Source organism: Coffea eugenioides, chromosome 2 (genome assembly GCF_003713205.1).
Source record: "Coffea eugenioides isolate CCC68of chromosome 2, Ceug_1.0, whole genome shotgun sequence".
NCBI classification, from domain to species: Eukaryota; Viridiplantae; Streptophyta; class Magnoliopsida; order Gentianales; family Rubiaceae; genus Coffea; species Coffea eugenioides.
In genome coordinates, this window is record NC_040036.1 from 26,673,832 (window position 1) to 26,724,560 (window position 50,729).

A 50,729-nucleotide genomic window follows, 5' to 3' on the forward strand; every position below is an offset into this window, starting at 1 on the left:
GAAGAAAAAGAATACGAAATAGTAAGTGGAGGAAGGGTGATTAGATTCCAACCTTCTTCTCCTCAAGTTTATTGAAACCAAACAAATCCAATCGTTCTTTAACTGCATCTGAGCTCAAACCTTTCCTAGTACACTTCAGATTATCAAATACCTCTTCGAGGGGAATGTTTTCCTGCACATTGAGGCTCCAAAACTCAATATTCTGATGGTAATTTTTTCCATGACAGTCTTTATCATGGATCCGCAATCTCTCTTGTAAAGTGTATATAACATCAGAAGATCTGTTAAGGGTACATTTTTATTCATTACTTCAATCATGATCATTGTATTTGTGAGGAGCAACTTATTTGGGGATCACATGGAAGACTCCCCACTGTTTATCTCTTGCACTTATCCAAGTACTAATTTCTTTTCTTATTGGGATTAAGTTCATGAGTTGAAATTATTTCACTTTAAATGTGCCTTTCGTTTCTTGATTTATGTATCATTATCGCTTCAGAAATTCAGAATGAATCCAGCAGGATTTAACATGCAAAAAAATAAAAATAAAAAATAAAATCTTTAACTGACTGATACGCTAACTTAATAAGTAAACACTTCTGAAATTGTACTGTACACGTAAGATCAACAGCTTCCTTGATGACTGCATCAAGGGCAACTGACTTCTCACACATCATCTATTTCCTTCTTTCAAATCCCAACCACCAGCTTCTTGTAAAGATTCTGCATTTCCACAAAACACATGTTGAACATACAAACACCTTCCACAGGTAGGAAGAATTCCTAGAACTAACATAAGCCTGAGAATTTGCAATATTTCTCTTCTGTTTCAAAATTTTAAATGGAAATCAAGAAGGATAATAACTACTGCCATTTTCTTCCATATGCATTAAAAAAAGGAAATATATCATGTAAATTAAGTGTTTATGTGTGGTTCTGGAATGAATGTTGAATATAACTCATCCTCGCCAACCATGGTTCTGTCAAGAGGTAAGGGACTCTCAGCAATGCCAAGAGATTAAAAGTTTGATTCTTCTCACCAGAAACTAATATTCTTGATATATCTAATTCATGTGGATAGTCATAGCCACTGTCTCAAGAAAGGTAAGGTTCAACACGACATAGATGAAATCAGAGTTTCTCCATACACGGGGTGATTGGACAAGAATGCAATGTTGCCACAGAAAATTCTGTGTAATCTAACCTACTTTACCCATTATCAGTAAAATCAGTAAGAGATGAAGAAGGATGCACACTTTTATACCTGTAAATTGAAGAGTGCTTTCAATTTCACATTCAGCTAGATTGCTGCTATTATATTGCTAGAGCAATTAGGACCTAGAAGCTTTGCCTCAACCTTTAGTTGTGGCAATACTCTAAGGGCCTGGTGTAAGTTTCAAGGATGTACCAAATTCATCAAAATTTATACTCAACATGCAAACAAAATTATGAGAAGTGCCAGCGTTACTTGAATTTGAATATCCTTAAAGGGAAAAAAAATGTGCAAGAATCAGGAACCGGGCATGCACGAGCCTTAAACCAAGAAAAAGACAGCAAGCCGGCTACAGAAAATGTACGTTGCGGCGCATGGGGCGGGAACTTTGTAGGAAATGTGAAAGCGCCACATGGAAGGAGGTGGAAGTTCGAATCTTAGCCGGCAGGAGACACTTCGGCAAACTCACCAATCTGCTGGCGAGATGAGTAAAAGTCTGGGAGATTTTATTTAACATATGACTGTTTTGCCGCTTTGACGGCATTTCTTGGGAAATCTCGCAAGTACAAGTACAACATTCTTGTACTTGACCAAAATTTTGCAAATTTGGTGATTTTGTCAATATCCTAATGTCACTTTTGTGGTGACGTGAAGTTTGACACTGGGCGAGCCAGGTCTCTTGCAGGTTAGGATTCAAAGCTTATTTGATAAACTTGTAATTGGAACTCTCGAATTCCATACTCTGCATTCTTGCAAATTAAATTTAAATTGGCCAGATGAAACAAAGAGTTTTATACTTTGCATAAGAACTCAATCCCAACCATTTCATTAGATATCTAACAACTAAAAACCTTTTTTCTTTCTATTCCATCCATTTTCTTCACCGTCGCGAACCCCAATTAAATTTAAGGATACTATTTAAGAGATTTTAGTAAGGTAGCTAAAGTTAAAAGTTCAAGAACTAGACGTTTTGAGCTCAAATGCTCTATCCCCCATTTCACTTCTTAAAATTCCATCCCTTCCTTACTTTAAAAAAAGAAATCCAAACTGCATCAAATGCTATTTGTATCCTAGTAGGTATGAAATGATCAAGGCGTGATAAAAGATTCGTAAACTAGCAGATATGTAGTGATTAGATAGCATAATAAAAGATCTTGCAGTTTTGAAGAACAAGGAACTAAATACTGAACCATTAGAATCAGCAGCTAGAAGAGAGTTTTTAGAATCTTTTCAATAATCAGGTTCAGGATTAGAATTAAAATTGAATACCAAAGAAAAATTTTGAGCATTTATAAATTTACACCATAGTTGCTTTCGAGTTTTTGTGATAATATATACATTTTACACATAATCACGTACTGAATATTTGTTGTGTTACATAAGGATACCTTACGTAAACTTTATTCAGTTTCTTAGTCGAGTGAAGCTGCCTGCCTACTCATTAACCTCTATACTTTATGGTATACGTTTCTCTCTTTATTGGCTACTGTTGAGATGCCTTGAATTAGATTTTCGACCTTCGCTAAGCTGTTACGGTATATATTAGTTACCGTGTCTGTTTTATTTCGGGTCTTGTTTTGGGCCTATTTTTTGGTCCAGTCTGTTTGGTTGTATATATATACACCTTATTTTAGTCTGTAAACTATTTCAATTACAACCCTAATAAAATCTGATTTCCCCCAAGTTGTTCTTGTCTGTTCTTATTTGTTCTTCTGTTCCGCTGCATCTGTTATAACAGCTACGTAGAATAGAAAATAATTTGCAATTTTTTTTTTTGTAAAAACGAGTTCGTCCAAATGATTAAAATTTAGACTCGGTCCACTTAAGTCTTTATTCTTTTCTCGTACTATGGTGGGATTTTGTCATTGATGCTTTCGCACTCGATCGTTCTTTCTTTAGAATGGTAGTGAAAAGATGTATTTCTACTTGACAAGACAAAGATCTCACAAAAGAATGCACAAAATTGACTTGTATAACCATCTGAAATTCCAACAAACAAAGAGATAAGGTGAACCGGCACAAGATACAGACAACTCAAGATAGTACTACGACCTTATGCTCAGACCAATTAAAAGGCCGAAATTGAGAGAAAACCAAATGCATATCACTAATTAAAAATGCTTCTCTTTCACCAACTAGTTTCTGTCTATTTTTTTTTGTTTTTTTTTATATATAAATGATTGTGAAACTCTGCAAGAACTTCTTGGCATTTGTTTCACTTTGGCAAATGGCCCTAATCTATCAGAGTCCATAAACTCAATAGTCAATCTCTAACCTTCGAATGGCGGTTTCAGGAGACTTGTTCAATTGGTGGTCAAGAGTAAACACCGTACATTCAACTGAAAATCACCAAACTCATCCGACCAAAGTTCAACTTCTGTTGTGCTGTCGGATTAACGTTTTAGATGTTTCTAATTTGTATTATAGTACTATCGTCACAAGTTTGATTACGCACGCCTGCCTTCGAGGAAGATAAATCATGAGTTCTTTCTGAATTGTTTCCGGACAGAAGATCAATCATAGGATTTAGATGGTGGTACGACTTGGTACTCCACAACAGATGAACCATATCTGAAGCATGTTTCGCTTGACCCAAATAAGAAAGAAAGAATTACAGAAAAAAAAAGAGCTTGAAACGTACTTTCTTTCTATGTTGTTCCCAACTGCAAAATTTTCATTAATTTGTGTTTTGATTGTGCCCAACTACAAAATGGGCAGAGTCACTAAATCTGGAACTAGTTCTGTCATGTGTAAGCCGTCTTCATTTTTATTTCTCGTCGTTGACTTAACTGCGGGCTGCCAAAGCAAGTTCGGGGTCTGCAACAGCTTATCAGTTGTTTTCGTGCCATATGGTGCGGGCCTATTGATTGTTATATTGATTAAGAAACTCTTCAAAGAAAACAAAAAAAAAAAGAAATAAAGAAAGTTGCAGCTTCAAATAATTGGTTTTAGTTAAAGTCTCTGCTTTGTTGCACTGTTAAAAACCTTAAATTTGCGTGGAAGTGAGAGTCGTTGTGCGGCGAAATGAACAAGACGCCGGGCTTTTTGTCCCGACGATAGGTGTCAAGAATTCGCCAAGTGTGGTGAGCTATGTTAGTTACATTCCTATGTGTTGATAGCAATTGCAAAAGTGTACGGCTTTTAATTCAATAATATTAAAATTGCATAAACAGCATCATTTGCTTCTCAAATTTGTACTGGGCCAAGTCTTGGATGATGGTTTGTTTTGGAATTACTTGACTATTAACGACGGGAAATCATGTGGAAAGCAGGTAAAAGATTAGTTCTGGCTAAAGTTGCGTACGAATCAAATCGCCCACGAGTTTATTTGGTTAAAGTTCGATTCGAACTCGATCAACATCGAGTTGAGCATGGAGAAGCTTCATTGGTTAGCTCGTGAGTCCGATAGTGAAATCACAGATATATTCTCAAGATTTTTATTATTTATTAAAAAAATTGTCTATTTTATTTATTTTTTAATTTTTTTTTGAATTAGAGTAGAGTTAAATTCGAGTTCGACTAGGCTTAAATTTGAGGTCGAACTCGAACTTTACATTATAGGTTTGTTGAGTTCGATCATGGTACAATTGAATCGAGCGCTGCTCGATTATATTAAAACTCGATTCGATTAGATTCGTTTGCAACCCTCACTCTGACTTGCAAGGCCATATTCCATTCAATGTTCTGATTTTACCCGTTTACTTCATTCTTACATGTGTGAAAAGGAAATGAAGAACGAGGATATCAACTAGAAGTTTCATTATCTACAGGTTCAAATTTCCTCCAACATATTGGACTAAACGTCTAATCGAGGTTCAAAAGCTTTCCCTCATGACAAATTACTCCACCGTTAATATTTATTGCCCTTGATTAGTCCAACTCAAGATAAGAGGTAAAAGAGATAGAGACCGAAAGAGTAGTCTACACGTTCAATCTTCCTCCAACACCTTGGAGGTGAAAGTATTTTTCGCACAACTTGATGGACGTTATTGATAAGTGGTAAAAGAGCTAGAAACTGAAAGTGTAATTAGTTAGTTTTTTTGTCATAATAACATTAATAACTAAAAGTAGACTTCCATTAATTAAGACGGTAGAGAGAGAGAGAGAGAGAGAGTAAAATTGGCTTAACTTTTGTCCAGTACAGCGAAAGCTTGTATAAGCAAAAGCTGCGATTCACAAGGAAAGCTGTAGTTGCATAAACAAAAATTTACATGAATTACGTACACATTTACATCATCGTATAGACAACATGGTACTTTTCTAATGTAGTTCACCGCCAAATTAGGACACTAAGGAAGCTGCACTTGCCGCAGCACCAATTCTCAACTAACATCCAAATTCTCAATGATTTCAAAATGCATCTGCAAACTAGGAGGCCTATCAGCAAAATAAAATCTCTCACGAAGCATTAATTTCCCCATATTCTTCCGAGCTGCTAATTTAAGCAGACGAAAAAATTCATTTTTTTCTTTGCATATCCAAGTTCGCCAACGATCAGACCACTGTCTTGGAGTTCCATGAAGGATGATCCGCATCCCAAAAGCTCTTCGCGTAAGACGATCTGAAATACCCTCAATCACATCCTGGTTAGTAAGATATGCCCCTTCAGAATTCAAGCCAACATCTACATAATGAATCTCAGCTATGCTGTTTAAGAGTTCTTCTTTTGAAGTGGGAATGATCTGATGCTCCTCCCACATACCACTTCCTTCATCCATCATAGTTTTCTTCGCTTGGCTATCGCTACCGGTTGGTTGGACTTCCATTGAGCCAAGCTCAGTAAGTAGCTGGTTCAGTACAGTACCACCCTTACTAAATCCAAGAAACAGAGTTTTTTGTTTAAAGGAACATGATGCGGACGGTGCAGCCTGATATGGCTGTCCCCCTAACATGGAACTTTTTGCCTGCTAGAACCACAGAAATAATCTGAAGATCACAAACTTGGAGCAAATATGAAATTATAGCAAGTTCTATAGCATAAAGTATTCTTGCAAATTTGGCAAGCTTTGCCCAATCACAATTTTACCTACCCTCTCTCCTCAAGTACACTTCCAGACAATCATCAACAATTTCATAAACCACAACTTTATTGGCAATGTTGATGCTACTAATTCAAACATGGTTACGCAGATAAATGGATTTGAATGTAAGAATAGAATATCTTCAGTTGACGAATCAAACATAGCCTTGGAACTTATGTTCTGATGTGGCAGCATAATCCCTCTGGTTCCTTCTATCCCTGGGGGTAGCATGGAAGCAAGATAAATGATAAGAGTAGTTTGATTTTTCCATTGGCTCTTTTTATTTGAGCACCTTCTTGTTCAATTTTTCTGTGTCATTAAGAAGAGAATCCCAGACTGCTCATTCAGCTGAAGAAGACACCCAAATCAAGAGTAGATTTTAGTTGCTTCTTTGGAAGAGGAACTGCTCTGAATGAAGATCTTATTGCTCAATTAAAATCTAGCATTTTCTGTTCATCCACCTAGTATACCCAATGATTCATCAGTTATTGCCTGTTTGTTTTTCACTAATATAAAGTCTCTTTTGTTTCATAGTTCTTCCGCTGCAGACCTCAAACAATACCTCCTATTCTTTGAACCTCTGTTATATCAGCCAAATTATGCTCCCAATCAAATCCCCTTTTGCTGCTAACCAAGAAAGCTCCACAGCTAGGTAATCTATAGCTTCCAGACTCCTGAATCATGATTTCATCTTAAAGACATACATATTGACCTATATTCCACTTAAAAGAAATCAACAAAGTGCCATCATGTTCCGACCAAAGATTTAACGTAAACAGCTTGTTAACCATCAAGCAAGCAATACAAAGAAGAGGATATGCTAGACCATTCACACCCAATGGTCTAATTATTTGTGCATTCTAGACAAGCCTAAAAACAAATGTTTTGAAGTTGACAGAATAAAAGGACATTGCTTGAATGCATCTAAATCTTGTGTCCTCTGTGAAGAAATAATTGAAATGAGACATAACACTATTTTCCAATAAATGTTTTACAGCTCAAGATTACAGCTCTGGGAGTTTTAACCATTGAGTATGAGTATAGAGTAATATGATCACTAAATATACGAGAACAACAGAGGGGAGAATAAATCATAATTAAAGCAGCAAGTTTTACCTCTTTTAAACAATTGGACAACAGCAAGACAATTGATGATGAAGCAGGAAATCCTGTTGCATTGTAAGATTGTGGTTCGCCATCGAGGTTGACAGTCGGAATAAAATCCTTGTACACAGCAAAAGGACCATTAAAAGTGTTGGCCTCAATAACCCAAGCATTGATGGTAGACCCAAATTTTGAAACCAAAATTTCAGCAATTTTCTGGACATCAGATAACCTCTCGATCACAAAATTCCCTGTGCCTTCAACTCGATCCCCATTGAAGAAGATGGCATTCGCAGAAGGCACCTGCTTATACCACAGATTCTGTTTGTTACATTCAATATTTCTTCAAAGATGTTCTCCAAAAGCATGTATACTATACACCTGCTTTCTCAAAACTGCCTTCAATTATCAAAGCTTTTACAATTGGAAATATCGCTCCGATTTGCAAATAATTAATCCCTATACTTACAGATTATAATAAATCTTACACCTAAGGAGAATTTTTTTCCAACACACCTAAGGAGAATTGGCATTAAAGAACTATGTACCATATGCGATAATACAGCTCAAAGAAATCAAACACGTGATCAGTGAAAAATTACCCATCATGGAGGTGAAGGTTTTATGGCACATAAGGGCAAAACTTTGGCATGACTTCTATGAAAGGCATCAATCGATTGTACATCATGTAGGCACATTTTCCTAGAAATTATGCAAAAATTAAGCCCTGTTTATTCATTAATACAAAACTTACACTACCTTTAATAGGGATTTTCACCAAAATGATTGCGAAACAAAAACTCACAGCAAGAGTCTTAGTGGAAGAAAAGAGGCACAGAGACGCAGCAACTCTATAGAAACTGCTGCTATTCGGATGCAACGGCACCTTCAGAATTCCAGTCCACCGATCCATCCAAATTAACTGCCAACAATATTGTCATAATTTAGGGAATATTCCAACTCTCTTAAACCACTATTAACACTTCCATTTTTCAGCTCAGTTTCAAGAAAGAATAAGAACTAAAAACCACCTCAATTGTCAAGCAATAACATAGGGTTCCAGAAATTTAATCCTTACTATTAATCACTAATTTCTGATCAGAAACACATAATGCAACAAAATTAACATGCACTAGATCAAAATTATTACAAAATGGTTTAACATCACTTATTTGACAACCTTGAATTCTAAAATAAAGCATATGCAATAACCCAAAAAAAAAGACAAAGGAAAATCCAACTGACCTTATTGAACTGGAGTAGTTAAACAGAAGATTTGACTGATGCGCCTAACTAGGGAGTGAAAAGAGGTAAGGTTTCTGGAGGGAGCTAGACTGGAAACTGGAAAGAGAGTTGATTTCGTAAGATCGGACCCATGATCGGAGTTGGATCCTCACACGGGTCGATCTATGGAAATGGTCTGATTTGTTAAGATAAGCCCATAATATAACGGCCCAAAAGCAAAAGATTAGTGCTCACTTAGGGGTACTTTGGATTCTCTAGAAAAAGGAAAACTTGAATGTCCAAAAACTAATGGTAAATGGTAGTGAGAAAATTTTTGTAATTAAAGATACTAGTGCTTTTCTCCTTTTTTTTCTTTTTTTTTTTGACAAGATAGTAGTACACTTGCTTGTTTCTTGATTTTTGGGTTAAGCTATTCTTGATTTTATAATGCTGTGCTATTTTTTGAGGGGTTAATCGCATTTTATCCCCTTTAAGTATGGGTCATTTTTCAATTTACCCCTCAACGTTTGTTTTTTCACAGTTTAACCCCCCAGGTCAGTCCAGCTAAGCAATTGCACCGTTAAAAACTTCAAGATGCCGAAATTGCCATTGGAAGAGAGCCATTTGTTTTGGCTGACTAAAATGTCCCTCAATGAGTTATAAAAAGGGATCTCTGATACTTTTTAGCCTATTTTTTCTCTTTCGTGCTTCCATCTAGTTACAACCTATTTTTTCTCTTTCATTTCAACAGATCCAACAGCTCCTAAAATTTTTCTTTGTCAACCAAAAATATCACAAAAATGTCACAAAGTGCTTCAAATAACATTGAAAGATCGCTAAATATGTGGATATGGTAAAGAGGCACCATTGTGCACCTTTTGGACACTTGAAAATTCGAGAAGAAGATTTTACTGCAGCTCAAATTATAATGTAAGAATTTTTCATTAGTAATTTGTTATTATTGTCTTTAATGTTGCTCTATACATGAATAAGTCAAAAAGAGTTTTAGACAGTTATATTTTCTTTTTATTCAGAACCGACATACATGTGGGCACTTTTCATGGGTAGATAGAGGGGAGAGAAAAGATGGAGGTAAAAGTGGCTGATAGAGGAGAGAGAAAAGATGACCCACAATTAAAAAAGGTTTGTACCTTTTATCTTCCGAATTTCTTTTTTTTTTTTTGTCCCATGTGCTAGATGGAGGGAAATTTCCCTCCTCTATTATTCCAGGGTAATTTTGAAAACTTTTCTTTATCCCTTTCATAAATCTAGAGATATGGATATTTGGGTTGTTCATTATTTTCTTAAGGGTATTACTGTCTTTTCATTATTCTGTTTATTTCCATTAGAGCTGACCTTTAGTTTTTGGGGTAAACTGTGAAAAAAACAAACGTTGGGGGGTAAATTGAGAAATGGCTCATACGTAAAGGGGATAAAGTGCGAATAATCCATTTTTTGAGTTTGATTTTAACCACTTTATAATCAGGGAAAAAAACGTAGAGTTGGAAATGCCAAAAAAAGAGTTTGACTGATCAATATATATATATATATATATATATGTATGTATATATATCTCTGCAAGGTATAGAATTAGGCGAATGAGTAATGGATGCTTGAACTGTTTCCAAAGACATGAACATGTGTGTTAGCATTCTTTTCCTTGATAATAAACCAAAATGGAAGATTAATAGATCTTCTCATGTTGACATTTCAGATCGAGTGATACATTAATTCCATTTTGTGAGCTACGGTTCTTGACCTAGTTGTAGTTGAGCTATGAATTCAGACATTAGGTGTTGCATACAGAACTTATTTTGTCACCTGATATTATGTTTGTGGGGGAAAAAATGAAAGAAGAAGTACACATTAAAGCAATACCAAATAAGAAGCTTAATAGAGCATTTATTCCTCTTTTTCTCTTTTTTTTTTCTGGTGGAACTTTTGGCATGCAAAGTTGAAAGAAACAAGCCTTTCATCCTTTTGGAGTGCAAAGTTTAGTAAGAATAAAGCTAGAAATTTCCACGTAATTAACATCCCACAACTAAAATGAAACAGCAAATGATCGAACAGCACAAGCCTGAAATGCTCTGTGCTAGTGTTTACTCTTCCTTGATGCATGATCACCTCCATCTTAGCTAACGCTGCAAAGAAGAAATCGGAGTGAAACCATCCAATTTGTCAGTAAAACTAGTTTACGTAGCAACCAATTTATGCTGCCTAACAAGAGTACGTACTAGTAGTAACAAACTAACAATCTACTTCGGTTTTTTAATTTGTCTCACTTGTCGCAATTGACTTTTTTGGAGATGGGGATATCCAAGGTAACACCGCATTTGCCAGCTGCAAGGGCTCAGGCTGCATCATCCTTGAGAGTTGAGACTGGGGAGGTGATTTGCCGCTTCTTTAACGCAATTGCATGCGTCCCTTTTGTCTGCGGGCGTTTTCACAGCCGCTAGCAAGCTTTTGACACCACCGCAACATGCTGGCGCTGGCTCGCCACCTGCATTAAGATAGGGAACGCACCTGGTCAAATATCCATCCACTTCTTGGCACTTGATTGCCCGCCCTGGCTCAATCATCAGCTGAACCAAGGCCAAAACTACAAATATATCTGATACAATGTAGCCCTTTTTCTTCTAATAATCCCAAATTTAACTAGTGATACAGTATACTAGGGATAAAGTATGATTTACCAGTTCTTTCTTCGTGTATCCTTGTGATATAATTTCATATATTTGTAACAGTCGGTTTAGAAGCTCTAAAGTTAGCAATCAATAGTAGAAGAAAGGGAAGAAGTTGTCCTGAGAGGGTAAATTTTTATACGAATTTTATCCACAACATTCAATTATAGCATGTTTGAATAATTATGATCACCATCCCGAATCCTGATTAAAGATTCAAACAAAAAGGAAAGCAACTACTACTAGCAAATACCTCTTTTTATTTTGGGTTGGTAAATCCATATTTAAAAAAAAAAAAAAATCCAAAGCAACTACTACTAACAAATAGCACTTTTTTTGGTTCCCCTAAATGACACATCAAAAGCTCTTCTAAAAGGGATCAATTTCTGCCCCTCCTCCCCGACCATCAATTTACTGAAGTATGTCAAATCGTGTTAGGAAAGGATCGGACAAACATCCCTACACTTACCAGACGTACGCCTTATAAGCTAGACCAGGTGACCGCATCAGTGACTCAGAATATTTCTCTATTTTAAGGTAATGAAACCAATGGTAAACAAAGTACGACAGGTCATGATTTGTTGATATTGTCCTCAAATGTCAATTTTTTGTTGTTTTTTGCTTAAAAACATATTCCAAAACTGGAAAGGGCAGAGGTATAGAATGGGACAAAAAGCCCTATGGCTTCTTAACGTCAGAAGTCAGAACCAGAATAGAGTAGGGTAGCTGTGTTTCCTTTATTTACATTTTGCCTGCGTAATGTCCAATATTATACTGCAAGAAATTCTCCCATTTCTATCTTATAATAATTCAATCAAACAAACGTTGGACTTGTATTCCGCACGAGGATGCTGATTCGATGTTTGTAGAACTATAGCAGTTCAGACTCCGACCATTTCATCAGACATTTCAAACAAGTGCAAACATTAATAATCTAAGATGCATACTTCCTCCAAAAATATACTTCCTTCTTTATTGTTTAGTTATGCTTCAATTTCTGTCGTATTTCATTCCACCTGATCGATCCCTAAACAATTGAAGCCAAATTGGGTAAGCTGTGCATTCATATTTCAAACTAATCATTGGTTTAGTAATTCGGACATAACCTTAAAGGTGACAAACTTCAACGGTTGAATTATTTCGCGGCAACATTTTCGCATCATGAATTTTTTCAAGACAATTGAGGTCTCAAATCGTTAGAAAGTGATCATGATTCAACTCACGGAGGAGAGTACAGGCAAAACTTGAGATCGATGCTTGCCTAGTTATAAATCGAGAGCTGCTTGCATAATTCGTTCGTCGTAGCAACTAGAATTCCAAACTTAAAACCAATTTGTGGAGAGAAACAACGTACGAAATTTTCAAAATTAACTTGAAAATCTTAAACGCGCGATTGTAAATGCTCATGTTTCATTATAACAAGCTCGATAAAGCTTATTCAAAGGGTACAAACAACAAAAACTTATTGTGCTACATAGGGCTGCCCCAGAACTAGAACCAAGTGTCCCTTCCACGATGTGGCATCCTTCTTTATTCTTGCTTCAGTGCGACCTCCATCAATCTTACTTGAGGCTGTCAATACAAGCAATATGTAGCCATAATTAGCGGAACCCCTAAAACCATAAAAATTATCGGTATTTACTTTAATTAATTTTCATGATAAAATTACTTACTTGTCGCAATTGATGTTCTTGGAGATGGGGATATCCATGGTAACACCACACTTGCTAGGAAGGGCCAGGGCAGCATCATCCTTGAGATTGGGGAAGTGACTTGCGGCTTCTTTAACACAATTGCATGCGTCCCTTTTGTCTGTGGGTGTTTTCAGAGCCGCGACCAAGCTTTTGACACCATTGCAACATGCTGCTTCTGGCTCGCCTCCTGCATTAAGATAGGAAACGCACTTGGTCAAATATCCATCCACTTCTGGGCACTTGATTGCCTGCCCTGGCTCAATCATCAGCTGTACCAAGGCTAAAGCTACAAGTGCTGATACAATATAGCCCTTCATTTTTTTTTAAGCTATTGATGATTATATTGGGATTTGATACTTTAATAAATTGTTGCTTCTATAGGATTTTGTGTATTAGTATTGAGGCCTTTTATAGGTGCCTCAAGACTGTCACTTCTGATTGCGTGGGTAAGGTTTGTTATATTATTTTGGATGTTTCTTTCTTATCATATGTCATTCAGTTCTTCTATTTCTTCGAAAAGTTTTCTTGATCCCAACTCTCTCCATTTTTCCAATTCTAGCATTTGCAGGCTTTATGATGCATCTTCGGTGTTTGAGTTTGTTTCTCGTGACAAAAGCAATCAGAAATCCTATCCACTTAACTCGGGAGCTGAGTAACAGTACCTTAATTTTGTTGAAAAAGAAAAGAAAAGAAAAGTTTCCAAAAAATAAAAAAAAAGTCACACATTAACATCTACCCTGAATCGTTACGTATACCTCGATGTTCCTGTAATAAGGTTCGTTCTATAAATAATTCTTCATTCAATTAAAACAGTTCAATAGAAGAAAGGGACTTCAGTATAAATCGTTCATGAGAAAAGCTAATAGAACTTCAGCTCTTTGCAGAGATTGCTTGCAAATGAGTAAGCCATTATCGATAGGGGTGGGCACGGGTTAGGTACCCGCCCCATTCACCATTTGGCTGACCCGACCTGTACCTTGCGGGTCAGCCATTTTCTGACCCTTACCCGTTCCGCATATCAGCCGGTATCTAATTATAAGGTACTCGCTGAGATAGGATCGGGTCAGCGGGTATCCGTCCCGCCCCGCCCCATTTATCATTTTTTTTTTAAAAAAAATTTTATACTAATTTAATTTTATATTTTACACATTCATCTAAAATTTAATAAATTTTTTTTCTCAAAAAAGGTTTCCCATTAAGAAACAAGCATGTGAAGAGAATATAAGATAAAGACAAAAAATTAAAAGAATTTAAAATCAATAATAGTTTGAAATAAGTAGCACAATTTTTAATATATATGTTCCATATTAATTAAAATTTTTTCTATAAAATATAAGATCATGACATCTACAAATGAATTTTGTAAATAAATTATAGTCTCTCATATTTGTATTGCAATTTGTTTAATAAAATTACTTATTTAGTTCTAAATTATTATTTTATAGTGTGTGTATAAAAATAAAAATAAAAAATATATATATGCAGGGCGGATCGGGTACTCGCGGGTTTTTAATTATGTGACCCTAACCCGCCCCACATCTTAGCAGGTACCCGACACTCTTTTAATCCGATCAAATAATAAAAATCGGATATCTTAATTTTCGGATCGGATCCGATCAAATCGGATATGACGGATTTTCGGGTTAGCGGATAATTTTGCCCACCCCTAATTATCGAGCCAGCATTAAAAGAAAAAAGGTAAAAAAAAAGTGTCAATACAAAGAAATAACAGAGCCATTATTAGCATATACTGTATAATTTCTCTAAACAGAGAAATAACGGAGCCAATTTAGAGTTGACCCTTTGTCAATTAAAGCACATTTTTTTTTGTAAGAAAATATTTACATAGATGAGATTTATGACACCACTTATAGACCTTAGATTCATCTGTTAGGAAATTGGCTTAATTTATTTTAGGTAAGTTTCTTGTTTTGTGTGGAAGTAACTAATTTTTTAATTGGTTTTAGTTACTTGAAATAGTATTCAAGGAATTTCTTATTTTGTTTAGGATTTAGAATTTATTTCTTATTCTATATAAGTTTAGGAATTAACACTGATTTTCTGTTTTTATTTAGGTTTTGGTCAAATAATATTTTTTATAAATAGGTGGGTTGACATACAATATAAGGAACACGCAAGGGCACACAAGAGCAACATGCAACCTTATACATGGGGTATGAGAGAGAGTTCTTGGGAGATGAAAGATATGAGATGGTATACAAGGGTTAGACTTAGATTCAAATTGTATTCTTGTATAGCATTTTTCTCTCATAATAAAAAATGGGTTTTTCTCCGTAGACGTAAATTCAATGGTGGAGTTGAATCACATTAAATACTGTATGTTGTTTATCTTTCATGCTTGTGACTTGTTTATCATTAAATTATTATGTACTTGATATCTCAATAGTTGTTTGTTCTGCACTTGGATCCTAACAAATGGTATCACAATTTGGTTGCGAAATTGGGTTGCTCACAAATATTTGGATCCCAACAAACTGAATGGTTGAATCAAGAGTTTGGTTGTTCATGGTTGGATCCTGGTTGACTACTGAGATCAAGTGGATTGTGGCTGTTACCAATTGAACAATTTAATGAGTGTTATCCTTATTTCAATGGTTTGGCAAAAAGTATTGATAGTGAAGAATGGGAAGGCAAAAAGCATGAAAATACTTGACGGTGAATCTAAATAGGTGATTCAAGAGTCAAGAAAAAGTTGGAGTCCAATGTTAATTTTGGACGTGAATCGGTGGAAACTTTCTCACACCTCCAATACTTCATCCCAGTGAATTTTATATTTTGATTATATTCTTTGGGTGGTGTGGCATGTGTCCCAAAAAGACAAAGAGATCTAATTTTCATACGTCACAAGACTCTGATAGTTACGAGTTTTTCTTTTTAGGTGGAATCTTGGAAACTACACGTGGTGAGACAGTCCTAAGGATGGAAAGAAATATGGTGATTTTATCACTTGATTACCTCAATGATTAGGATTAGAGCTCATCAAAGGGGATCTCATATTGCAAGTGATAGTGAGAAGAAATCCTGCAAAATGATATGGTGAATTGAGACACCTTGTCACGAGTCAACTGGAGATTGGAATCAGGATAAATACACATGTTCATTTGCTGATTGAATCAATTTGGTGTTAGGATTGTATTGATTCGAGTGTGTAGTTCGGTACCATATTATTTGATAGTTGAAGGTAAATGATTGCTAAAAGAAATATTCGTCAAGATGGAGATTTGTTAGGAAATTGGTTTAATTTCTTTTAGGTAGATTTTTTGTTTTGTATGGAAGTAACGAGTTTCCTAATTGATTTTAGTTACTTGAAATAGTAGTCAAAGAATTTCCTATTTTGTTTAGGATTTAGAAGTTATTTCCTATTTTGTATAAATCTAAGAATTAGCACTAATTTCTTGTTATTATTTGGGTTTTGGCCAAATAATATTCCCTATAAATAGGTGAGTTAACATACTACACAAGGGACACACAAGGATAACATTTAACCTTATACATGGGGTGTGTGAGAGAGTTATTGGAAGATGAAAGATAATATACAAGGATTAGGTTTGGGTTCAAATTGTCTTCTTATATAGCGTTTTCCTCTCATAATAAAGAATGGGTTTATTTCCGTGGACGTAAGTTCAATGGTGGAACCGAAACACGTTAAATATTGTGTGTCGTTTATCTTTCATCCTTGTGGCTTGTTTATCATTAAATTATTATGTACTTAATATCTTAATAGTTGTTTGTTCCGCACTTGAATCCTAATACCATCAAGTTTTCAAGTAATTAATTTGACCTCATATGATGTGAGCCTATATCCATATGGTATCACTATGATGATTTAGTTACTTGGTGACCACAACGTTACATGTAGGCCTTTTGAGTAAGTCCACACAAGTATTTGCTATATAGAACTACTCAAAACAGTTACCTAAGGAAATATTAGGAGAAAATTTTGATAATTTTTGGGTACTTGGGAAAAGAATTGAATTAACTGTCTAGGGGAACGCTCAAAACCAACGAGAATAAGGATGGCGGGCACCCGCACCACAGGGGTAGAAATGGGGCAGGGGATGGGGCGGGGGCAAAATATTTCCCCCCGCCTTAAAACGGGGCGGGGGTGGGGCAATATATACCTGCCCCATCCCCCACCCCGTCCCCCGCATACAATATATATATATATATATATATATAATACAATCCTAAATTTTTCAAAGTTGCACCCTTACTTACAAGTACAACGCTAGTCAGTGTCAACGGCCGCCGCAACAACTGAAGAAATTTCTTGGACTATTGTTGATTTGTTTCCAACGCCCCCACTCTCAAAAGACTAGGCTATCCAATTCCAACCTATTTTGCTCCTAACCCATTTTTATTTCGATCAGTTCCCTTCCCCCGCACTGAATGTAACTTGACTTGTTGTATTTTATTTCCATCTTGACAACTTTTTAATCTTATTTAACATTATTTACAATTATATTATTGTAAGTGAATATTTATGATAAGTTGATTTCTTCCCCCGCGATCCTCTGCAGGGGGAATGGGCGGGGGGTAGGGGGCAAGGGGCTGGGGATGGGGCGGAGGACGGGGGAGTTATTTGACAAGGATCCCCCACCCCAACCCTGCCCCATTGCCACCCCTAAATGAGAAGGTATTGAATGTGGGCTGATGTGAGCAAAGACATATCATAACTGGTATTTGAAACTTATTTTTATTTATTTTAAACCAAATTTAGTACCTGCATACTCATCTCTTGATTAATTAATTCAACTTTAGTTTGGGTGAACTATGGTGTACATGTTTTTATTAGAAGGATTCAAAACTTGGAATTGAAGAAATTCATGATAGAAAGTTTATGTTAAACAAGTTTTATGGGTCAAAAAAGGGTTAATTGAAGGGTTAGTTCTCACTTTGGTATCTAAACTTTAAAATGGAGCACTTTAGTCCCTAAAGTATAAAGTTTATTATACTTAAGTCCCTAAAATATAGAATTTGTCCATTTGATTTCTTAAAGTATAAAATTTGCCCCAATTTAGTCCCTAAAGTATACCCACTTAAGTATAAAATCTGTCTCATTTCTTTAATGATGTTACTTAAGTGAAATAAATTTTATGATTTAGTGACTAGAGTGTCTCATTTTTAAGTTTAAGGACTAAAGTGAAAATTTAAGTATAGTTGAAGGGCATAAAGTGGAATTAAACCGTTGGAAAATCATAGGCTAACGAGCATCAAACTTTAGCTCTTCCTCTTGGGCCAGTTATCCAAAAGGGTACTCTGGGTATTCTCTCTGCGCTGCTGTTCTTGTCATGTCGCTTACAGGTTCGGGTTAGAATAATTGAACGTGCTGCTGCATTCTTAAGACGAGTCGTGAATTAATTTTTCCTTCCATTAAGAATTTGGACCAAGGGTTAGTGGTAGCTGCCTTTGCGTCTTCTGTTTGTAAATAGTTTATATCATCATCATCATCATGATATAAAAAAAGTGCGACGAAGGCCCTACGTTTCTTCCTATTCAAAACGTTGTCAAATCTTTCAGAAAATATGCTAGCATTGTGGCCTTTGTCCTTTGCATTCTTTTACTTAATTATTCTCTGTTGGCTAACATGCTAGTTGACTTTGCGTACCACCACGAGGAAGAAGAAGGTTTATCTCTCATCCTTTATCATGTTACTAAGTATTGGTAACTCTACAGATCCTCTCAACAAATCAACCCCTTGTGCAAAACGTGGGTTGACCACTTAATGAAACAAAAGGTGCAGGTTTGATTGCAAGTTAGGCCTACACTGCTTAAATATACAGGCCAAGAATTTGAAGATTCGGTGGCAAAAGCCTATTTTCTTTTATAAACTTGCAGGAGTAATTACTTAATCTATTTTCTCACTTTGTACTTATTTTCAAAATCTTAGGTGACGTCTTCTTAGATATCGTTGCTTTCTCTCGGGGATTTAATCAAGAATGAGTTAAAACATGGAGAGCAATGAAAAAATCAATCAACCTGAGAACCGTAGAACTGGCCGCTAATATTGTCCTGTAAATGTAGTGTTAAACTAGAAAAGCACTCATTAGTATACCTAACTAATCACGTAGATGCACATATGCACTGATTTACATTGAATATCTCCCTTACTCTTTGACAATTTTTTGAAAAAATTTTCTGAATTAATTTCACTTTTTTAGACTTTTTAATGAGTACCCAACAGATATCCATAGCTAAACTCATAAAAAAAAATACTAAAGAGAAAAAAATGTATCATAGACAATGTTGTTAGTTAGCAAATAGTACTATCACCAAAATTAGCAGTGCAGTTGTTCAATAAACTACTGATGGTATCAATTGTTTAAGAATTCTAAATCCAGTAATTCTGATTGTGTTTGCTTGACTCTCTACTCTCTAATTGCATTTCTACCTTAGCGAACAATGAGACAGATGAGTGTAATATAATGTCTGAGAAGGGTTATAAGTCTGATGGTAAGGTGAGGGATTGTAAAACAAAAAAAAAAAGATAGTATAATGTCTGTTCAAGCTGTTTAATTATACTTGAAGTCCATTGTCCTAACCACACCAAAATTCCATACCCCCAATCGACAGAAAGGAAGGAAGTGCTCACGATTAATTAAAAAAAAAAAAATCATTCTTGCAAAACCAATTCATCATCACTATGATGTCATGCCATCTTGAGTGAGAAACCTCAAAGTGATTCTTTGAATCAGAAAAAATGAGTATAAAGTTATATGTTAAGCTATCCTGTTGGGTCTTAAATGGCTAGTGAACCTTCGCTAGAGATTCCACAAATAACAATTAATATATTAACGTCTTTGAATTGAATTAATAAAGCCATTTCCGGAACGTGATTCACGAATACAATAACGAACTTTCCTGCATGCTTAATTTCTTCTGTATATATATAAGAACGATGTACAGAGCTTTTGACTTCCAATAACTCTTTGATCAGCTAACCAAAAGAACCAGAACACATCTCAGAAATCATCTCTGTTTTCAAATTCAACTGGAAATCCATGTACTCAGAAGCCATGTCAAACACTGATCTTGCCCTACTTGATTCCATACACCAGCAGCTTTTGAATGATTCTCTATTTTCTGATATTTTTCCTAGCTTTTCTCATGATGCAACTATTGACGATTTTAAGTCAAACACTAGCTTCAACAACTCTCTTTTGGCAGAAAGTTGCGGTGAAACACTGCCAAACATGGATAATTCACACCGAACCACCACCGATGGCTTGGTCAACATTGATGAGCAGGAAGAGGACAGAAAAGGGTCCGTGGTGGCGCGTGGGAAGCACGCATCAGCAGAGTGGACAAGGTATAGAGGCGTAAGGCGGAGGCCGTGGGGGAAGTTCGCGGCGGAGATAAGGGACCCCAAGAAGAAAGGGTCAAGAATTTGGCTCGGAACATACGAGACACCTGAGGAAGCTGCCATGGCTTACGACCGGGCAGCTTTTGAAATAAGAGGTGCCCGGGCTATGCTCAATTTTCCACACTTGATTGGCTCTAACATGTGTTCGACTCCTCAAACGGTGAGCCCGAAGAGACGTTCACCAGAGCCTTCCGCTTCTTCCTCTCCGAAGAAGAGGAAACTTGCCAATGCCTCCATCTAGATTCTAGCTAGCTGGAACAACGTTTTCTTTTTTTTTTTTTAGCAATCTGGAACAAATTAGTATATTACAAGATTGTTAATATTAAATTTCAGTAGTTCTTTATTACTACTAGTAATAAAACACGTGACATTCACGTGAATTTGATGCTTTCTTAGTTTTTTTTCCCCTTTTCATTATCATGAGAATCTCTATTATTGCTAGAGCAATAAAAATATTTCAAACCAAATTTAAAAAAAAATAAAATCCATTTAAGTTATGATATAGAGAACACAGATTAAATTCATACAATTTTGTCTTTAGCAAATTTTAAATGTTTGTCCCGATGATGTCATATTACTGTGAAATGTGGTGAAAAAAAATCAATTGTATGCCTGGATAATTTGTCTCATCTTATTGTCGGAATTAGAGCATCTTTGAGAAATATTGTACTTTACCTACTGAACTCGCAGTGACCTTAATTAGTAGCGAATGCATACCTTTCCTGGGAAGCATGGGCAAAATCTTTCTGAATTAAATTCAAATTCGTGAAACTTTCATAACAATAAAATGAAAAATATATATTAATTAATATAACATAGTGAATTCATTTCTCAATTAATGGTGCCGGGTTAAAAGTATAACTGTTTATGACATGTATTTTTGTTTGGATAGTGCTTTTATCTCAAATAATATTTCGCTTGTATCATAAACACACTTCCCAACCTATATTTTTATATTCTCAATCCTCTTTTTATCTCACATACATCACATCACAAAAAGTGCTACAGTAATTATTCCAAATAATATTTCAAATAATACACTATCCAAACAATCATATTGTCTTTGTTATATAAGCTATAGTTCAAGTCAAATCGCGGGTTCCCTCCCATACTGGCATTTCCTACTCTTTTTTTTTATATACAATAAATTTTATTTTATATATATTTCTACTCTATACTAGGGAGAGAGGAAGACTTAAAGAGATTAAAAAAAAACTTGAAGAAAACTGAACTATCACCGGCCCATACGAATACACGGGCAAACTATTCAAAAAAGAGATTTTCCTACTCTCTCGGGGTTCTTTACTCTAGTAGTTCTGCCCTTGCCATGATCATTCTCCACGTTACCTATCCCAAATCAGTCCACTTTCCAGGATTCCTATTTCTGGAATTGAAATAAGAAATGTTATAGGGTTCTGTACCAAAGACATATAAATAGTACCCCTTTGTTTAAAGAAAAAAAAAAACCTATTAAGCCCGTACACACATGTGATTCATAGTTCAGACGGGCATGACTAGTCAAAGCTTCCTAGAAGTGAAAGCAAGGAACAATCTTCAATGTTGAACGGATACTCTATATGTAATAGACAAATAGGCCACTCGACCAACGTGCCTGTGTATTTTCACATGTGGACATGCCCAACTTCTTCGCAAGTCACTAAATCAGAGAAAATTCAGAAGCAATATGATTAAGAAGCTGGATAAGGCTTATTTTATTCGTACAAAGAAACAAAAACTTATTGTACTATTATTTGTTGCCCGAGAATTGGAACCAGATGTTTTGACCAAAAAAAAAAAAAAAAAAGAGAATTGGAACCAGATGTCCCATTCCACAAACTCTCCCTCTTTTTATTCTTGCTCAATGTGGACTCCTCCAGTGATCTTAACTTAAGCTGTCAATATAAGCATTATGTAAGCATTAGTATTAGCAGAATCCCTAAGGTTTAGCACTAATTAATCTAATTTAATCATTTCTACCATAAAGTTACTTACTTGTCGCAATTGACACTTTTGGAGATAGGGATATCCAGGGTAACACCACATTTTCTAGGAAGGGCTTGGGCAGCATCATCCTTGAGACTGGGGAAGTGATTTGCGGCTTCTTGAACGCAATTGCATGCGTCCCTTTTGTCTGCTGGCGTTTTCACAGCCGCTATCAAGCTTTTGACACCACTGCAACGTGCTGGCTCTGGTGAAAGCTCGCCACCAGCACTAAGATAGGGAAGGCACCCGGTCAAATATCCATCCACTTCTGGGCACTTGATTGCTTGCCCTGGCTCAATCATCAGCTGAACCAAGGCTAAAACTACAATTGCTGATACAAATACAATGCAGCCCTTCACTTTTTTTTTTTAAAGATGATGAATGATACTGGAATTTTACTTCGATAAATTTTGTTTGTTTGGGATCTTGTGTGTTTGCACTTGACAATGAAGCTTTTTATAGTTGGGCTCGAGACTGTTACTTAGTTCTGATAGCATAGCATAGGTAAGGTTTGTTATATTATTTTGGATGTTTCTTTCCTCTTCACCTGTCATTCAGTTTTTGCTATTTTCTGGAAAAGTTTTCTCGATCCTATTTCCCTTCATTTTGTCGATTCTTGCGTTTGCAGGCTTGATGATGCATTTTGTGTTTGAGTTGGTTTCTTGGTGACATAAACAGTCAGAAATCCTATCCACTTAAATCCTGAAGCTAAATAACACCTTAAATTTGTTGAAAGAGAAAAGTACACATTTAAAAAAAAAAAGAAAAAAGAAAAATATCCAAAAATTAAGGTCTACCCTGAGTAGCCTATAACTCGATGTTTCTTCAAGAAGATTTATTGCAAGTAATCCTTCACTAAATTAAAACACTTCTTATAGAGGAGTGGTACTTAACTCACTTATGACGAAAGCCGTAGAACTTAATAAGCAGTTCACCCGTAGGGGTATAAATGAGTCAAAAGAAGTCCAACACTTTAATATTTAAATTTGTTTGATTATTTTGATAAATTTGAAATTTTGTTCAAATTTAATTCGTTTATTTCTCGAATAAACTCGATTCGAGTCAGACTAAGTTGAGGTCAGGTAGTTTGAACTTTTTATATGTAAATTTCATTTATATGCTAATTAAGCCGATCTCTAGTTGAGTTTGAAATTTTATCAAACATAAATTACTGTCCAAGTTTAGTTTGATTAACTGGTGAATCAAACTTGGATAAACTCTTTCACAGCCGAACTCGATTTGAGTATTGAGTAATTTGGTTTATTTTTCCACCCTATTTCCATACATTACAAACAAGTTATGAATGACTAAGCAATTATTGATCCAGCACTAACAATACAAAATACAAAAAGAATACCTAGAAATAAAAAAATGGTTTAGCAAAACCGCAGAGCCATTATTTGGTGTAATGGCCATTTTGAAGTTGACTCTTGGTCAACCAAAGTCCCGTGTTTGCACATATAAGTTCTAACCATTCAAAGGATATAATTAAGGAGTTAATAGGGGAAAACATGAACAAAATGTGCAGGAGATCCACAAACCAATAACTAGTATTTGGAATCAATTTTTTTTTTTTTTTTTTGCTTCAAACCAATCTTAGTGTCCCCGGATAATGCTCTTCTCTCAATTAATTAAAATTTGATGTCGCTGTATTGTGATATACACATTTTATGAGAACGATGAACCCCAAAACTTTATTTTGGAAAGAGAATGAATTCAAAACTTGAAAGTAATTCATGATAGGTCTTTATTGGATACTCGTTAAACTGTAACTATGTAACTCAAGTGTTAAATTTTTTTATATAAATTTCATTAGAAAAATAATATAAATACAAGAGAGATAATAATTATTAGTATATGCACCTCTGTAAATCATAATAGACTGAGTGTGATTTAGATGTATTAATGCACCCCATAGAATAACCCATTCATGACATAGAATTTACTGTTTGCAAGTGTTATGACCTCAGAAATCATCGGCCAACAGGCATCAAGTCTGGCTCTTGCTCTTGGCCATCCAAAAGAGACTTCTCTCCATGCATCTGTTCTTGATTCTTGTCATGACACCTAAGAGTTGGGGTGAAAAAATTGACCGTGGTACATTCTTCATTAGTAGGTGTCCATAATGAAAGTGAAAGGAAGATCATTCATGAAATAACCCTTCCTCCAATTAAGAATTCCAGCCAATGGTTTCCAAGTATAAGATACAAATTCTTTCATACTAGTTATCCTTGCGACATCTTTTTCCTTTGTTTTATTTGACTAGTCTATACAATCATAGGACCAAGGGCATTCATGCCTGTTGTAAAAGAGTGCCACGAAGGTCCTATGTTTCTTCCCTTTGAAAACGTTTTCAAATCTCTCACAAGATTTGTTTCTGCATATAAAATTGTAACCATGGAGACTTTTGTTCTTTATCTTTTTTTCTTTCTACTTAATTATACTTTGTTAATCAACATGTCTCATTCTTGTTGACCTTACATGCGAAACACAGGGAGTCGGAATAATTTCTCATCATTCATCATTTTACCAAATATATTTTATTGCTAGGAGTGTGATTGTGTCAGCATATTTAATCAAGGCTTAAAATTAAAAATTTTATATTATTATTTAGTAGTGTTTTAGTTAAGTTAGGGTTTTAGTAATTTTATTGGAGTCAAGTTATAGCAGTTTGATTGTTTAGACATTGGAGTCTTATTCTTCTGATGTGATTAATAAATTATTATTGGTACTATTCTTCTTCTCCCAAACATATTTTTATGTGTGTGAATTACCTTCCTATCATATTGGTTCTGTCAAATTTATCTCCTATATAGATTTTTGGATTCTACAGTTTGGATAGTAAATTATTAGAGATAATTTTTTGAAAAAAATACTATAGCACCTCTTTTATTTTAAGTACGTGAGATAAAAAGATGGTTAAAAAATATGTTGATGATGTAATCAAATAAATTTTTACAAAATAATATTGAGTTTGTTTGGATTATATATTATTTCCACCTTATTTACACACTGATTTACTTGCATCATCAACATATTTTTTAATCACCTTTTTATCTCACATATATCACATCAAAATAGTGTTATAGTATTTTTTCACAAAATTATCTCAAATAATTTATTATCCAAACACACTCATTGATTTTTCCTGTAAAAAATGATATATATATATATATATATATAATACACGTGTGTGTGTGTTCATATTTAACGTGACAAAACTAAAATTCAAAATCTTTGGGGAGGCCTTCCCTAGATCTCAATACTAGACATCTAAATCTTTTTAAACATAGATCCCAAGTAACAGTACTAGTTGTTGAATTTTGGGGACGATATTTTGTATTGTTATTGCTCCCAATGTGGTGATATTCCTTTCACAACTCCCTACAGCTACAGTGAACTTGGCCAATAATGCTATCCAGAAAATCCCTAGTCATACTGGAAAAGAAGAAATACTAAATAAAAGGAATGTATTATAGACAATTTTGTTATTCCGCAAATAGTATCATGCTATTATTAGCAGCATCAGCATCAATGTGTTCATTAAACTATTAATCGTATCAACTCTTTAAGAATTTCTAAATCAACCAATTCTGATTTTGTTTTCACTCATAGTTGACCCTCAGTTACAATTCTAGCTATTTCCAGTTTCCACCTAAATAGTTAGCCACCGCAGAGATTGGAGTGCATAAGGCAAAATTTCATACATTTGATGAGCTTGGAGTAAGTATTATGAGAATATGCAAATCCTAGAACCCATGCCTGTTCAAAAAAAAAAAAATTTACTGGTAAAAAAGCATTTAACATAATATATGAGTAAAACTTATACACGCTGACAGTGTATATATTATCACTGTTGGATTCATAACATTTATGTAAAAATTGAATTTTAAATTCAAATTTTGTATAATTATCATTCATTAAATGCTTATACATATACTGTTAATATAGGAAAGATTAATCTATAATATGATATAATGGCCAATTATGCTGTTTAATTGTACTTGAACTCCACTAATCTTACCAAACCAAATATCCATATCATCCTTAATGCACTGAAAAAGAAGGAATAACTCAATTAATTAAAAACTCTCATTCTATCAAAACGGACTCATGATCTTTGGAATAAAAAACTATTAAACTTATATGATGAATTATTCTCAGGCTATTAAATAGCTACCGAACCTTCACTGGAAATACCATTAAAGTTAGTAAAATAACTCCTTTGGATTAAATAATAAAGCCATTTCCAAAACGAGGTTGAATAGATAAAGAACTCTCCTTTGCATGCTTAATTTTCCCGTATATAAGAACGCCAATGTACAAAGCTTCCAACCTCCACAGCTCTATGATTAGTTGACAAGAAGGAGCAGAACCCATCTCAGAAATCATCTTCAACCTAAAAATCATGCACTCAGAAACCATCTCAAATTCTGATCTTGCCCTACTTGACTCCATACATCAGCAACTTTTGGATGATTCTCTATTTTCTGATATTTTTCCAGCATCCAACTTTTTTGATGCAACAATTTACGGCTATAATGCCAACTCTAGCTGTGAAGCCTCTCTTCTAGCACAAAGTTGCGGAGAAATATTCGATAATCCACCCTCTACCACAACCGATAACTTGGTCAAAATTGATCAGGTGGAGCAGAGAATGGAGTTCGAGCTGCCGCGTGGAAAGCCCGCATCAGTAGAGTGGCCGAGGTATAGAGGTGTAAGGCGGAGGCCGTGGGGGAAGTTCGCGGCGGAGATAAGGAACCCCAAGAAGAAAGGGTCAAGAATTTGGCTCGGAACATACGAGACAGCTGAGGATGCTGCAATGGCTTATGACCTGGCAGCTTTTGAAATACGGGGTGCCAGGGCTCTGCTTAATTTTCCACACTTGATTGGCTCTAACATGTATTCGACACCTCAAAGGGTGAGCCCGAGGAGCCGCCCATCAGAGACTTCCACTTCTTCCTCACCGAAGAAGAGGAAACTTGACAATGGCTCCATATAGCAAGTTAGCATATATAGAAGAATAAATCATAGTAATAAATTGGCATATAGTTAGCACTTAGTTTCACTTCTTCACTGCAGGAGAAAGCGTGGAGCTACATCAACTTTTTATTTGCTGATGCAAACATTAGCTGCCTATTGAAGAAGAAGCTAGACATTTAATTAAGCATTTATGTCTCCTTTCTAAATCACCGAAATTCTATAAGCTACTCAAGTTTTTGTTACGGGCCAACCAATTCAGGCCATGTATGAAATTCCAGGTCTAAATCTTAACCAAAAGTGAAATATTTGCAAATATTGGAAGCGACTGCGTGCCCCAGATAAATCCGCTTCATCTTCATGTTCATGTATCAGTTGCAATGCCTTTAATTTCTTCTCGTATAAAAATTTATTGTCCATTCGAGATCCTGTATCGAGTTACAGTAGAGTGCATGAAGGAGACTAGAGATATTGGATCGGACTTAACAGACTCTACTTGCACCATCATTGTCGGTTGATGTAGGCTTATTATTCAATTCAAAAATTGATTGATTGGTGATCTTTTAATTGCCTTATCAACCTCCTCTCGGTCCTCGATAGTTTGATATTGCACTTGGGTTCTTCTTGCCAAAGATTCCTCAACTGTGAAAATTGTCATTGACCGGTTTTGAAAGGGAGTTCAGCTAATCAAAGCACCTTATCAGGATTTGTAGCAGAAGTGGCAACCCTTTGATCTACTTAAACAAACTCAGAACAAGCTGATTTATGCTGATCTTATCCTTGACAATCTTTTTAACCAATTCCGTCATTAATATTGAATGATGAGCACTAATTAGCTAGTCTCAAGCTCGACCAAAGGTGTCTCTGATAAACAAACATATATAGCACAATAATATTTGTTTGGTTAAGAATCCTAATTAGATGGCTTAATTGGAATAAGCAACTTCCTTCATGTATGCATCAAACAATAATTAGTCATCTTGTACTAATTATAGGCCAATATGTTAAGACTTATATAGGAGTAAGGTTGCAGGCAGGCATGAATTTTCTTTGCTACTTTAGCTTGGCATTCACATATAGATTTCCGGCTTACCCTTAACACGAACCCTTAGCCCTTGTGCATGCCATTTTGTCCTTATGTTTTGGTTACTAATGTCAGTGGTTGATGTAATATTTAGATAGTTTTGCCTTCAATCACGACTACAGATTAAGACATGTTCTTCGAATTATAGATAGCTGATACTATACCTATAAATTACTCACCAACACAATTCTCATATCGATAACAGAAATATTCGAATATGCAACTTTTTTCTTTAAAGAAATAATCTGTTCTGTTATTAATTGAACCTACTTATATTGAATGTTGAAACTTATGTAACTTAAAACGCACCATCGAGTATAAATGTTAAAATCAGATTGGCTTGCACTTCAGTTACTTAAAAGCTAATCCATAGCAAGGAGTGAGGTCGAAATTGCTCGTACAAGTAATATTGCTGTACTGTCTAGTAGATTTTCAGCTTCAACCCTGAATTAGCACTGTTTTAATAAAAAAAAAAAGTAAATTACAAATGCATCTAAGAAATTTGAGCTAGCTACAGTGCTGAGACAGTACACTTGCACGTGGGTTGAAATATTCAGAACAAATATTTGGAATTCAAATCGATATTTTGCATTTGTTTATGTTGCGTTCATACTACAATTCTGTAATCGGTAAAAGAACCAAGAAAGGCCTAGGCATCTCTTACTTTTACAAAGTTTTGTTTTCTTCCTGTTTACTAGAATCACTTTAGATGAATTTAGCACATGTGTAATATTTATTTCACCATTTATTTTTTGTTCTTTTGTGCTGTTCTTTGTCTGACTGACGCGGTGCCACACAGGGGTGACAAGAAAAATAAATAAGCTATAAAAATTTTACAATATTTTATACAAGACGAAGGAATATATTCTTTCGTCAAAATAAGGGATGATGTTAAGAGAACCTAACTGACAAAATTTTTTTTTTTTTTTTTTAAAAAAGCGCAATTCAATACAATCATTGTTTCAAAGAACTAAGAGACCGACAGTTTATTTTAGACTATGATCCTCCACATAGATAAGCATATAGGATTTAATTAATGGTAATGTATTTAAAACCTGAAAGGAGAAGCGTATAAAATCATGTTATTTCTACTTAGCTTTTGAGTCAAATATACTCGAGTTACGTCTTACTGAAAATTCAATTTGATTAAATTTCACATTTTATTGGAAAATATTATTTTTTTTGGCCAAATAAAATATTCAAATCTGACTCTGGTCAAAATTAGCCTCACACCAATACTGAGTTTGCTAAAATTTCACATTTTATTGGAGAATATTGGTTTGCTCAAACAAAATATTCAAATCTGACTCTGGTCAAAATTAGCCTCACACCGATAGTGAAGTCAACATGCTATGCTGGTCAGTTATTCAAATTGATCTTGTGGTTAATAGTAGTAAATCAACCCAACAACCCGTTCCCCACCACCAAAACATGGCACTGATCAAAACAAATACTTTGTACCCTTTCTTTTTTTATATATAAAAAAGCAGATTTCATTAACGCATATCATCCAATACAATTTGATTTCTATTACTATTATAGTATAATTTGATTTACATTATTGTTTTAATGGGAAATTAAACATGCACTCCAAATTATAAATTTATAATTCAACAAATATAGTAGATTTGAAAAATACAAAAAAATTGATAAATTGATAAATCGCTATGGCTTCCTTACATGCATGTCACAATCATTAGTTTATTAATGAACGGCTTTAATCTCCAATAATAATGATGAGATCTGTCGAAATAGATCCAAAATTTAAAAAATTTCAAATCTGACGACCAGATCTGAAACAAATTCAAACCTAATAACAAAATTTAGAAAAACACAAAAATCTCTAGAAGAAGAACATTTGATTCTTATTAGAAATTTCTAGAAAAAATTAAGAAACACACTAAGAAAATTTAGGAGAAATTTTATTAGAAAAATAAAATAAAACGAAATTCGTGGGAGAGAGATCACGGTGAGGGACCATGATCTCCCTCTTTAAGAGGTATGCCTTTGAGAAGAGGAAAAAAAATAGAGAAAAGTTCGATAAGAGAAGATGTAGAGAGGAAAAGAAAAGTTTGTTGCTCAGGCAAACCATATACTTTGTACCTTGTATTTCGTAGTACTAGAAGAAAAGAGGTTTTCCCATTGAACAGATGAATTTACGGCCCTATTGATTTCGGAAGAAAAGTTATTTACATTGCGAATTTCCTCTTCAATTCACGTATAGCACGCAAGTAATCGAGCACTCAGGAATTTGACAGTAGTTAGTTCTGTATCATTTCATTAATTTCATTCTTCATTACGCATTCTGCCATCACCAAAAAAAAAAAAATTAAAACAAAATAACGGTGCCCTCCACTTTCTGTGTGGGTTCTTTACTTCTGTACTTGTGTTCTTGAATCTTGCCATGATCGTTGTCTACATCATCCATCCCAATTAGTCCACCTTCTAGGAACTTTATTTCTGGAACCAAACTAGAAAGGTTACTGAATGAAGACATGAAAGTAGTACTCCATAGTTCAAAAAAGATATATTAAGCCCCGAATGCACATGTGATTTATTATTCAGACACGCATGACTAATCAAAGCTTCCTAGAAGTGCCCTAAAATTAAGACTGAAAAAAAAAAAGAAATCTTTCTAGCTGGAAAATAATAATATATAGGAAAAAATTCAAGAAATTGACCACACAATGGATTATCTTATGGTACTTTAGAGAATAAACAAATAGGCCATTCATCCGACGTGCACGACATGTTTATTCTAGCACGCGGCCGGGCCCAAATATATAGACGTATATATATTGGACATCAGATTCTTCATCAATCGCTGTAGATCAAAGAAAATTCAGAAGCCACAGAAAACCCACAAATAATAGAATTCAGAAATGTTTGGAAGTACAATCCCCGATTCTGAGCTAGCCCTTCTAGCTTCAATAGAGCACCATCTTCTCAATGACACCGATCTCTCAGACATTTTTCCAGAATTGTATTCTTTTAATGATGCAGAGGTTTTCAACTCTAGCCCGAGTTATGGCAGCTCCCGAGATTCAGGAGAAGTAGCCTTAAATAATTGCGAAATGAATAATGTATCAGAAGATATCCCATTCAAGTTTGGACTGTTGGGTCAAGAGGAGGTGGAACAGAATATCACAGCAGCAGAAGTTGTAGCACCTGCGGAAAATGTGTCCAAGGACTGGAGACGATACCGGGGCGTCAGGAGGCGGCCGTGGGGGACGTATGCAGCTGAAATAAGAGATTCCAAGAAGAAAGGGTCAAGAATTTGGCTTGGGACGTATGAAACACCTGAAGATGCAGCATTGGCTTTTGACCAAGCTGCTTTCAAAATGCGTGGTGCACGAGCTAGGGTTAATTTTCCGCACCTAATCGGCTCTAATAACGTGGAGCCGGCAAGAGTGAATCCAAGAAGGCGTGTTTTAGAGCCTTCAATTCCACCATCGTCAACACCTCAAAAGAAGTGCAAATTTCAGCGCCATTGACTTCTCGATGATCAAACTTAGTTTCCTTGGCCAATGTTGCCATTAGAACATTGCTACTGGGGAAGTTTCAGAGACTTCCAATTTGCTTTTGCTTTATTTAGGGTAGTGGCCGTTACCCTTTTGTTTTTCTCCAATAGTTGATGATAATAGGGGTGTGATCATATTTGCACATGGAAGTTTTTGTATGTTTCACATTCATATATACCATCTGCCTACTATTTGGGACGTACCCTATTCTTCTTTATCTACTAATCAAAATAATCTAAGTTTTCAAATTGTTTTTGTTACTATTTGCTTTTGAAGTTCCCTCAGGAACAATTGATGTCCTAATAATTTTTGGACCAACCAGCATCAATTGGTATCACAAATCTAGTTCTGCTTGTACAGCGGATGGAGGTAGAGGAGTACATCAGAGGATTGTCAAGCGGTTTTGGATAGGGTATTATTTGGAATAATAGTTATACCATTTTTTATGATATGATATATGTGAGATAAAAAAGTGATTGGAAATATGAAAATGTGGATTGGAAAATGTGTTTATAATGCAAACAAAATATTATTTGAAAAAATTTGATATCCAAACAAAGCCACTTCTTGGACATTATTATCTCTTCATATATACTATCAGCAGATAATAATTCGACCACGGAAGGCAGAATCCAACTGGAAATTTAACCCCAATAAAACGTCTGTAACACAAATAATTGGCTAATTGCACTTTTAAGTCCTTATACCATGGACCAATCCTTTGATCAGTTGTGGGGACAAAAATTTATTTAGCTTGTAAATTTTTATAATACAAAAGTTACTAATTCAAAAGGTCGATCAGTTTTGGGGACAAACATTTATTTAACTTGTAAATTTTGATAATACAAAAGTTACTAATTCAAAAGGAAAGGAAAGTACGTAGACTAACTATAGGTATGAATAGTTTCATTTTCTCAGGATCCGCTAATTTTTATTTTCTAATTTCAATATATTGCAACAATAAGCAGTGAAATACAAATTCCAGAAAATTATTACGTTATATTTGAATGAGGAAGGGAAATAATTGCTACTTGCATGACCTAAGCATTATTACAATAGTTTGACACGCGTAGATTTATTCGCTAGCATAAATTAGTTCAATTGATCAGGATGAATTATATTTTTCAAACGATCATGTGTTGAATTCTGGCTAATCGATGTAAATGCTTGCATTAGTAGGTGATTTCCAAGAGTAAATATCTTGATATATGGTAGTGATCAGAGTCGAACCTTATCTAAACTTTTTTTTTTCAAAAAGAAAAAGAAAAAGAAAACAAATGTTGATCTGTCCAACAGAGGGCATATATGGGGAGATGCTGTCCTTCAAAGAAAAGGTATTATAATGGAGGACTAAAAAATATAGATAAAACCATAAAGGCGGCAGGCCATTAAGGATAGCACAATATTTTAACCTATTGAATAAAGTCTGTGTTGGTCATCTACTGATTGCCATCAGTAATACGTATATCAAGCCTTTGCATTGTTGTTACCATTGCTAGCTGTGTTATCATCTCTTTCGAAGAAGCTAGTTGAATTGTAGCATCCAATATAAAATAGTGTAAAAGCTTGATGCAAAACAAAAGAAATAATGGCAGTAAATTATATTTTACAAACACGTGATTAATTGGACCTTCTTTGAAGTCTCTAAAGCACAAAAAACAATGTCGTGTACTGGAAAAGAAACATAAACAATTAAGCCAATAACTATTACTACAAGATATAGAAAATTAATATCCAATTTTTTAAAACGTAATTGATCATTAAAGTAAGTTTGAATTTTTCAGCAATCCCTGCAGTATATTTATCACTGGCACCATTTGCTTCATCATCCAAAGTAATATCAACTGAAAACCCACAAAACCCACAGAAGATCTTTGCTAAGAAATACGAAGCAACCCGTATGGATTCTGACCTAGCCCTCCTTTCATTCTTTGAAAACCATCTGCTAAATGATCCTGACTTCCAAGATATTATATCTGAAATTAATTGTTACGATCCACTCATTTGCAATCCCAGCACCAGTTTTGGCAGCTTCCATTCATGCGGAAGTGGGATAGAAATGATTTCAAATACTAGTACGAGTAACAACTCATCAGAAACAGCAGGAGTTGGATCAGCTGTACGAGGAGGTCAACCAAAAGCCAGTACCGCGCGTGGAAGACAAGCTGCGGTAGATTGGACACGGTATCGAGGCGTTAGGAGGCGGCCATGGGGCAAGTTTGCGGCAGAAATAAGAGACCCCAAGAAGAAAGGATCAAAAATTTGGCTTGGGACATACGAGACGCCCGAGGATGCAGCGTTGGCTTACGACCAAGCTGCTTTTGAAATGCGTGGCGCAAAAGCTAGGTTGAATTTTCCCAATTTGTTTGGTTCTAATACATTACAGCCAGTGAGAGTGAACCCAAGAAAGCGTTCGTTGGAGCCTTCTGTTTTATGTTGTTCAACAGAAATAGATGTGTCAAAGGAGGGGAAATTTGTGGTTTCCTCCATGATGATTTGAGTAGATGCTTTACTGGGTACTCTGGAGTACATCAGAAAACTTAGATGGTTCCTTCTTTTCTTTTTTTTTTGGCTTTTTTCCCCTGAGGTATCATATTTTGATTGTATCCCCTTTTTTGTCAAGTACGATTACCTCAGAAGAAGAATTTGTTGTAAAGACGGTATTTTTCCAGTGATGCTTTCTCACTGTTTCTTCAATATTCCTTGAAATGACATCATCTATGTTATCAATGTCACAATTGAATTCATTTATTTGGTTGATTAAATTATGGCAATGATTATCCTTTGAAAAAGATTAGGAATTCTATTGATTGCAAGTACTAGTTAAGGAAAGAAAGGAGTAAGCAAAATGTAAAGAGAAAACAAAAAAAAATTACATGGAGGTGGTTAAGGTGGAGATTTTGGAGAATATTTAAGAACTCATTGACTATTTTGGCTTGGCGCAACCATTGTCTCCTTAGTTCCAGGCGGTAAGATTAATTGACGGCTCTATGGTTTGATCGACAAAGCTGAAACTTGGCTGAGTTTTTAAAAATATTGCGTTGATGAGATTCAAATAGGCTACTCATGGCTTCACTAGTGGTCTAAAACTTACAAAGTAAAGGTTAGTAGCAACTGCTAGGTCACAGGGCTTTGTGTGTGTGTGTGTTTTTTGGTGAATCTGTTTGTGTTTAGTGGATCATTTTAGTTGTTTTATAGCATGTTTAATAATATAAGTACAATTTTTTTTAGTCTATTATGTAATTCATTAGGTCAACTAAATTGTCGACCAACATTTAAATTGCACTCAATCAGTCCTCTTGCTAGATTGACGACCCAATCGAATTTAATAACTACTAGGGTAAATTTCATATAACCTTCTTGTGGTTTTATATAATGTCAGATTACTCCACGAAGGTTTCAAAATAGCCACATGACCCCTTTACGATTTTGTGCAAAGTGAAAAATAGATAAAATGCATAATCAGTTACAGCAATTAGATCACATGCACTCTAAAAGTGTGTGTGATGAATTCATAATATTCACTTAACTCCCGATGATTTGCATAAATATCCACTTTACCCCGTTGTGATTTTTGCATCTATCAACATAATCCCCCTATGATTTTGTACAAGATGGTTAAGTCGTTATTTGGTTTAACATCTAAGTAAGGGCAGTACTAGTATTTTAAATAACGATGTTACATACAATTAAATTTTCAGTTTACATGAAACCATAGGGGGTGAAATCAACATTACGAAATGTTAAGGGGGTTATGTGATAATAGATAAAACTATAGGGGAGTTATTAGTAATTTACCCTAACTAAGGTGGGAAATTTTTCTGGTTTAAGTCAGTTGGTTAGCTTACTGTCTTGATCCGTTCACAAGTCTATATAAACTACTATCTATACTATATATACAATTTTTCAAAAAGTTAACACTTGAAATCCCTCTTATATCAAGTGTCCATTAGCCAAACCATTCGTTTTTTCCTTTTTGTATAATATCCAGAAATTCACTCATGTGTGATGGGGTTGGGGCGGCATGTAAAGATTCAATCTTTCCTCTTTTTTTTTGTAGGTTTTTATCCATAATCTATTAGCGATTTCCATCCGGCTGGGGTATAATTCCGGGGGATTAAAAAAATTCCAACCTTGCTAATCTCTTTCCACTGTTTACTCATGCTAATATGAAGAATTTTTAGTTCGAAAGGAAATTCTCCCGGTAACCAAAATTGAGCATTATACAGACAGCCCTATGGTTACAAGGGAAGCCAGAAGAATAAAATTACTAATTATACCGGAAAGACTGTGACGGGTTTTTGATATAAGTGTAAGTTTAATTCCGATTTTATACCCGTTTGTCTGCATGTATCGGGTCGATCCCACGAAGAGCAAGTTAAACAAGTACTAGGTCCTTATTTACTCTATTATTTAGACTAAAAATAAATTGTAGTAAAAATATTATAAATGCTACTTCCTATAATTTGATTAGATCAATGCAAGTTACAAACGGAGAAATTCACTCAAAACTTGAATTTAGGGATGTAGATTCCACTTATGGCACAAAAGATCCAAATGAATGAATTTAACACCTGTTACTCCTTTTGTTCAACCAGGGATTCATTTCCAAAATTGCCAAAATTTCATTCTCATGATAATATGGTCTAGAACAACCTAATTTTCCCTAATCTCTTGGTAAAAAACTAAAACTGCTCTTATTTCATTCATGAAATGTAAATTTAATCCACTTGAGTGTATTTCTATTCTCATGATCCTACAACTCAAGCTCTACTCATGTTATTTCATTATTATTACCAATTCTCATTGAGTAATAACAATTATAAACCTGCTATTGGTAATCAAACAACAACAAGTAATCAAACATGCACAAGTAGACAAGTTAATACAAGATGTAACAAGTATAAATCACATTCAATTCATATCACTTAGCCATAAGTTTAATCTACTCTCTAGATATAGAAATTTAGCTACTCATGAATGATATAACAATCAAACTCATAACTTTATTAATGGAAAACATCATAAGTTACAAGTACAAGAAGGAGAAAGAAAGCTTAGCCAAGTTTATGGTGAATCCCCCAAAATTTGCTATGACTTGCACTAGATGATTACAAAGATGAAGTCTCCAAGTGCTCTTACAAATTCTGCTAGCTAGAGAGAATGTCTACAAGAAATTGCTAGCTTCCGTATGTTCTTCAGGCCTCTCCTTTGTTGCTCTCCATAAAAGCTGGTGAAAAGTTCCTTTTTACCATTCTAATGATTCTCAATTTTTTTTAAGAAAGTCCAAAGCAATTTTTTTTTTGACTTGACAATGAATCATATTATCCTCCTTTTTGCATCAGAAGCATGTGCAACCAAATTCTCTTACCAAATATAGCTGGAAAGTAGTGTGAAAAGAAAGAAAAAATGGCTGAGCCACTTGCAGAGAAGAGAGGAAAATCCGAGGCCTTGGATCCGAGGGGTATAGTCTGATCCGAGGACTTGCTCAAAGTGATCCAAGCTCGGATCAACTAACCTCGGATCCATTGTTCCAAAAGTTCAGACGAGGGCTCCGATCTTTCTTTGGGGTGAATGGATCCGAGCTCAGATCCATTGCACTTTGTTTTCATCTTCTCTTTTTTTCTCCATCTTCGTTCGTTGTTTCCTTTGCTCATTTTTCATCACTAACACTTGCCCCTTCTTAATCATATATGTGATGTTCATGCATCGATAACCTTCAAAATATCACAAGTTTGTGTATTAATCCATTCCTTTCTCAGGTTTCCATTATTCAAACAACACTTAAGTAATTTGTACCAAAAAGAATTCAAATATGGCTATAATCCTCTCAAAACATACTAAAAGTTCATGCCAAACCTTACAAAATATACGTTAAATATTCATTTATCAGACTGAAAATGAAACACTAACTCAATACGCATCTTATGTGTTCGCCAATGCTAGGTAGTTGACAAGGGGGGAAGAAAAAGGTAATAGCGCCATGGCTGAGAATTCACAAACTTGATGCAGCAAAAGCTAAACCTGAATGTTGCCATATTAGTTAATGGATATCCTTTGCCAGGATTGGGATTATAGGGAGTTTGCAAAGTGGGGTTTGGATCATAGTTGGACCGATTTTCTAATCTTTTCCTTTGTCTTTTATTTCCCCCATCTACAAAAATGAAGGCGGCTTTTCTCTCCAAATGAAAAACCAACCGTGGGCTTTCCTCTACGAGTAAACAAAAGGTTTGGAATCCATCTATCTCTTAGAGTAAGAATTTGATGTTTTGCAATTCTTGCATCATCATTATCAACTGATGTAGTCTTATTACACAGATTCGAAAATTGCTCGGTTCCATCCAGATAAAATAATCGATTGGTGTTCTTTTAAGGGTAAATTACATTTTAACCCCCTGTGATTTTCGCAAAAATCACATAACCCCCCCATGATTCAACAAGCTATACATAAACCCCCTGTGGTTTAGTTTGAACTGGCAAATAGATGGAAAGCACGAATCGTGACGATTCATGGGCAAAACGCGCTTGTACTATTGGTAGCAGTAAGAAACATTCCCATATTACCCCTGACCACTTTCACGCACCCAATAAAGCCTAGGTCTGTGCTCCTCATCTCTTTCCAGCTTCCGAAAGTACTACTTTGTAGCTGACTTTCCACTGAATGTTGGTGAAGGCAATACATTTAGTGAAGAAACCAAACCAAGATAGAGAACGAAGAAAATCTGAAGGTGAGTTATAACATCAAGGTGCAGTCTTTTCCTTTTTCCTGAAATATAACTTGAATGGATTATTAATTTTTTTTCAATAAACTCTAAATGTCATGCTCAAGCAGTGCTGGTGGAAGTACTGAAGATCTAAGGTACCAATACCTGCATTGTTCATGTGGGAGAAAAACAACAGTAAAAATTGTTGAATCTGACAAACCTTCAATAGGAAAGCTATGGCGGTGCTTGTTTCACAGATTGGAATCGAAAATGGAAATGGAATCATAGACTCTGGTTTTGGAATTAAATTTTTCATTCCAATATCTAGATTGGTTCACACATTGGAATTAGCATCATTCCAATTCCTGATGCTTGGTTTGATGAGTGTTTCGGAATTAAATGTAATTAAATCCTAAATTTACCCCTGATATAACAATTCTTGAGTAAATACCCAAGAAGAGGGAGTTTTCAAACTAACTTCCCAAAGGGTTTTTAAAAATTCAAAAAGTGTTACAGTAATTTCTTACAAAAAAAAACTAGTAGATTATCTATTTAACATAAATTAAATATTTTTTAAAAAAGAAATATCTCATAAAGTACCAACTCTTTATGGCTTTTCTCTATTACATGAACCAAGTACCAGGTTTTTATGAACATTTTATTCTGAATCATTTAATTTATATTAAATACATAAATATTTGCAAATAAAATTCAAAAGCCGTTACACAAATATTTTTACAAAAGGAAAACTAACATGTTTTGCTTTTAATATAAATGAAGTATTTGAAAGTAAAAAAAATTGTCCATAATATACAAGTTCTTTACGACTTTCTTCCATTATATGAATAAAGTACTAGCTATTTATGAATATTTTACTTTGAATCATTTAATTTATATTAAATACATAAATGTTTATAAGTGAAATTCAAAAAATGTTACACTAATATTATTACGAAAGGAAAATTAGTAGGTTTTGTATTTAACATAAATTAAATACGTGAAAGTAAAAAAAGAAATTACCCACTTTTTACTATCTCTTTACGGATTTTTTCTATTTTATGAATAAATTACTAGTTATGTATAGGCATTTTACTCTGAATCATATAATTTATGTTAAATACATAAATGTTTGTAAGTAAAATTTAAAAAGTGATATACTACTATTTTTACGAAAGGAAAACTAGCACCGTTTTGTATTTAACATAAATTAAATACGTGAAAATATAGAAAAAATTTGCCCATAACATACCACCTCTTTATAGGTTTCCTCTATTACACGAACAAAATAATAGCTATTTCCTTGGATGCGTTTTTTACCATTTGGGAAGAGACTCAAAAATCGTCACCCTTTGGGAAGTTAATTTAAAGACTCTCTTTTTGGAAATTTACTCAATAATTCTTATAAAAACAAAAGAATTACACATACAACAAATTAATATCTCCATAATTGTAACTACAATAGTTATTAGCTTTTTGATAAAACATAAGAAAATCATAAATCATAAAAAAAATTAATACCAGAAAATAAATATAGTAGCTGCATTAACAAGTCGTTTGTGGTAGTCAATTGATATAATTGGGCAAACACAATTTCCAGTTGGTATGAACCTGCTTTGGTACTCACAGGCTGAACTTTGGATTCATTTGACAATATAGTTGTTCAGAAGTTCACAAAAATCTGGTAATACATCAACTAGTTTTTACAAAACAAAATAAGGTACATAAGTAGCTAATCAAAAAGTCCAACAGATACCAAGATTCAACAAAAAGTGTAGCAACAACATATTAACAAAAAGCAGTAGCAGACAAATAAATTAGTTGAATTACAAACATGTTTAGCTCTCTTAGCCCACAAATTTTAGAAACACGTTTAGTTCTCTTAGCCCTCAAATTTTCCAACACACTTGCAATTGTTGGTACAAGTTTTCTAACTCTAGTTGATCTTCTAGTTTCCAAAATTGGTTCAATAGCAGAAGCAGCTCTTCTAGTATCCAAAACAGGTTCATCTGTTGATCTTCTAGTATCCAAAACAGGTTCAACAGGTTCATCAGTTAATCTTCTAGTTTCAAAAACTGGTTTAGCAGCAGAAGTTGCACAAGGCTGCATAAATAGATAGATTTAAGTTAGTTAATTGCAGTAATAACCAGCAACATTGTTACCAGTATAGACAGTTTCTGGTTCTCATATCCATATGAATATACCCCCAAAATGCAATTTTATAGTAATTCTTTTTGAAGTTGTCATTTTTTCAAAGCCTGCATTCGAAATAGTGAAACACATGATAAGAAAAAAAAACACAATCTGATTAATGGACACATGATGGCCAACAAGCCGACAAACAAAAATTATTCAATGTCCAAATTGCCAAAACTTTATCAATAGCCAAATCACTCTATATTATTGACAATCAAGCCACCCAAATTTGACCCAAATCTGACACTAATCAACATTTCTCAAACTAACAAAACCATATTCTACCCATGTTTAACTGAAATTCCAGTGATTTTAGAACTCTCGAATGCAATTTTTTTTGCCTTAATCTTAATGCAAAAGTTCAATTCTAGTCGATAAAATACTCTATGCTTAAATATGATAATACAGGTTGTCCCAAAGCAGCAAAATTTTAAATTAATCAATGCTTAAGCATTATAATCACTGATTTATTAAATTTTCAATGCCGGATAGTTTCTGTTCAAAATGCTCAAGTGCATCTTATATGCTAAACTAATGTCAGAAAACTTACCAGATGCAACAATAGGTTTCGTGATACTCTTTCACAGCTACTTTTTTATCTTCAATGGTAGATCTACGGTTGAATTTTCTAGGTTAAATTTTCTCTCCTTCATTCGGTGGTCACGTTTTTCTCTCTCTTTCTCACGACAAAGACTAGAGCAAGGGAGAATCTAACTTCTTCTGCTTCCTTTTTGTATTTATATTAGGGTAATTTGGACATTTTGCCCACGAATCATCATGATGGGTGTTTTCCGTCTATTTGCCAGTTCAACCCAAACCACAGGGAGTTTATGTATAGTTTTTTGAATCATGGGGGGTTATGTGGTTTTTGCGAAAACCACAGGGGGTTAAAATGTAATTTACCCTTCTTTTAATTACCTTGTCAACCCTCTCTCGATCTTGAACAGTTGGATATTGTACTTGGGTTCTTCGTGTCAAAGATCCTCAACCTGAAAATTATCGTCCACCCGGTTCAGGCTGACGGATGAGAGGGAATTCAGCTAATTAAAGCACCATATCAAGATGTTTTGCAGAAGTGGCAACCCTATGATCTACTTAAATATCGAATGATGAGCAGTAACTAGCTAGTCCCAAGCCTACAACACCGTGTGGTTGAGTACCGAGTTAGTGGATTCGGGATTCGGGTTTGCTGCCAACAGTCTCTTAGATAGACAAATATATACAGCACAATAATATTTGTTTGGCTGACAATTCTAAGATGGCTTAATTGGCACAAGCAACTTCCTTCATGGATAGTACACCGGACAATATTTAGTCATCTTGTCCTAATTATCTATCCATTTGTTATAGTTACAATAGACTACTATAGCTCGTAAATTGCAGGCCGGCAGGACCAATTTCCTTTGCTGCGCTCTTTTGCTTGGCATTCATGTATAGAACTCCGTCTCACCCTTCACATGAGCCTCTAGTCCCTGAATACTTGTCGGAATCCTTTAGTTCCACAAGCAGCCGGGAAGAACAGTTCAGGATCTTGGGGCCTTGTGCCGTTCTGTCTGTGGATCTGTTTTGGTTGCTGATTTCAATGGCTGATAACGTGAATGTTGAGAGTTGTATAACTTAGGGTTAAAGGCAATAAGCTCCCAAAAGTTTGATGTCATTTGCACTTTTCCCCCTAACATTATATTTGTTGCACTTTGCCCACTCTATTAAGTAACCTCAACTCTTACCGTCAACAAAATATCTAAAGTTTCAATTTTAACCGTTCTATTCTTTTTTGGTAATTATTTTTTGAATTTTTTCTTACATATGAGATGGTTTTATTTTAAACTCTACAATAAATTTGAAGGATGTGTGACTTTTATAAGTGGTTGGATCCTATTTTTAAGGACATTACGTAGAGACCAAAAAAAAATCGGATCATTTTTTCAAGTGTTTCTTTACCAATTGTTATTTTGACTAATGGTTTTTGCAAAACCGTTAGACAAAGGGTGAAAGTGCAACAAAAATTAGGTTAATTAGAAGAAAAAGTGTAAATGGTACCAAACATTAGGAGGTTTAGTGATTTTAACCCTTTAAACGTAAAACGCACCACAGAGTGTAAATGTCAAAATCAGACTGTGCATTGTTAAAGAACCAAGGAAAGGCCTTGGCTTCTCTGACTTTTACAAAGTATTGTCTTTTTGTTTACCAGAATCTTTTTAGATGATTTTAGCACATGTTTTATTAGTATTATTATTATTATTATTATTATATCACCATTTATTTTTTGTTCTTTTGCACAATTCTTTGTCTGCTTCACAATCTGACTGAAATGGTGCCACACAGGCGAGCCAAGAAAAATAAATAAGCCATAAAAAAATTACAATATTTTGTACAATACAAAGGAATATATTCTTTTATCAAAATAAGGGATGATGTGAAGAGAATCTAACTGACAAAATTTTTAAAAAAAATAATAATGTGCAATTTAATACAATCGTTATTGTTTTATTTTAGTCTTTTTAGACTGTGGTCCTCCACATCGATAAAGCATAGTGGATTTAATGGTAATGCATTTAAAGCCTGAAAGGAAAAGCGCATAAAATCATATTTGAGTTATTATATTTGAAAGGAGTATGTTATTTCATAATTTTTACTGAATATATTTGAGTTACATCTTACTGCAAATTCGATTTGCTTAAATTTCACACACTTTATTGGAAAATAATTGGTTTGCTGAGCTCAAATAAAATATTCAAATGTGACTCTGGTCAAATTTAGCCTCACACCAATAGTGAGGTCAACAGCTCAACAACTCTGGTCAAAATTTTTATAGGTTTCGATACTGAAGACATGAAAACAGTAACCCTAGATCGAAAAAAGATATATTAAGCCCGAATACCCATGCGCGTGATTTATTATTCAGACACGCATCACCAATCAAAGCTTCCTAGAAGTGCCACAAAATTAAGAGTAAATTAAATTTTAAAAAAAAAGAAATCTTCTTAGCTGGAAAATAATACTAATATATAAGAAAAAAAATTCAAGAAATTGGCCACACAATACATTTTTTAGAATAAACGAGTAGGCCATTCCGCCAACGTGCATGACATTGTTTATTCTAGCGTGCGGCCATGCCCAAATACACACACACACACACACTTTGGACAATTGGACGTCTGCTTCTTCATCAATCGCTGTAGATGGAAGAAAATTCAGAAGCCACAGAAAACCCACAAATAATTTTATTCAGAAATGTTTGGAACTACGATCCCCGATTCTGAGCTAGCCCTTCTAGCTTCAATAGAGCACCATCTTCTCAATGACACCGATTTCTCAGACATTTTTCCAGAATTGTATTCTTTTAATGATGCAGAGGTTTTCAACTCTAGCCCGAGTTATGGCAGCTCCCGAGATTCGGGAGAAGTAGCCTTAAATAATTGCGAAATGAATAATGCATCAGAAGATATCCCGTTCAAGTTTGGACTGTTGGGTCAAGAGGAGGTGGAACAGAATATCACGGCAGCAGAAGTTGTGGCACCTGCGGAAAATGTGTCCAAGGACTGGAGACGATACCGGGGCGTCAGGAGGCGGCCGTGGGGGACGTATGCAGCTGAAATAAGAGATCCCAAGAAGAAAGGGTCAAGAATTTGGCTTGGGACGTATGAAACACCTGAAGATGCAGCGTTGGCTTTTGACCAAGCTGCTTTCAAAATGCGTGGTGCACGAGCTAGGGTTAATTTTCCACACCTAATCGGCTCTAATAATGTGGAGCCGGCGAGAGTGAATCCAAGAAGGCGTGTTCTAGAGCCTTCGTTTCCATCATCGTCAACAGCTCAAATGAAGTGCAAATTTCAACGCCATTGACTTCTTGATGATCAAACTTAGTTCCCTTAGCCATGTTGCCATTTGAACATTACTACATATGGACAAGCAACTAAAAGACAGTATTATTCATGAGCATTGGCAAGTTTGCATATGGATCTCTCCGGTTGCATATGGAGAATTGGAAAGAAAGAAAGGCTATAGCCCTTAAAGAAGAACACCAGTCAAAGATTTAAAGCTGATGGTGATTTTTGTTTGTTCTGTCAAAAACAAAATGTGGAAATGTATTTGGGATGTAACCTCTTCTTCTTTATCTGCTAATCTAAATAATCTAAGTTACTATTTGATAATCCAATTCAGTATTAAAACTTAACGAGTCCATATCTTAATATGTTCTAACATGTTTGACAACAAAAAAAAAATAGAATGTTAATTAATTCAATGACTCTGAATTATTTAGGCAAAACTTATTCAAAATAATAAGTGAGAAAGCTGTCTATTTATTAGTTAATGCAAAATACTCTCAAATGTTACAGTATTTAATAATTCATTAACTTAATAAATTCAAATTTCAATTTTATCAAACACACCTTAAATTTTCAAACTATTTTTGTTACTATTTGCAAGTTCCCCAGGAACAATTGATGTCGTACAATTTTTGGACCAACCAGGATCAATTGGTATCACAAATCTAGTTCTGCAACGGATAGAGAGAGAGAAGTACATCAGTGGATTATGAGTGGTTTCGAAAAATTTATCTTCTCTTGAACATCAATTGTCCAAGAAAATAGGAAAAGAAATAGTGAAAATGCAATATGAATTTCATACTATCAGCAGATCAACATTCGACCATGAAAGTCAGCATCCAACAAGAGATTTAATCCCAATAATATGTCTCACGGAAAAATTTGCTAAATTAACTTTTAATCCCTTATATCATGGACAAATCCTTTGATCACTGTTGCGGACAAGTATTTGTCGAGCGGTGGAGCATGTGATTTAATTCGATGCAAAATGAAGAACCTTATCAGGGCTTGATATGCCGCGAATCCCCTTGAATTAAGATAAATACAAAAGTTACTAATACGTAAACTAACTATGGGTATGAATTCTTTCATTTTTTTCACAAGCCCCTAATTTTTATTTCCCAATTTCAATAAATTGCAACAATAAGCAGTGAATACAAATCCCAGCAAACTATTATATTCATACTTCATATCCAAATATACTTCATGCATTTCTTTCAACTGTAACAAGCCAATTTCCATCCATTGTTCTTAATTTTTCCAAAATTGGAACTAAGCAGTCGTATGTATTTTTCTAATGAAACTTTAATAACCAAAATCGTATACAGTACAAAATTCTGGGACCATATATGCTGTTATCCCAGACAAATAGTAATGATCAACAAAACAATTGAATATTTTGGGACCATATATGCTGTTAGCCCGGACAAATAGTAATGATCAACATAATAATCGAATAGGAAAGGGAAAGAATTTCTATTTCTTTGACCCAAGCATTATTCCTGAAGTTTTTTTTATACATGTAGATCTGTACAACAAAAGAACAAAGAGATGCTGTCCTTCAAAGTAAAGGTACAATGACAGAGGACTAAAAAAATATACATTATTCATGAAGGGGGGGCAGGCCATTTAAGAAAGATCAATATTTTATCCTATTGAACCAAGTCTGTGTTGGTCATCTACTGATCTCCATCAATATACTACGCGTTGGCATTATTGTTACCGTTGCTAGCCCTGTCACCATCTCCTTCGAAGAAGGTTTCTGAATTATATTATCCAATATAAAATGGTGTAAAGCTGCATGAAAAACAGAAGAACTAATGGTAGTTAATTATATTACCCCAACACGTGATAAATTGGACCTTCTTAGAAGTCTCAAAAGTACAAAAACCAATGTCGTAGAATGGAAGAGAATACATAAACAATTAATCCATTTAACTGACACAAGGTATAGAAAAATAATATCCCATTTCTGAACGCGATTTATCATTAAATTAAGTTTGAGTATTTCAGCAATCCCTGTATGTATATAAGTACATCACTGGAACCATTTGCTTCTCCATCCAATCTAATATCAACTGAAAAGCCTCAAAACCCACAGATCTTTGCTGAGAAATATGATGCAAGAAGCAACCAGCATGGATTCTGACCTAGCCCTCCTTTCGTTCTTTGAAAACCATCTGCTAAATGATTCTGATTTCCAAGATATTATTTCTGAAATTAATTGTTACGATCCACCCATTTGCAATCCCAGCACCAGTTTTGGCAGCTCCCATTTATTCGGAAGTGGGATAGAAATGATATCAAATACTAGTACGAGTAACAACTCATCAGAAACAGAAGGAAATTTGGATCAACTGTGTGAGGAGGTTAACCAAAAGCCAGTACCTGCACGTGGAAGACAAGCGCCGGTAGAGTGGATACGTTATCGGGGCGTTAGGAGGCGGCCATGGGGTAAGTTCGCGGCAGAAATAAGAGACCCCAAGAAGAAAGGATCAAGAATTTGGCTCGGGACATACGAGACGCCCGAGGATGCAGCATTGGCTTATGACCAAGCAGCTTTTGAAATGCGTGGTGCAAAAGCTAGGCTGAATTTTCCAAATTTGTTTGGTTCTAATACATTACAGCCAGTGAGAGTGAACCCAAGAAAGCGTTCATTGGAGCCTTCTGTTTCATGTTGTTCAACAGAGAAAGATGTCCCAAAGAAGGGTAAATTTGAGGTTTCCTCCATGATGATTTGAGCAGATGCTTTACTGGGTATTGTATAGTACAGCAGAAAATTTAGATGGTTCCTTTTTCTGGGTTTTTATTTTTCATTTTGAGGCATCATATTTTGATTATACACCTCTTTTTTTAAAATATGATTACCTCAGAAGAAGAATTGGCTGTAAGGAAGCTTTTTTACCTGTTGTATTTTCTCATTGTTTCTTCAATATACCTTGAAATGACAGACTCTAAGAGTGTATTTGCAAAAATAAATGATTATTTGGAATTTTTTTGAAATAATTACAATAATATTTTTTACAATGTAATATATTTGAAATAAAAAAAGTTGTATAAAAAAAAGTTAACCAAAAAACGTATTCATGATGCAAGTAAAAAATGGTCAATCTAAAGAAATTCAGTTCCAAAATATCACAATTGAATATTTTTATTTCGCTAAAGTAATTCATGGCAATGATTAGCCATTGAGAAGGATTGTATCCCATTGCTTGCAAGTAATTAAGGTGGTTAAGGTAAATTTTTGGAGAATTTTTAAGAACTTACGGACTATTTAGGCGAGGTGCAACCGCTAGCTCATTTGTTCTAGGTGGTAGTGGGTAAGCTGAGATTTTAGTCTAATTTTGTTAAGGACTACGCACTACATGGACGTACTAGTTCAAGGTATTGACAGTTAAGGTGACATCTTAGAGATTTTGGAAGTATTTGTGGGTGAGAAACGAGACTTCATAAAGATCCGCCAAACTTAAAATGCGGAAAAACCACTTATTGTGTTGCATACCTCAAATATGGCTTTTTATATATGTAGAGAAAAAGAAGGATGAGCGAAAGACAAAACTAAATTTGATAGGGATAATTTTAGAGACTTCCCTCGAGGTTTTTGATAATTTCACTGACCTTTCTTGAGATTCGTAAAATTACACTAACCTCTCTTGAGATTAAGGTTTTGGTAACAAAATTAGTCCAAGTCAGAAAAGATACCATTAAAGAGGTACTTTGAGAAGAGAGATGAAACTTTTATTTCACAAATACCCTTTATATTTGTATACAAATACCCTTTTTATTTCATATATTAATAAAAGTAAGAGAAGGTAAACGTAAATAGCAAAGAACTAAAAGTAAGTAGCAACTGACTTTCTCTTCAAAGATGGACCAACAACTAGTGCATTGGATTACAATGACTATTTTTTTTAAATCTTTGCCATTTTGCATATAAAGGCAACATGAAGCATTAAAATGGATCTCATTTTCACTTGAAGCAGCAAAATTTAGAGGTGGGAAAATAGTAGTTTTGTGTGGATTTCACAAGCTAAAGGTGAAATATAGGGGCAAAAACTATGGCCTTGTCAAGCTATAAGAGGAAATCATGAAATTCAACCACATCCTTTATCATCAAAAACAAATATTACAAGTATAATTGCAAGATAATTGTGAAGACTTTTTAGAGTGAAAAAAAATCTTCACAAATTACTATTTGACGTATCAAATTTTGAGAGTGAATAAACATTTGGTATATCAATTGGTACCATTTAGTAATTGCAGGTTACTACTCATCATTAAAGAAATCCCCAATAGCTATTTTTGTTAATTAGTTACTAACAATTAATTTAATTAGCACCCTAATTACTTAATTTCCAGATATTGGTTTTCAATAAGACGTAATATCTTAGGATGTATAAGTAATTTTCTTCCTATGTGATGTAAACAATTGGACCCACAATTCTATATTGCAAACCTCAAGGGAGGCCAATGAAATTGTCAAAAACCGTAGGGGAGATTTCTGAAATTATCCCAATTTGATATGCAAACCAGAATTGAAGAAAATTTTCTTCACATTCGACAAAATGCCCTACACTTTTGTATTTGACAAGCTTAATCTTATAGAAAAAATCGTGTGCATCACTATTCTAGCCCAATATTAAATTTTAGAAAACTACTTGAAATATTCTGGGATATGATAAGAATCCTAATATTGCAGAAGTACCGTTTAATAGTAAATTTAATTTAGGGGACAGGGACAAAACACAATCCGAAGCTTCGGGCTACTCATATAATTTTTTCACTTAAAGTAAGACTACACACAAATTAGTTTATTTGTTGTTTTCATAAATAATTAAACAGATACTATAACATTTATTAATAACAAATTTGTACTATAACAAATTAGTAATTTAAAGGTACTAGTCCTTGCAGTGTCATAGCAGTGAGCTAGTTGAGTTCTCAAATCTCGACTTGATGTCAGCCCCTCCCATAATTCATTAATGTAGGAATTTCCAAGTTTTTGGAGTCACCATAAAAAGTGAAAGGGCAGGTGAATTCGTGGAACATGTGTATATTACCCTACGCATTTTTTTTTTAGGTGTACATATATTTTATTATGGTAATATATACAAATACTAGTCAAATCAAATTTTGGTTGCTTGAATTTGAATTTTTGCTAATGTGAAGGCTCCAAACTCCAACGATGGCAGCTGGTTTTGGACGCGTTGAAATTCACACATTGCATATTTGTATCCAGAGATGAGAGTTATTCGATATATTTTCATTATTTCTGTTGTTAAGTGAACAAAAATGCGTCATGAGCATGCTAAAACAATTTTGGGATCAAGAAAAATTTATGAAAATTAACTTAATATTTTCCAATGAGGGGATACTGTTAAGTTAATCTTCGCATATGGCAAAAAGTGTTATTTTCTTTATGAGTAAATCTTATATATACTGACGGTGTATACACTATCACGGTTAGATATATGACACGTACGCAAAATTTGAGTTTCAAATCCAAATTCGGATAATTAGCCAACTACATCATTTAAATCTGATCTGACCAAATTGGCATTCGAGGGTTTAAATTCGATTGTCGTAAAAATCAATTAGGGGAACCAAATCAATCTGCAGTCCAGACGCTGAGCATGAGTAAAACAACAATACATAAAGAAAATTCAAGTCCGGCTACATTAATTATTCGAGATCTCAAGATTTAAAGATCTTAAATTTTAATTTTTCTTTCTTTTCTCCACTTCTTGAATTCTATGTTTCTCTTGCTAAAAAACAGTTCTTTAATTATTCGAAAAGAAGGGGAAATTTTTCGTACTTGTGTTTTATGCCCTCTATATATAGAGGCACACAGACCTGTGGTTACATCATGGTTTTACAGCAAAAAAAAAAAAAAACAGACATAATCTTAGAATATAGCTATTGAAGAATACTACAAGAACGGGATAAAATCAGAAGGGGACAGAGCATTGAGAATAGCTTAATATATTAGCCAAAGTGAATAATGTCAGGGCAGTCCCTTTTTTTTTTTAGTGTCTGGGTTGTTAGTAATCCACTCGAATATGGGCATCAATTATTGCTTCTGCATCATCAATGTCTTTCCACCAAGATTGTCC

General features: G+C 34.7%; 8 protein-coding genes across 9 annotated transcripts in view; 4 read left to right on the forward strand and 4 right to left on the reverse strand.

Annotated features, from left to right (window-relative positions):
• The window catches only part of LOC113763307 (plasma membrane ATPase 1-like), a 7,689-nt gene extending 7,015 nt beyond the window's left edge, over positions 1-674 (reverse strand). The window contains exons 1-2 of the mRNA XM_027307075.1: positions 612-674; positions 53-172 (exon numbers count right to left, since the gene is read on the reverse strand). Coding sequence (XP_027162876.1) covers positions 53-172; positions 612-674 — 183 coding nt within the window. The remainder of the gene's footprint in view (positions 1-52; positions 173-611) is intronic.
• Positions 675-5,322: 4,648 nt separating this feature from the next.
• LOC113761743 lies at positions 5,323-8,705 on the reverse strand. 2 transcript variants are annotated; one of them, XM_027304857.1, is made up of 4 exons: positions 8,584-8,705; positions 8,144-8,260; positions 7,351-7,641; positions 5,323-6,117 (listed from the first exon to the last, which is right to left on the reverse strand). In XM_027304857.1, exons 2-4 carry the CDS (start codon positions 8,249-8,251, stop codon positions 5,536-5,538), a joined length of 981 nt encoding a protein of 326 aa, XP_027160658.1. In that variant the 5' UTR covers positions 8,252-8,260; positions 8,584-8,705; the 3' UTR covers positions 5,323-5,535. The 2 variants fall into 2 exon arrangements, with proteins under 2 accessions (XP_027160658.1, XP_027160657.1); XM_027304856.1 differs by having other exon boundaries at positions 5,323-6,120.
• A 3,937-nt stretch (positions 8,706-12,642) lies between these two features.
• LOC113763988 (non-specific lipid-transfer protein A-like) lies at positions 12,643-13,292 on the reverse strand. The gene is made up of 2 exons (XM_027307999.1): positions 12,917-13,292; positions 12,643-12,815 (listed from the first exon to the last, which is right to left on the reverse strand). The coding sequence occupies exons 1-2, from the start codon at positions 13,252-13,254 to the stop codon at positions 12,806-12,808; spliced, it is 348 nt and encodes a 115-aa protein (XP_027163800.1). The 5' UTR covers positions 13,255-13,292; the 3' UTR covers positions 12,643-12,805.
• Positions 13,293-19,914: 6,622 nt separating this feature from the next.
• Positions 19,915-20,562, forward strand: LOC113759344 (ethylene-responsive transcription factor 13-like). Its single transcript, XM_027301909.1, has one exon. It carries the CDS (start codon positions 19,960-19,962, stop codon positions 20,560-20,562), a length of 603 nt encoding a protein of 200 aa, XP_027157710.1. The 5' UTR covers positions 19,915-19,959.
• A 1,484-nt stretch (positions 20,563-22,046) lies between these two features.
• LOC113760378 (non-specific lipid-transfer protein A-like) lies at positions 22,047-22,703 on the reverse strand. The gene is made up of 2 exons (XM_027302931.1): positions 22,314-22,703; positions 22,047-22,213 (listed from the first exon to the last, which is right to left on the reverse strand). Exons 1-2 carry the CDS (start codon positions 22,604-22,606, stop codon positions 22,204-22,206), a joined length of 303 nt encoding a protein of 100 aa, XP_027158732.1. The 5' UTR covers positions 22,607-22,703; the 3' UTR covers positions 22,047-22,203.
• A 4,009-nt stretch (positions 22,704-26,712) lies between these two features.
• On the forward strand, positions 26,713-27,306 carry LOC113759345 (ethylene-responsive transcription factor 2-like). The gene has a single exon (XM_027301910.1). The coding sequence runs from the start codon at positions 26,713-26,715 to the stop codon at positions 27,304-27,306; it is 594 nt and encodes a 197-aa protein (XP_027157711.1).
• A 16,714-nt stretch (positions 27,307-44,020) lies between these two features.
• Positions 44,021-44,632, forward strand: LOC113759346 (ethylene-responsive transcription factor 13-like). Its single transcript, XM_027301911.1, has one exon. It carries the CDS (start codon positions 44,021-44,023, stop codon positions 44,630-44,632), a length of 612 nt encoding a protein of 203 aa, XP_027157712.1.
• Positions 44,633-46,733: 2,101 nt separating this feature from the next.
• LOC113759347 (ethylene-responsive transcription factor 2-like) lies at positions 46,734-47,357 on the forward strand. The gene has a single exon (XM_027301912.1). The coding sequence runs from the start codon at positions 46,734-46,736 to the stop codon at positions 47,355-47,357; it is 624 nt and encodes a 207-aa protein (XP_027157713.1).
• Positions 47,358-50,729: the final 3,372 nt, after the last annotated feature.

Excerpts from the sequence above, each read along its gene's own strand:
- LOC113759346 (XM_027301911.1), top strand. The coding sequence starts at position 44,021 with ATGTTTGGAACTACGATCCCCGATTCTGAGCTAGCCCTTCTAGCTTCA.
- LOC113763988 (XM_027307999.1), bottom strand. The coding sequence starts at position 13,254 with ATGAAGGGCTATATTGTATCAGCACTTGTAGCTTTAGCCTTGGTACAG.
- LOC113760378 (XM_027302931.1), bottom strand. The coding sequence starts at position 22,606 with ATGATTGAGCCAGGGCAAGCAATCAAGTGCCCAGAAGTGGATGGATAT.
- LOC113759347 (XM_027301912.1), top strand. The coding sequence starts at position 46,734 with ATGATGCAAGAAGCAACCAGCATGGATTCTGACCTAGCCCTCCTTTCG.
- LOC113759345 (XM_027301910.1), top strand. The coding sequence starts at position 26,713 with ATGCACTCAGAAACCATCTCAAATTCTGATCTTGCCCTACTTGACTCC.
- LOC113761743 (XM_027304856.1), bottom strand. The coding sequence starts at position 8,251 with ATGGATCGGTGGACTGGAATTCTGAAGGTGCCGTTGCATCCGAATAGC. Across the intron at positions 7,642-8,143 it reads CTTCCACTAAGACTCTTGCT|GTGCCTTCTGCGAATGCCAT; the intron begins GTGAGTTTTTGT and ends TGGTATAAGCAG. Across the intron at positions 6,121-7,350 it reads TGTCCAATTGTTTAAAAGAG|CAGGCAAAAAGTTCCATGTT; the intron begins GTAAAACTTGCT and ends CTGTGGTTCTAG.
- LOC113759344 (XM_027301909.1), top strand. The coding sequence starts at position 19,960 with ATGTACTCAGAAGCCATGTCAAACACTGATCTTGCCCTACTTGATTCC.